Source organism: Ictidomys tridecemlineatus, chromosome 1 (genome assembly GCF_052094955.1).
Source record: "Ictidomys tridecemlineatus isolate mIctTri1 chromosome 1, mIctTri1.hap1, whole genome shotgun sequence".
In the NCBI taxonomy this organism is placed as follows: domain Eukaryota; kingdom Metazoa; phylum Chordata; class Mammalia; order Rodentia; family Sciuridae; genus Ictidomys; species Ictidomys tridecemlineatus.
This window is the reverse complement of record NC_135477.1, coordinates 75,800,876-75,872,964: the sequence shown is the minus strand read 5'-3', so window position 1 is coordinate 75,872,964 and position 72,089 is coordinate 75,800,876. Positions and strand designations below refer to the sequence as shown.

At 43.1% G+C, this 72,089-nt stretch overlaps 1 protein-coding gene and 1 long non-coding RNA gene across 9 annotated transcripts; one reads left to right on the top strand and one right to left on the bottom strand.

The window, feature by feature from the left end:
- Positions 1–36,360: 36,360 nt before the first annotated feature.
- LOC144376169 (uncharacterized) lies at positions 36,361–39,870 on the bottom strand. Its single transcript, XR_013436328.1, has 2 exons — positions 39,568–39,870; positions 36,361–38,547 (listed from the first exon to the last, which is right to left on the bottom strand). It is a non-coding gene; the product is annotated as an uncharacterized LOC144376169 (long non-coding RNA).
- Positions 39,743–67,526, top strand: Tmem72 (transmembrane protein 72). Of its 8 annotated transcripts, none has more exons than XM_040272914.2 (5): positions 39,743–39,837; positions 59,702–59,768; positions 63,127–63,198; positions 64,488–64,627; positions 65,986–67,526. In XM_040272914.2, exons 4-5 carry the CDS (start codon positions 64,542–64,544, stop codon positions 66,473–66,475), a joined length of 576 nt encoding a protein of 191 aa, XP_040128848.1. In that variant the 5' UTR covers positions 39,743–39,837; positions 59,702–59,768; positions 63,127–63,198; positions 64,488–64,541; the 3' UTR covers positions 66,476–67,526. The 8 variants fall into 8 exon arrangements, with proteins under 8 accessions (XP_040128848.1, XP_040128845.1, XP_040128849.1 ...); XM_040272911.2 differs by having other exon boundaries at positions 62,930–63,198; XM_021732551.3 differs by having other exon boundaries at positions 39,746–39,837; positions 65,997–67,526.
- The last annotated feature ends 4,563 nt before the right edge of the window (positions 67,527–72,089 follow it).

Genomic DNA, 72,089 nt, shown 5'->3' with positions numbered 1-72,089 from the left:
TCTGGAAAATCAAATACAAAAACATATTAAAAGGATTGTGCACCATGATCAAGTGGGATTCATCCCAGGGCTGCTAGGTTGGTTTGACACAGGGAAATCAACAAATGTAATTCATCACATCAATAGACTTAAAGACAAGAATCATATGATCATCTCAATAGATGCAGAAAAAGTATTTGACAAAATACAGCACTCCTTCATGCTTAAAACACTAGAAAAACTAAGGATAACAGGACCATATTTCAACCTTTTGAAAGCTAAGTTAAGCCCCAGGCCAACATCATTCTAAATGGAGAAAAATTGAAGGCATTCCCTCTAAAAACTGGAACAAGACAGGGATGCCCTCTTTCACAACTTCTGTTTAACTTAGTTCTTGAAACACTAGCCAGAGCAATTAGACAGATGAAAGAAATTAAAGGGATACTGATAGGAAAAGAAGAAATCAAATGAGCACTATTTGCCAATGATATGATTCTATACATAGAAGACCCAAAAATTCCACAAGAAAACTTCTAGAATTACTATATGAATTCAGCAAAGTAGCAGGATGCAAAAATCAACACTCATAAATCAAAGGTATTTCTGTATATCAATGATAAATCCTCTCTGAAAAGGAAACAAGAAAAACTACCCCATTTACAAAAGCCTCAAAAAAAAAGATACATGGGAATCAACCTAACAAACAGATGAAAGACCTCTACAATGAAAACTACAGAATGCTAAAGAAAGAATTAAAAGAAGACCTTAGAAGATAGAAAGATCTCCCTTGTTCTTAGATAGGCACAAAAATAGACTGGTAGACGAATGGTATGGAATGGAGGACACAGAAACTAACCCACATAATTACAGTTATCTTATATTAGACAAAGGTGCCAAAAACATAGATTGGAGAAAATATAGGCTGTTCAATAAATGGTACTGGGAAAATTGGAAATCCATATGCAACAAAATGAAAAACCCCTCTCTCTCACCATGCAGAAACTCAACTCAAAGTGGCTCAAGGACCTAGAAATTAAACCAGAGACCCTGCATCTAATAGAAGAAAAAATATCCCAAATCTCCATTATATTGAATTAGGCCCCGACTTCTGTAATAAGCCTCCCATAGTGCAAGAATTGAAATCAAGAATTAATAAATTAGAATCTAATTAAAACCTTCTTCTCAGCAAAAGAAACAATCAGTGAGGTGAATAAAGAGCCCACAGCTTGAGAACAAATTTTTACCACTTGCACATCAGATAGAGCACTAATCTCTAGGGCATATAAAGAACTCAAAAAGCTAAACACCAAAAAAATAAATAACCCAATCAATGAATGGGTCAAGGAACTGAACAGATACTTCTCAGAAGGTGATATACAAAATCAATCAACAAATATATGAAAAAATGTTCAACATCTCTAGCAATTAGAGAAATGCAAATCAAAACTACTCATCTCACACCAGTCAGAATGACAGCTATTAAGAATACAAACAACAATAAGTGTTGGCAAGGATCTGGGAAAAAGGAACACTCATACATTGCTGGTGGTTCTCAAAAATGGTACAGCCAATATGGAAAGCAGTATGGAGATTCCTTAGAAAACTGGAAATGGAACCACATTTTGACCCAGCTATCCTACTTCTTGGTTTATACCCAAAGAACTTTAAAAACAGCATAGTATAGGGACACAGCCACATCAATGTATTGCAACACAATTCACAACAGCGAAACTGTGGAACCAACTTAGACACCCTTCAGAAGATGAATGGATAAAGAAAATGTGGTATATATGCACAATGGAATATTATTCAGCATTAAAAGAGAATAGAATCATGACGTTTGCAGGTAAATGGAGGAGTTGTAGAACATAATGCTAAGTGAAGTTAGCCAATACCCAAAAACCAATTGCCAAATGTTTTCTCTGTTATAAAAAGGCTGATTCATAGTGGCGTAGGGAGAGGGAGCATGGAGGAATAGAGGAACTCTAGATAGGGCAGAGGGGTGGGAGGGGAAGGGAGAGTGCACACGGGTAGAGATGAGGGTGGAATGAGATGGACATTATTATCCTAAGAACATGTATGAAGATACAAAGAATGGACTCTACTTTGTGTACAACCAGAGATATGAAAAGTTGTGCTCTATATGTGTAATCTGAATTGTAATGCATTCTGCTGTCATATATAACAAATTAGAATAAAAATTTTGAAAAAAAGAAAAATATATATTGTTTCAACCCTGAATTCCTCCTAAGATTATAGTAAAAAGTTGAACTTAAATATCTCTAATTAATATTCCAAATTAATGGGGCCATGTCCCTCTGGTCTTCCTGGACAAGGCTGAGGTACAGTGAAGGTCCTGTAAGTTGGGCTACCTGGGTTGCATGAGGTCACAATTTTCATATTTTGTACAATTGATCGGAGCCAACTCTTCTCATTCCTCACATTTCTCTCTCTTGAGTCCTAATTTTCACATGAATAAAACAGGGGGGTGGTTGATTTACATTCCTTCCAGGCCTAATAATTATTCTACTTAGATTTTACAACTTTTGATTAGTTCGATACCAAACATTCATTTAGTGTTATAAGAGAGAAAAAGGCCTGTTCTGTGAGGTAGGTATCTCCCCATGAATGGAGAAGTCCAGGCTGCAGGAAACTTGGTGGAAATTTCAGAGACAGGAATCAGAAAGCAAATAGAGCACGTTTACCCACTCACACTGTGAAGTTCTGGGTCCCCGAGTTCTAGCACAAATTCCCGAGACCAAGTTTAAAAGGATAAAAAACAAATCTTTCAGAAAAATAGAAATGTGCCATTATTATTATAAGTACTATGGGTATCTGTTGTAAAAATAATACTGTGTTCATGCATCTTATGAGCAGAAACCCAAAACCATGTCATTATGGCTATTTGGAGGTTTCAGAAAACAAATAAATAAATAGTCTCTCCATCTTCAGCAAAATGATTCCAACTCGAATTAATCTGGAACTGAATGTCACATTGAATTCTGCCAAGACTTGGCAGGGCCCCAGGCAAAGGAATAGTTTGCATTCCATCAAGAAAAGCAGCTTTGGGCACTGGAGAAGCCAGCAGGCTTAGTGCAGTCCAAAGCAGGATAGAGAGAGGGTGGTGCGTTCCTCTGGATGGGCTCAAGTAGTGCAAGTGAAATAAGGGTCACCCAGTTTGAGTCCCAAAGGCAATGCTCAGCCCTCAATTAATGTTTCTGCAAGAAATGACACACATTTGTGCAAAGAAACAAATCCACATTTATCTACCACATATGTGTGATTTTCAGTGTACCATGCACCACCCAAGGATCAACACAAAGGATCAGTTCCTGCTTTGTGAATTAGTGAATATAATCTTAAACATGGAGCCAGAAGAACTAGATTTAAGGCTGAATTCCACCCCTTGAGGGCCCTGTGATTTGGGAAAGATGAGTTGTCCCTCTGAACCTTTATTTTCTAATCAGTAAATGAGACTGAAATTCCTACTGATGTGTACCCCAAGGGGAACCTGCCAGGGGTAATTAAGATGCAATTTCCCACAATGTTTGATACCTACAAGATATGCAGTCCAAAGGGAACTTAAGGACCAACTTGAATGGGTTTTATAGAATAGGTCACAAAGACAAAATAAGGCATAAAGTTTTTGTAACCTTTCCTATAATCTATTTCTAGTGGATCCTAAATTGTGATGTTGGAGGAAGCCCAAGAGGTTCACACTGAGCCAAGGAGTAACATAAGACAACTGAGAGGAGTACAACTCTCCTCTTACGACCAGAGGTGGAAAGTGGCATGAAGGCAGGACTGATCAGAGCCTTCAGGGGAAACTAGAGAAAGGATTACAGCTCTTGAAAGTGGAGGAGGGAGAGGACCAGGTTCACAGGAACCATGATGAATATTTTTAAGGAAATTTTGAGGCCTGTTGCTGTGTTGTGTTCACCATACTCTAGCCCATCAAAATACTTAAAGTCCTATGTTATTCCATAACACTTTTGGAGTTGAAATTTTATTTCCTTTGATATAAGATTAGAAGTGCTAATATTAGAAGTTAAGGGCAAGTTAAGTGGGCCAGGTAATTTTTTTGGTCACATGAACTTTAGAGCTACTTCATGTATGCACATTTTAGGGCTTCTTTGTGTATATATACACACATATACAAGAATAATTACAATAATTACCAATGTTTCTATGTATTTGATCATTTTAAAAACATTTTTGTACTCTGCTCATGTTTATGCAATGACATGGTCCCATACAGACAAAAATATGCAGTTATCTTTATACCTACTCATATATTTTACTTAGGTCGATACCACTCACCTTGTTACCAGAGAGATGTTTTGTCTGTATGAGTCCTTTCTTCTGAGCTCCAGGGGAGGTCAGTAAATGTTAATGAAAGAGTAGAATGACCCTAAGGAGAAGAGACCACAATATGATAATTCTGGGTGGCTTCTATATGCCTCTCTCACCACTAGATAGATCACTTATACACAAACTAAGTAAAGATTCTTCAGATCTAAAAAACACTATCAACCAAATTGACCTAAAAGACATCTGTAGAATATTTCATCCATCAATTACTGAATTCACCTTCTTCTTAGTAACACAAGAGAACATTTTCTAAAATAAATCACATCTTAGTCACAAATTAAATCTTAGAAAACACACACAAAAAAGAGATAATTCCTCACATCCTATCAGATCACAATGGAATAAAATTAAAAATTAATGACAAAATAAAAAAAACAGAAGCTCCTCTAATACCTGGAGACTAAATAATACACTTTTGAATGATGAATGGAGAGCAGAGGAAATCAGGGGGAAAATAAAAAATTCTTACAAACAAATGAGAATAGTGATATAACATATCAAAATCTCTGGGACATTATGAAGGAAGTTCTAAGAGGAAAGTTCATAGCACTGAGTTCATACATTCCAAAGAATAAAAAGATACCATATAAATAATCTAACATTACACCTCAAGGCCCTAAAACAATAAGAACAAACCAACACCAAAGTCAATAAAAGATAGGAAATGATTAAAATAAGAGATGAAATTAAGAATTTTTTAAAATGTGAAGGATCAAAAAAACAAAGAGTTGGTTTATTGAAAGGATAAACACGATCGATAATCCTCTAGCCAAATTAACCTAAGGAAAGAGAAGATTCAGAAATATAAAATTAGAGATGAAAAAGGAAAGATCACCACCACAGACATCACTGAAATTCAAAGGATCATTAAGAATTATTTTGAAGATTTATACTCCAACAAGCTAGAAAATCTTGAAAATATTGACAGTTTCTAGAGGCATATGATCTACTCAAATTGAACCATGAAGATACAGAAAACCTAAACAGATCAATATCAAGTAATGAAACTGAAGCAGCTATCAAAAGCCTTCTATGAAAGAAAAATCCAGGACTGGGCAGATTCTCAGTTGAGTTCTACCAGACCTTTAAAGAAAAACTAATACCAATCCTCCTCAAATTATACCATGAAATAGAAAAGGAGGGAACACTGCCAAACTCATTCTATGAAACCAGTATCACCCTGATACCAAAACCAGACAAAGACACATCAAAGAAAGAAAACTTCAGGCCAATATCTTTAATGAACATAGATGCAAAAATTTTTAATGAAATATTGGCAAACTGCATACAAAAACACATTAAAAAGATAGTTTACCACAATCAAGTGGATTTTGATCCAGGGATGCAGGGTTGGTTCAACATATGAAAAATCAATAAATATAACCCACCACATAAATAGACTCCAAGACAAAAGTCACATGATTATCTCAATAGATGTAGAAAAAGCATCTGTCATAGTGCCACACCCATTCATTTTTAAAACACTAAAGAAACTAAGGATAGAAGGAATTTATCTCAACATTGTAAATTCTATATATGACAAACCCAAAGTCAACATCATACTGAATAGGGAAAAACTGAAAGTATTCCCTCCAAAAACAAGAACAAAACAAGGATGCCCACTTTCACCAATTCTATTCAGCATTGTCTTCAAAAGTCTAGCCAGAGCAATCAAGCAAGAGAAGGAAATTAAGAGACACAAATAGGAAAAGAAGAGCTTAAATTATCTCCATTTGCAAACAACATGATCCTATCTTAGAAGACCCCCCAAAAAAAACTCTACCAAAAGACTTCCAGAGCTGATATACAATTAAAGTATCAGGATACAACATCAACTAACATAAATCAATTTCTTTGCTGTACTTCAATAACAAACCTGCTGAAAAAGAAATTAAGAAAATAATTCCATTCACAAGAACCTAATAAAATAAAATACTTAGGAATTAACCTAATGAAAGATGTCAAGGATCTCTATAATATAAACAACAGAACACTTAAGAAAGAAATTGAAGAAGAAATTAGAAGATGAGAAAAGACCTCCCATGTTCTAGACAGAATCAACACTGTTAAAATGGCCACATTACCAAAAGCATTATAAGGATTCAACACAAGCCCCATCAAATTACCAATGACCTTCTCAGAACTAGAAAAGCAATTTTAAAATTCATTTGGAAAAATAAGAGGCCAGAACAGCCAAAGCAATTCTGAGTAAAAAGAGTGATGCTGAAAGCATCACAACACCAGGTCTCAAAATATATTACAAAAACAAGCCTGGAGCAGTGGCATAACCCAGCAGCTCAGGAGGCTGAGACAGGAGGATCACAAGTTTAAAGCCAGCTTCAGCAATGGCAAGGAGCTAAGCAACTCAATGAGACTCTGTCTCTAAATAAAATACAAAATAGGGCTGGGGATGTGGCTCAGTGGTTGAGTGCCCTTGAATTCAATTCCCAGTATCAAACAAACAAAAAATATATACTACAGAAACACCAAGGTACTGACACCAAAACAGATATGAAGATTAATGAAATAGAATACAATTGACAGAGACAATCTCACATAAATGCAATTGATACTAGACAAAGGTGCCAAAAGTATTTGTTGGAGAAACGATAACCTTTTAAACAAATGGTGCTGGGAAAACTGGAAAACAATATATAGAACAACAAAATTTGACCTCTATCTCCCACCCTGTACAAAAGTAAATTCAAAGTAGATCAAAGACCTAGGAATTAGATTAAAAACTGCAAATGTAAAAAAATGTAGATTTAATAATCCAACATATCAGAACAGGAAGTGACTTTCTTAATAAGACTCCTAAAATGCAAGAAATAAAACCAAAAATCAATAAGTGGGATAGCATCAAGTTCAAAAGCTTCTTTATAGCAAAGGAAACAATCAGGAACATGAAGTTAGAAGCTACAGAATGGGAGAAAGTCTTTGCCACGTGCTCCTCAGATTGAGTATTAATATTCAGAATATAAATTTTAATATTTAATAATAGTTAGTATTACTATTAACTGAATATAATATTCAATTTTTTGAGAAAAAGCTCAAAAAACTTGGCCAAAAAACCCCCAAATAACCCAAATAATAAATGGGCAAAAGAACTAAACAGATACTTCTAAAAAGAAAAAATACAATTGGCCAATAAATGTATGAAAAAATGTTCAACATCTCTAACAATCAGGAAAATGCAAATCAAAACTGCTACAATGAGATTTCATCTCACTCCAGAGTGATAATTATCATAATTATAAATAATCATAAAATAATAATCATAAAATAATCATAAGTGTTGGTGAGGATGTGGGTGGGTCTTCAAATTAGTGCAACCACTCTGGAAAGTAGCATGGAGATTTCTCAAAAAAATAGGAATAGAATCACATTATGACCCAGTCATCCCACTCCTTGATATATATCCAAAAGGTCTAAAATTGGCATACTATAGCATCACATACACATCAATGTTTATAGCAGCACAGTTCACAATAGCCAAGGTACAGAACCAATGAGGTCGCTTTTCAACAGATGAATGGGTAAAGAAAATGTGAATGATATTACAAAATGAAGAATGAAACTATGTCATTTGCTGATAAATGGATCGAAATGGAGAACATCATCCTAAATGAAATAAGGCACACTCAGAAAGCCAAGGTTAAATATTTTCTCTGATATGTGGAATCCAGTCCAAAAGAAGGAGGAAAAAAAAATAGAAGAAAAACAAAGGAACATGGGGTGGGGGGAACTCCTCTAAAAATAAGGAAGACCAGTTGTCTAGATGAAGGAGACTAAAGGGGAAGGAGAAGAGATGGGATAAAGGAGGAACAGAGGAATGAACTACTGAAGTACCACAGTTATGAATATACCACAGTGAATCTCACCATCATGTATATGCACAAGTCACTAACCAAAAAGAAAAAAAAATCTAAAAGTAAATAGCAGAAAGATCAATAAAGGGAAGGAAACTTGTAGAGGGAGTGGGGAGGAAAAGGGGAAATACTGGGGACTGAATTTGAGCAAATCATCCACACTTTTTTAATTTTGTTGAAATTAATCCTAGAGGGGGCATGGGGATAGGAATGTTGGTGAAATGAGATGGACGTCATTACTCTAGGTACATGTATGAAGACACGAATGGTGTGACCTCTACTTTGTGTACAATCAGAGAATTGAAAGATTGTGCTCCATTTGTGTACTATGAATCTAAATGCATGCTGCTGTCATGTATAATAAATTAGAAAAATTAATTAATTTAAAAAAACTAAATCCTATTGTTAGGTATAATCAAAAAGAAACAATTAAAAAGAAAAAGAAAACCAAAGAGTGAGCTCCTCTCTTGACCTACAGGTCTCTTCTTTCTTCCCATGCACTTGTACTTCTGACAGTCTGCATTTCAGGCTGGGCCTGGCTCCCTCTACATGAGCCCTGTCTGTCCACAAGTCATCCTTCTGTTTTTCAAAGTGTTGTGAGGGAGCACAACAGCAGGGTTTATGTGTGCAAAAGCAATATGGTTATACGACTGGACAAAGAAGGGCCAGAAGGAGGAGATGGTGATGAGGAAGGAAGTGTGGATGGTGGACCAAAGCAATGGAACCTAAAATCACACCAATGCAAATTTGTCCTCTCAGGCCAGGATGGCTCCTGAAAGAGGCCAACTTTGTTTCCCTTGAAGGAAAAAGTCTGTAAGACAAGAGCAAGAGAATCATCTGGGCAAAACATTCTCTACACACTGGCTGGAACCATACACAAAATGTGAATGAGTATAAAAATCCACAGAATGATCTTCCAGGTCTGCAGACCTGCTGCTACAATATGGACCAGAGGAACAAGCAACCTACCAGGTCACCCATGACCTTGGGCTCTGCCATGCCTGCTGAGGCAGCAATTTTCTTCTACTTCCCTCCAAGTCCTCTCCACACAGGATAGGGACCAATATACAAAAAAGTATTGTGTTTTACACAAGTCATGAACAATCAGAAATGAAAAGTTGAAAACAGAAAGGTAGCAGAATACAACAGTCACTAATATGCCATTATGTAAAAATGTGAGTATGTAACAGATGTGATTCTGCAATCTGTATTTGGGGTAGAAATGAGAGTTCAAAACCCAACTGAGTCAAATGTATGAAAGATGATATATCATGAGCTCTGTAATGTTTTGAACAATCAATAAAAAAAAAGAAAAGTTGAAAACAATGCCACTTATAATAGCATCAGAAGTACAAAATAGGAATAAATCTAACAAATGTGTTCAAAACTGTATACTAAAAATTTAAAACATTGCCCATAAATTATTTTTTTAAAACTCAAAAAATAGAGCAATAGATTGTATTCATGGATCAGAAAAATATAATACCACTAATATGTCAATTCTCCCCTGAAATTATCTATAAACTCAATGTTATCCCAGCATAAACTGAAAAATTGGGGCAGGGGAGCAAAGTTACAGAAACTAGTATGCTGATTCTACAACTCAGCTGTACCTAAGGAAAAATAGTTGCACACAAAAAACACACACATAGGAACAGCTGACATTTAACAAAAGTGTAAAGGTGATTCAATGTGGGAAGGATAATCTGTTCACAAACTGTGATAAGACAATTTGATATCCATATGAATAAAAAGGGATTCAGGTCTTGAGCATTAGGTCCAACAGCTCAGTAGTCTATCTGCTGTGCTCACTGCAGCAGAGGGTCACCTATTCAGTGGAAATTTATTTTCTCCCCAGCATCTGGGTGCATCACTGCTAGAATCACTACTCCCTGCCGTCCCAAGGGATACTGCACTCTCAGGTGGACAGGAGAATTATCTGTCATCAGCATCTCTGTGTCACCAAGTACAGTTTCATTTCTACATTCCATATGGGAAGTTTGCATTTCTCAGATTCCTCCAAAAGAAAGGGAAAGCTAAAAATTACCCTGTTAACCCAAGCAGAAATCAACACAGAGAATTCAATAAAACCACAGTAAGAGCTGAGTTATCTTTTGTGAGAGATCACATTATTTTAGCTGACAACATCAAACAAGTAACTAAATAATGTTCTGTTATGGTTTAGATCTGGAATGTCCCGCCAAAGTTCATGTGTACAGAGGTAGAACTTTAAGGCAAAGATTGTATCATGAGGACTCTAACCTTGTCAGTGGATCAGTACATCAGTAACTGAGAGGACTACAGGGAGGTGGGACCTATTTGAAGAAAGAAGGTCATTGGGTAGGTTTATCTCCTCTCCTGCCTTTTCACACATCTCTCTCTCTCTCTCTCATTCTCTTTCTCTCTCTCTCTCTCCCTGATATATATATAATATATCCTTTTATCATATATATATATATATATATATATATATATATATATATATATATATATATATATCATATATATCCTTCTACCTCTGTTTCCTGGCTGCCAGGAGCTGGGTCGCTTTCCTCCACTGTGCCCTTCCACCATAATATTCTGCCTTATCTCAGGTTCAGAGCAATGGAGCCAGCCAACCATAAGCTGAATCCTGTGAAACCATAAGCCAAAATAAATCTTTCCTCTAAGTTGTTTTTGTCATGTATTTTGGTCACAGCAATGAAAAGTTGAACAACACACTTTCCAATACTTATTTGTGGAGCTGGGCCAAGATCCAGAAAATACCTAAATGGAAACTCAGATTCATCTGAACTTGGCATTTTCAGTTGATCTAATGGCTCATTTATATTCAGTCGACTGCCTTGATGGCACTTTATTAGAAGACAAGCTGGAGAATTCCAAGTCATAAATTCCTGTTCCAGGTACCTTATCTTTCAGAAAGCATAAAGGAGTTTCAGATGACATATTAGAAGGGGTGAGAAATTGTGGCTGGCCTGGAAATGAGATAAAATAAGGGCATTAGAAAGCCAGTTGGATACCTCCATGGCTAGGTTTGAGTTAATAGCAGTGTGACTGACTGACTATGCTGTATTGAGAAAAAAGCTAAGTCAGGGCTTGCTCCTAGAGGCCATGGAACAATCAATGGCTAGGAAAGTATGGCAACCTGGGAGGAAGGAGCCTGGAGTCGGGAGAGGCCGGCATGGGGGGTGGCAGGGAGTTCCCCACACTACTGCACACCCATGGCAGAGATGAGGTGTTGGAGGTCCCTGATTTATGGGAAGTCCCCTGGATGCATTGGCTCCTTAGCCAGTGAACACATTCCTTTGCCCATGAAGCCCCCAGCTGGGATTGAATCCACCTTCCCCAGCCATTGATTCAGAGAAGCAGTGTAAGTACTGAGAAGACATGCTGTAAAGGACAGCAGGGTGCCACCCCAAATCTGCCACTTTGGCATAGGATTATGTTAATCTGAAGGCAAGTGAAAAGAAACAGATACAAGAAGAACTCTATATTCTGATCCTTTTTGCCTAAAAGCAGGTCATAAATTTGTCAAGGTGTCCCCTCCTCTCTCTAACAGGAAGGACAGAAGTTCATCACCAGAGGCAACTCTAGACTTTTCAGTCCAGAGATAGCACCAGAGGAATCTACTAATGAATCTTGATAAAACTTGTTCTCATCTTCTATTACCATCCTGACATACTGACCTTCCCACTATTTGCCATCCTGGAAACTTAACACTTTTCATCTTTATCTTGTTACTTTGCTAAAAGCTGGCTGTTCTTTTGCTACAGTGTTGTATGAAGACCTAGCTCCAAATCCAATTCACCACCCCATATGCCCTCAAAAGGCAAGCCACTTACATCTCTGCCCATCTGTAAATGGGGAGAGAACATCTCTCTCAAACATCTCTCTCATTTAGGTATTTTATGGATCTTGGACCAGCTCCACAAATAAATATCTCCATCTAGGAGAATGATGAACATGAGATGTTACGAAGAGTAGAGATAATTATCAAAGGTCACACAGGTCATGGGGAAGAAAAGACAACTTTAGATCACTGTTGGGGCTCCAGGGATGAAGATGGGGAAGTTGAGGCCCTTGATATGGGGCATTGTCATACCCTTTTATTAATGGTGGACCACCTTGTACAACTAGATAAATACAACCTGAAACCTGGAGATTTCTTTCTCTTCCCAATCAAATGCAAAACTTCATTATAAACTAGCTTTGGCCTCCGAGTCCTTGCACAGCCATTGTTTTTCTCTCCATAAAGTCAGACTTAAATCTAAGCTAAGGAAAGCCTTATTAAAGGCAAGCATGTTTTTGTTCCTGGGACTAGGTCCAGGAGGGACAGGATGGCTTCAAGAGCTCATCCATTAGCCAAAGAGGTTCCCTTCTGAGTTTGGTGGGCTGAGCCTGAGAAATTTCCCTATGTTTGGATGACAGCACAGCTCCCAAGCCTGGCTATAACTGGAAGAGTCTGTGGAGGACACAGAGCATGAGCTACTACCTTGTCATCTATTTCTGCAGCCGTTGGAAAATGGCACAATCAGCCAGGCCAAGATGAAGCAGCCAACACTCTAGGTACCCAGAAGTCCAAACTGGACATCATGACTTGGGATTTAGCAGCATTTAATGTGTGATATCCCCTGTTCTTCATTGAAGGCCAGAGAAAGTAGAAGTGGATAATTCAGGGCCAGCTTGAGCATTCTTCAATGAATCTAGATAAAACCAGTTCTCATCTTCCATTACCATCCTGACATACTGACCTTCCCACTATTTGCCATCCTGGAAACGTAACACCTTTCATCTTGTTACTTTTCTAAAAGCTGAAGACCTAGCTCCAAATCCAACTCTCCATCCCAGATGCCCTCAAAAGACAAGCCACTTTGCCCTGAGGTCCTTGACAATGCCCCATGTCAAGGACTCAGGGAAAATTGAAAGTGGTTCTTAGGTGATCAGGGACTAACATAAATAAAACTGCCAATAACTTTGGAATATTGAGATTAGGAAAGACCCCAAATCAGGTCATCATTTGGACCATGAGGACAAGCTAGAACATTTGAACCAGAGGAAGAGCCTGTGGTTCACATCACAGACACCTGCCTGCTTGATGTTTGACATTCCTGCTCTCTTCCTTTCTTTTCCTTCTACATGTGAGATTTGTTAGTCTCTATCAGGGAATTAATTCACTGATTGGATTAAGGCTCTTATAACCCAATCATTTCATCTCTGAATGTTCTTGCATTGTTTCACACATGAGGTTTTGGGAAACACCTCACATATGAACCATAACAATAGCTTCAATGTACTTGGAATTTTCCCAGTTGCTCTCATAGGGAGATAAGGAATGGATGCCTTCGCAGCTTAGTATTCTGGCCTAGGCTTCTCCTTGATAAAGTAAGCTAAAGACTTTACCCTGCAATAGATCTCAGGTCTCAGAAATCAGCCTGAGAGAGGGAGCCTGAGATATTCAGAGAAAACACTGTATCTGGAAAAACTCAGATAAGCAAATAGTCTAACTAACAATAATTGATATGTTTAATATGTCTAAATAATAATGAGACAAAATTTGTGATAGTGTCCCTCCGTTCCTTTTAGGAGTATTTTAAAATCATAAAATGTATGAAGCATCTCCACATATTACTCCATTACCATTAAAACTTGCGCATTGATGATATTAAGGTTGTAATGATACAACGTTAAGGTCATTAAAGTGTTCTTTCAAGACTTCCCCCATGTCACCTCACAGTTGGCAATTTGTTTTCTGCCTCTACCTCCTTGGCTCGGTAACATATTCTGGAATTCAGACTTTCTAAGGGTCTGTCCTGAGAAGATTGATAGTGTCTGGCAAATGCGTGGAGGCAATGGGCTCACATCCTGAGAGTGCTTTTTAACATGAGCATCAGCACATTTCACATGGCCTCAAAGGAGGTCTCTCTCATCCCTCTTCAGTCCTAATGCTGACAAGTCCCATCATTTAAAGAGCAACTCAGTTTAATGGCCACAGAAAACAGAGGGCAATGGGAAGGAGTAGCTAAGAGTCAGCCTGTATGTTTTATTTTCCTAGCACAAATTATCACTCCAACATTAATTCTCTGACACCAATAATTCAAGTCCATTCTGACACTAACTACCCAGAGATAGAACAGATCCTATAAGAGCTCAGTCCTGCAAAATGGCCCACACTTCAGATACTAGCTACAAGTGGAGTCTTCAGGCTGCCTGTGCATCTGCCCACCTGACTATGAATTTAGAGGTTCCGGGGCTAGGGATGTGGTAGCGCACTCGCCTGGCATGCGTGCAGCCCGGGTTTGATCCTCAGCACCACATACAAAGATGTTGTGTCCGCCGATAACTAAAAAATAAATAAATAAATATTAAAAATTCTCTCTCTTTCCCTCTCTCTCTCTCTCACTCTCTAAAAAAAATAAATAAATTAGAGGTTCCTCTGATTCCCCCCTCAAGTTTGATAATTTGCTAGAACGACTTGCCTCTGAAAAAATTCAACCCAGCTACAATTACAATTAAGGATAATTTTATTGTAAACAGACAAATGAAAAAGATGTACAGGATGCAGAGGGTCTGAAGGGCAGGTGGTTGTGAAACAAACTGAATTTGGGGACAGAATTAAGAGAACTTCCTGTCACTAAGAGAAGGAAAAAAAAGAGCTTTAGCCTCCCACCCTGACAGGTGCCAAAGAACCTGGAAGCCAGTCTTACACAGTCTAACCAAATCTGCCTTCAATCTCCCTTCCTTGCTGCCTGTCCCTCGAAAGTTCTTCTGAACTTCAGGAATTTTCAAAGATGAAATATATTGAAACAATGAAGTTTCTTCCATCTTCCTTCATAACTAGCTTGAAATGAAGCCTATTTCCTTCCAATTTGACTCCAAGTATTTCTGCTGCAGTGAGCATTGTAGACCAGCCTCCCTCTCCCAGGGCAGTATTAACCGACTCAGTAGCCACTCCATGGATCTCCCATGCCTTCTGGCACACCACCCTCCCAGCACAGGGATGTGTCCCTAAACTCCAAAGCTCTGTTAGTTCCTTGTTTCAGAATTTTTCTAGTAGTCACATTCCATAGGTGTTGTCGATTTAATCCTTGGCTGTTGGTAATTTCATTAGCGTAGACTTGAGCAGAGAGAGGTATGGGGAGAGGGAAATAGAGTTTTCTCCATCTTGAGGTACTAAGGAACATTCCACCTCAGGTGACAAAACCCCAGCCATTAACCTGCCTTTTTCATGGTCAGATATTACCATGTTAAAATTAAAAAAGAAATAGGTCTGACCAGCCTAAGGGACGTTCCAGCATTGGGGCAAGTCCAGAGCACCAAGGCACTAAGCCATGGGCAGAAACCGTGGCAACCACCCCCAAATACGTGGTATGTGAAGAGGGAGGCTTCTAGACCAAACGTAAAAACCTGCCACCTGTGGCGGATGGCCCCTTAGCAGTTTCCCCTCTTAAAGGCAGTCCTTAGAGCATACTTCCACTTCAGTAAATAAACAATTTATGCTTTTCTAACAGTCTGTTGACTAAAAATCTTTCTTTCAAGAAGACAAGAAATGAGGATATCACCAGGTAACAACCAAACTCCATCTCCAGCCTCTCTCTATCCTGAAGGTCAGGGAATTGGGCTAAAAGTTCCAACCCTCTAATCTGTGGTTGATCCCTTTGGTGATCTCTCCTGGGGGGATGGGGGAGAGGTGCCTAGGGGCCTGCCAAGAATCACCTCATTAACATAAATTCAGTTGTGATCAAAAGGAATTTCTTATGAATTAAAAAAAAAAAACCTAATCACTTAGGAAATTCTAGGAGTTTTAAGAGCTCTGTACTAGGAACTAGGGCAAATGTCAAATGTGGGGGTTTTTTAGCTGGTTCAGAGAGGTGATGCTGTGGCAAATTACCTGGCTATTCTGTACAATGAGTATCAGGTTTCTGATTTGTAAAGTGAATATCTAAAAACAACTCAAAGCTACCTGGGAAGGCTGTGCTCACTGGGAGGAAGTGTGAAAGGCACTTGCACGCTGTGGGTTGCCAAACAAGATGAATGAAAACTGGTATTAGGACAGACTGTTCTCAGGAGGCAGTCGCCTTTCACACCCAGAGTGTGGCTGAAGTGGGAACCACCTGGAGCTCCCGGCTGTGAAATGGCACGGCTTCAGAACCATTGTTTGTTCATTTCTATCAACACACATCTATCCCGTGATTCAGCATTTCTATTTGTAGGTATTTACCCCCCAAAGAACTAGAGAGTTACGTTTACAAAATAGAATTGTACTCGAATGCCCTTAGCAGCTTTCTTCATATTAGTTTAAAATAAAACAAACAAACAAAAACTCTGGAAACTACAGGAGAATAGACAAGCAAATAATTATGGTACAATTTTAAAAGATGAACTATTATAAAAACCAAATTGGACGAACCTTAGCCTACAGAGGAGCCAGACACAAAAGGGCCTATCCTTTGTGTTCATCTATATTAAATCTGGAATAGTTACAGCTAACCTATAGAGACTGAAGAACATGACTGTGCATGTTTGTGTCACCAGAATGGGGGTCCTGAGAAGGTCCCACAAAAGGGAAGGGGACCTCAACTCAGGCCATGCGGGTCCTTCGCATCATTGCAAAATGTGTTGCAGTAAATCACCTTCAGAAAAAGACCAAGCACCCCTTGGAGGGTTGGCGAACTCAGGTTTATTATGCCAAGGGACCCAGATGAGCTATTGCTCTAAAATTCTGGCTCCTGAGCAGTAGAGTTACAGGGTTTTTATAGGGCAGTGTAGGAGATCAGGTTACAAGGGCGGTACTGGTTTCTCATAAGTGGGTTTGAAATTAGGGGGTTGCTCAAGTGGGAATAGCAGTTGGGACAGGGCAGGAAGCTTGTGGAGGGAATTCTTTGAATAAGCAGTTTAATGAAGCAGAAAAAGGCCGAGGAACATCTGCAAGTGATATCAGGAATTGGCCTTTATCACAGGTAGCAGTTTCTCAAGGTAACTACAAGCTTACCAGCTATAATTCAAAACTAGCATAGAAATGTTACAATTTAAATGAATATTTAAACAACTCTCACAGAGACAAGTAATTAAGTAACACTCCTACAGAGAACAAAGCTATAAAGTAACATTTTTTCCTCTTCAAAAGGAATTTGAGGACAGGTCAAAATGAGGCACCCACTGAATTTACTGAGAGAAAGAAGTGCATAGATTGTGGGCTTTGGAGAAGAACACACCAGCTTAAGCATGTCTACATGTAAGATCAATAGTAAGGGTGTTACCATTGGGATGTTCAGTTAAAGTCCAGGTTCTCAGGGTCCCCAACAAAAAGGTGTGCAAGACACAGAAGTAACAAGCAAAGTACAGATTATTGAAGGTAAAGATTTATTGAAGGTGAAGGTAGCACTCCATTAGATAGAGCAGAGTGGGCTGAGAGAGACAGAGACAGAGACTGACAGAGAGAAAGAGAGAGGCAGGCCCAGGGCCCCAGTGTGAGAAAATTAGGGTCTCATATGCTGAGATGTGAGGCATTCTCTTGCCTATAAGGACATGATTGGTCACCTTATGATACCTCCTTAGAGTATTTTCCAATTCTCCCCCACTTTGTTACTGTCTAGAGTGCTGAGTTCATTATCTCTGTAAAGAATTGAAAAACAGTATGCAGAGATAGCAAGCAAGGAGCAGGTTTATTGCAAAAGTGATAGTAACAGACTTCTCTAAAGAGAAGGGGCCACAGATGCAGGAGTCCAGTGGGGGAATTGGGGGTTGTTCTTTTCCTGAGCTCTGAAATTTCCTCCTTTCTTATGTCCTTCCCTATCCATGTTCTCCTCATTTTCATTGATTGGTGTCCCATGTGTCCACGAATGTATTTTAGATATTTATTGGATCCCCTGCTTAGGGGCACAAGTAGGAAAGTTTCTGTCTGATAGTGCCCAACCAGGAAGCTGACCTAATTAGAAGACCTTCTCCATGCACCTTTGCTCTGGCCCTGCACCCGACTTCCTTACTTGTCACCTGGCCCTGGCTGCCTAAGCCCTTCTACATCTCCCTCACATTAATTACTTTAGAAAATCTAATTAGAATGCTGCCCATTTTACCCCCCAATAGTCATTTTAAAATATCAAACCTGTGTCGGGAGTTATTGCCGCAGTCTGGCTGGGCAAATAACCAGGAGGAAACAAGCAACTTGAAGGTTGAAGCGGGAACTACTTTATTGCAAGTGAACTCGCGGGAACTGAGCGAGAAGTAGTGGGCTCCTAAGGTAGCGGAACCTCCTCTCTGCGGGACAGCAGAGGTATATATACCTGATTACACACAGCTTGACTCAATTAACATCATCTAGTTACAGCAGTCAGCCAATAAGGAATCCTCACCATCTTAATGGCTCCCTGGCGTTGCTTCACAGACCACTCCTCCTGGCAAACTGCCAGGCGCCATCTTGACTTGATTTACGGTCCCCAACAAGTTATCAAGGTGATGAAATCCTCAGGGTGGAGTTGCCATGGTAATGGGACTTATTGTAAACAGAGACCTGTCTCATTTCCTTGTCTGGTCCTCCAGCAGCTTCTTTCTTATTCCCTGTCTCTGTTCCTGGTGTCCCTGAACTCCCACCTAATTGTTTGTTTGGGCTTGTTGTTGTTGCTCTCTTTTGTGATAACTGCACATGCTGTTACTGAGGGGGGGAGTGGTCATTTACTGACATGTTGACTATTTTAGTGGCCTGAAATCAGTCACAGTGGGAGTATTTGTCACAAAAAAAAATGGATATCTGTTGTTAAATTTTTCTCAGCCAATACACTCTTGTCCCAGAGTCTGGAGCAGAATGCACAGAAATTAGGAAGTCTTTCACTGGGAAGTGACATGGTTCTACTTGTGTCTTGGAATGACCCCCTGGCTATAGTGTGGCTTCTGGAATAGCGAGAGGAGATGCAGGAGGCTGAAGATCAGCTAGCTGTTGATGTCACCACATCAGAAGATAAACAGGCAGGTTATAGGGCCAATGCCACTATAGAAATGACAAGAAGTAGATGACAGCAATGCTAGGGTGTGGAAACAGCAGGGCTTATGCTGAACTGAAAGGGTTTGAAGGAAAACTAAAAGTAAAAATTGACTCTGAGGTTTTAAGCATAGTGATTTGGCAAATGCTCATATCATCAGTCGAGTTAAGAGCTGCAAGAAGGAGATTTTCAATGAAAAGTAGTATTTTAAAAAAATGAATCATTTTGGGGCTGGGGTTGTGGCTCAGCAGTAGAGCACTCACCTAGTATGTACGAGGGTCTGGGTTTGATCCTCAGCACCACATAAATATAAATTTAAAAAGTAAAGGTATTGTGTCTAACTACACCTAAAAAATAAATATTTTTTTTAAAGTGAATCATTTTGGATTTCTTCAAAGCACAAGAAACTGATGGTGTGCATGACATTGAATACAAGGTGCAGGCTAAGAAGAGACAGACAGAAATCCATATCCTCGGCTTGCAGATCATTCCCCTGCCCAGCAGTTTTCACCTGGATTTTACAGTAATCTCTAGGTGTCAGAGTTGGAAGGATTTGTGATCCTCGGATCTGCTCACCTCATTGTACAGATGAGATCACCAAGACTGGGATTTGATCAGGGAGACACACAGCCTCAAGCCTGCCACCTCTAGACCCTCCCAGAGGCCCTGACATGCCCAGAAAACAGGGGCAGCACTTGCTCATTCATCAAGGGGCAAATTTATTTGTCATTTACATGGACTAGACAAGCACACCATGCTGGGGAAGCCGGTGAGAGGTGAAGGTAAATGCAATCCCAGGGCACACCACCTTTTAGAGAAGTATGTTGAAAGAGAAGGCTGCTAAATTGGGGCAGGGCGATCCTGGCGTTAGGTGTCACCTCCTTCATCCCATGTGTGCCTGCAGACCATGGCTCTCAGTCACTCTGAGGTAGACAAGCCCAGCTTCTTACGCTGGCCCAAGACTGGGGAGCAGAATGCAGCTAGGTACAGAGGGAACTAAATATGAGGAGACAAACCTGCTTGGATACCCCTGCCATCCCTGGGGCAGGGTCAAGGTAGGGTGGGACAGGAGGCTGGAAAGAGATCCAGCCAAGAACATGGGATGACCCAAAGGGGGGGACCATGTTGCTCTAAACAAGCTGTTCAGAGGTCATATGCCCTGGACTGCAGCATGAAGGTCACTCACATTTATGGGGTCTCTGTCCACCCTTCCAGATGGCCTAAGACAATGGGGAATTCAGAAAGCCAGAGCCAGGTGGACATGGTACTGCTCCACGTCTGCTCCTTGCCAGCCTGGGGACCAGCCTCAAAGAAGACTGTCATTTGGATTTTCACTCAGTACAAATATCGTGTGTGCCAGGCCCTGAGAATACTGTGATGAATGTCCCACCAAGTTCCTGCCCTGAGAGACTGCATATGACCATGCAGAGGAGAGAATTAATAATTAGGACAATGAACAAGAATATATATATATACCTGCTACAAAGAAAACAAGGGAGAATAATAGACCAAGAGGCAGATTCCATGGCTTTTATTCACTCATCTATAAAATGGGCCCAATGATAGCACCAGTAATACCCACTCAACAGGACCACAGGGAGGTACAGGTGAAGTTCACTGTAAGGGAGGGTAAATGAATTGAACCCAACCACAGATGCTTTTGCTTACCTTTTTAAAATTGCAATAAAATTACATAACATAATATTTGCCATCTTAACTATTTGAAAGTATGTTGTTCTATGGCATCAAGTACATTCTTCCAAAAAAAATCTTTATACCCATTAAATACTAGATCCCCTTGTCAATCTCTGGTAACTTCTATTCCAATCTCTGTCTCTGTGAGTCTGACTCTGCCACATTTCTCATTAAAATGAATTCATATGGTTGTGTCCTTTTATTTCTGACTTATTTCACTTAGCTTTACTTAGAAGTAGCATTGATGGATCACATAGTAATTCTATGTTTAGTTTTTGAGGAACCACCTACTGTTTTCCACAGTAGTTGCACCATTTTCCATTCCAACCAGCAAAGCACAAAGTTGCTTAATTCTCCCCATACTCACCCACACTGATTTTGTCTAATTTTTCTAGTAATACCCATCCTAATGGATGTTAAATGGCCTTTTGCTCTCTGTTTTATAATTACAGTAACATCGTCAGATCATCTCCTGAAAATATGTCCATTTCATGCCTACACTTCCTCTATGTCTCATTCAGTTTTATATTGCTGTTACAAAACACCTGAGGGGTGGTAACTTTAAAGAGATTTATTTGGCTCATGATTCTGGTGACTAAAGTGTCCAAACAGAATGGTGCCACCATCCTGGCAAGGGACTCTGGCTGCATTACAGCAAGGCAGAGAAGTAGGAAGGGAAAGGGACACATACAGGAGGAACAAGACATAATGTGGCCTTGCTTTATTACAACCTTCCCTCTTGAGACTGTAGTAATCTATTCATGAGGGTAGTGTCCCATGACCTGTGTACCTCCCAGTACTCTCTACCAAGAGGTAGAGTTTCCACCACCTCAACACTGCCACACTGGAGACCAGGGTTTCAGCCCATGAACCTCTGGGGGACAAACCACAACCAGACCACAGCACTCTCTATATTGTTCATTTATAGTATTAATTTTTATACTGTCCATTACCTCTATACTGTGCACTAACCGATGTAATCTACACTTTTTGGGTAATGTAAGACATTACCAAAGGTAATTTCAACAAATTTGTACCTTTCATGATGTCAGGTAAGAGGAGACTGCCAGACTGTCTAAAAAGCTTCGTAATAATGTGTCACTCTCAGACCTCAGCACTATCCTATGCATTGGTCACTTCCAATCTGAGACTCCTATGCATCCCAGAAAAGGGGCACAAGCCAGTATGCAGGGGAGGACAGCAAGCAAGGGCAGCTCACCCAGACTTCACAATCAATGGTGCTCACATTCAAAAAGGATTGGGTCCAATGGGAATAGATAAATAACAAAGGAAAATAATACAGGGCCCTGTAAATTGTCCCTGTCCAGATTTCTCTGGTCTCCCACACCTGATTCTCCACATATCAACTTCAAACAATGAATTACCCCACATCCTGGAGGAAGACACACAAGTGTAATTTACAACTCAAAACCCAAGCAAACACTAAACAGCACCCAACACTATGGATATAAATACCAGTTCATATATGTATATTGACATTCTACAGTTTGAAAAGAATGAAAGAGAAGGTGTTTTTCCTGGCTAATGACTTATATGCCATCATATCTCAAAAATTCATGAAGGAGATCTCTTAGGGTCTTTAACAAGTGCGAAGCTTCACTAAGATTTACCTAGAAGTAGAATTGATGGACCAGATAGTAATTTTATGTTTAGTTTTTGAGGAAACACCATACTGTTTTCCATAGTAGTTACTCCATTTTCCATTTCTACGAGCAATGCACAAAGGTTCTGGGAATGGGAAAGGGAGGTGGTTGCATCCTTGCTAACAGTAGTTTTCCCCTACTCAGTAAGTACCCACCTTGATTTTGTAATCTCATGGTGTCAGAGCAGGAAGAATGCTTGTGATTCTCATTAAGCACATGAGGTCATTGAGGCCCAGGAGTCTGCTCAGAGGTGCACAGCCCCAAGCCTCTCATTCCTGGCCAATGAGGTACACATTAAGGTATATCTGCTTCTTCTTAAACAGATGACTTTATTTTGAGATCATCATTGACAAGCCTATTCAAAGAAATGGATTTACTCTGCAAAAGCAAAATACTGATATACCAATGTATGAGCCCTGACATGATACCACTTCAGCAGTATGAAATATATTGTAGTGTTCCAAGGTTTCAATGTGAGGGAAATCAAATATGCCTATCAGAAATGAAGGTCAGGCAGAACTAGTAACTGAACTTCTCCCTGCAAGGCATGAGAAAATTCTTTGGAAGAAGGCCCTGTGGTCTGAACACACACTTCCTACTCATTCATGCACATGGGCACTCCAAGCTTATAGCATATAAGAGGTGGGATGGTCCTCTAGAAAGGACCCACAGCCATTCTGAGGGGCAGCCCCATCTGTACTCCATGAGACTACTGTGTACCTGTCACTCCAAGTCCTTCTCAATTCCCAGGGCAACAAGACCAAGAGAAGCCCTGGAAAGACTGAGTCCCACAGGCTCAGATAACATGAGGACTAGGATGAAGCAAGTCCAACATGCTTTAATTCCCTTTGATAGCATTAATTGTAGATATAATAACCTCCACTATGGCTATCTTCATTTTCCATAGTTTTAGTTAATTGTGATTATCACAGTCTAAAAATGCTAACTGAAAAATTCCAGAAATGAACAACTTGTAAATTGCAAATTCTATACTATTCTGAGTAGTATGAGCAAATCTTGAGTGATCTTGCTTAGTCCTTCCATGCTGTATATACCACTTCCCTGGTTGTCACTTAATAGCTGTCTTGGTTATCAGATCAACTGTCACATGATTTCAGTGTTTGTGTTCAAATAACATATATTTCCCAGCTGATTAACTCAGATTCACGCCAACAGAAACTAGAGTTCAGGGAAAGAGACAACTGAGAAGCATGAAATAACTTGAGACCAGACCAAGAGATGCCCCACACACTGTTAGCCAGAGCAATGCACCAGCCCAGCCCAGCCCAGCCCAGAGTCAGGGGAAGCTGTTGCAAAGCCACATTGTAAAGAAGGTGGATGGACACAAACAGGAGAGGAGAATTGTGGCCATTCTTGTACTCTGCCATCACCCTCATGAGGTGACACAAGTAATATACCAGCTTTCAAGAAAGCTTTGGATTTGAATAAAAAAAAAATCTGTGACTGTTGTGGAATGAATACCAGAGGGAATCTTCTAAAAATATGGACTATTCAAAACTCCTAAGACTCTTGTTCAATGTGACAGAATGTGTCTTCTTCCACCAGCTTAGTGGTCAGAAGCTCACATGGATTACCTGGCTCACATGGAGAAATTTGACCATTTTTATTCTTGAGTGTTTTGGACTAAAATCCATACTCATTTATAAACAGTTAAAGTGACCTAGGCTCCAAGAGGCAAAGTAACTTGCCTATGTACATGCAGCTAGGAAATAGCTAAACCTGGACAATCCACCAAGTCTGCTTTTATCAATCACAGTTTATCTTGTAACACCTGTCTGCAGAATGATCAGTCAACTTTTTGATTTATCTTATTTTTCTGAGTCATACAGAAATGCAAGAGCAGAATGCGAAAGTAGGAAACTCATCTTGCAATCTATTAATATATGATACCAGGGGCTGGGGATGTGGCTCAAGCGGTAGCGCGTTCGCCTGGCATGTGTACGGCCCGGGTTCGATCCTCAGCACCACATACAAATAAAGATGTTGTGTATGCCGAAAACTAAAAAATAAATATTAAAATTCTCTCTCTCTCTCTCTCTCAAAAAAAAAAAATATATATATATATATATATATATATGATACCAGAGTTACTTATCACTAAAGGAGAATGGTCCACTGGTTTTGTCAACCATAAAATGAGCCTTAGTGCTGATAACTGCTAAGAGGGCAGTTTGTGAGGTGTCCTGGCTGGCTATCAGGGAAGAGCAAAGACCAGAAGCTGGGCTTTCAACCACTGCACTAGAGAGTACTGCTTCTCTAGCCAAAAACCTAGAAGCCACAGATGGCTGCTATGTTGTCATACTTGTGTTATAAATAAATAAATAAATAATATGAGGAAGCCATCAGGCTGAAGTTGCTCCAGCACCCTGGGTTCCTACAAAAGTCACCTAAAACTCAACTGCTTTGGGTCAACAAAGGCCCACGTATTAAATGTATGGTCCTCGGAGTGGCAAGTATTGGGAGGTGCTGTGGATGTTCAGGAACAGGAGGCTTTATGGAAGGCCCTTTGGTCACTGGAGGCATACCACTAACTGGGACACTCATTTTGCAATCTGTTAAAATATGAGTACTAGATTTTCATTTTTAAAAAAGTCTCTAGAGCCACCCTCAAACTTACACAGGTCACCTGCAGGATGGTTCTAGTATCTCATAGGTAAGGACATGAGACTTCCCTCTGTTTCAGGTTTCCCTGCTGGACACAAAGAAGAACCAAGTAACAGAGGACAAATGAAGCAAAGGAACATTCAGCGAGCCCCGCCATGCCATTGAATTAAGAAAAGACTACCCCACTGTACAGATGGTGGGGCTGAACCTCAAGGAACTCACACAGAAGCCAGAGATATCACCTCACCCCTTAACCTGCAGGTGGGAGTTCAATACGTGTTTGGTCTTATTAGAAACACCTGGGTGGTTTTAAAAATTGCAACGTCTAAGTCTGCCTCTCCAGGGACTCTGGTTCATGACATGGGACCACCATGTCATGAACCAGAGTCCCTGGAGTTCTATTTCACTTTTTAAAAATGTTTCCCAACTGATTTTAATGTGCAGTTGGGATTAAGAACCTGTGGTTCTCAACATTGTCTGAAGTGTAGATTGTATGCACATTGAACCAGTTGGGGAAGCTCAAAAGAGGTACTAAACCCAGTCCCACCCACAGACATTATGATTGAATTGATCTCAAATCCTGGGCATCAAGATTTTTTAAAGATCCCCAGGTGATTCTTGGGCAAACATAGGACCCAAAGTTTTAGGTGACATTTAGGAAAAGAATGAGTGTGTCAAAGGCCAAAAGACCCACATCAACTGGCTGTCTGCTAAATCACCCATATCATTTTCCAGAGTCAAACTCTCTGGCCCTGAACGATGGACCCCAAACAGAGAGAACCTCTATAGCTGGCCCTGCATGATTCAGCTGCTTGTGTCCAGGGTTGCAGTTGTCTCAAAGCTCTTCCCCTGTACTCCTGCTTTTCCTCAGCCCTATCTGAGCCTGGGGCCCAACAAGCTTCTCAAGGGACCCCATCAAATACTTTTCAGTTCTCACTGGTCGATTTTCTGGGTCATGTTACCTTTGCAGGGCATTAGTGGCCTGACTTCTGAGGAAATAGAGTTCTCAGTCCCCAGGGATGCCACAGACTTGATGGAGACACAGGCTATCTAAGAAGAACAGGAAGGGATGACTGTCTAGAACAGCAGTCTCATAGAGTCACCTGGAAGACTTGTCATGCCCACAGTGCAGGCCACAGGGCCCACCCTCAGAACTTCTGATTCCATGGGTCTGTGTGGGCACCAGGACTTGCATGTATAACAAGCTGCTGCTGATGATCCATCAAACATCCTTTGAGAAACCCTGGTCCACAAATTGCTGCTTTCCATCTTTTCCAATATTATAACTTTTTCTATGATTTGAGTATTCTCTGCAAGTGTAAAAAATCACCCTGATTCTTATGCCTTGGAAGCAGAGTGGAAAGAAGGACAGAGGGTAGAAGAAACAGAATTATATCTGTTTCTAATCCCTGGGACCTGTGAGTGTTGGGCTACATGAAAAAGGGAATTACAGTTTTCAAATAGAAAACTCATCAGCTCATCAGCTGACCTTGAGCTTAGCAGATGAGGCTGGGTTAACCAAGTGAGCCCATATCATCATGGTGAAGCTTCTTCCTTGAGTGGAAGAAAAAGAAGAAAGAGGAAAGACTTGAAAGTGAAGGGCACCTGCCCATATTTGCTGCCTCGAAGGTAGATTTTAAAAAAAAAAAAAAAGCCATCAGGGAAGGAATTTGTGTGCTGCCAGGAGCCCAGGAGCTGGAAGCAGCCCTTGGCTGACAGGGCCAGGGATAAAACAGGGACCTCTGTCCCACAGCCACAGGATTTGATTTCTACAAGCAATCTGAATGACCAAGGAAATGGGTTCTCCCTAGCAAGCACCTCCAGAAAGGAATCCAGCCCTGGTGACACCTGTGCAGAACTTCTGACTTCCAGGGCCATGAACTAACAAGTGGGTGCCATTTTAAGACTTAAGATTGAATCATTGTTTCAGCAGCAATCACGGTGTGTGATTTAATCTTCACAGTGGCTTCCTCTTATATGGAGAACCATGCACCTTGGTCCCTCCACTGGGACACACTAATCCTGTTCCAGTTGCATCCCAGGACTCTTTTTCTGAGTTCTTCCCTTGCCCTGGTTCTGTGTTTGTACACAGTACTGAGGCTTCTAGGATCCTTCTCCAATGACTCTTTTGGACCAGGTAAAACAGGTGGGATTTCTATAGGCAGAAAATGTGGATAGAAGAACCAGAGGAGTGAAGGTTTCACAGGAAAAGAAAACAAAGGGAAATCAAAAAAACTGTCTCTTAGAGTTGAGAAAAATACAGGCAGGGAGCTGACACAGGGATCAGGGGGAGTAATGTCAGCCCAAGTGGAAGACTTTGCAGACAAATACCACCCTGACTCCAAAACCCCTCTTTTGAGAGGCACCCCCAGCTTCTTTTGTAAAACCTCCAGTGATGGAGACTTCACTATGCCAAGACAGTTCAGTTCCAGCCTTACATAGTGTTACATTCACACAATATTGAAATTGTTGGAAACTTCCCAACAGGGAAAGGTAGCTTGGGGTCTTGTGTAAAGGCACATCATTACTCTTCCAGCAAGATCCAGGCACGTGCTTCACTGCCTATGGATGGCATTAGGCTGTCAGAGTCCTGGATCACTTTGTCTTCTCCATTGCTGAGGCCTCGCATTTGTGAGCTGCAGTGCTTCCAGGAAAAACTTCTGGCAAGCCTCCTGGATCAGCTCAGCCCCCCGTTTCTCTCCCATGGCCTTTGATTCATGCAGCTTTTATCATTGTTGCCTATAAACAGCATTATTTCCTTGAGCAGTATCCAGCAACCAGCTGTCTGTAGATAAACACTCTATATATTTTTGTTAGTAAATGGATGATTCTAATATTTTGAGGTTAAAAAATGATTTAGCCAGATGCAGGTCATGGAAATAAAACTTTTTCTGTGTATTCTTGTTTTAGTCAGCTTTTTCACTACTGTGACTAAAGGACTCAACCAGAACAATTGTAGAGGAGGAAAAGTTTATTTGAGGGCTCACTGTTTCCGAGGTTTTAGTTCAAAAAAGTTGGGCTCCAATCCTCAGAGCTTCAGGTGAAGCAGAACGTAAGTGTGGAAGAGTGTGGCACAGGGAAGCAGCTCACATGTTGATCAGGAAGCAGAGAGAGAGAGGTCTCCAATGGCCAGATACTAATATACACCCAAAGTCATGCCCCAATTCCCACCTCCTCCAGCCACACCCTACCATTCAGTTAATCCCTATCAGGGCATTGGATCACTGATGAGATTAAGACTCTTACAACCCACTCATTTCTCCTCTGAACCTTCTTGCACTGTCTCACATGTAAGCTTTTGGGGACTCCTCACATCCAAACCATAACAATTCTTAAAAACATTCTTTAAAAGTTATATTCTAATATATAAACATTTGGATAAGATGATATTTTCTCTTCTATTTTTGTTTTTCTGGGGTGGTTTTGGGGGGTTACTGGGGCTTGAACTCACGGGCGCTCGGCTACTGAGCCACATCCCTACCCCTGTCTTGTATTTTATTTGGAGACAGGGTCTCACTGAGTTGCTTAGCGCCTCACTTTTGCTGAGGCCGGCTTTGAACTCAGGATCCTCCTGTCTCAGCCTCCCAAGCCACAGCATGTGCCACTGCACCTGGCTGGTTAGGGTGATATTTTCTTAATGTTTCAGTTTTCAAAATACATTGTTATTTTTCTCCAAGTGATATGTGCACTGAGGCTTTTTAAAATTAGTTTTAACTGGTTATTCATGACTCTATATACTGTAGAATGTACTATAATCCATCATACATAAATTAAGTATAGTTTCTCATTTTTCTGGTAGTACATGATGTAGAATCCCACTGATTAGGTAGTCATATATATATAGTAATAATGTCTGTTTCATTCTACCATTCTCCCTACCCCATACTCCTTCCCCTTCCTTTACTCCTCTCTACCTAAAGTAACTCTATTCTTCACTAGGCCCCCTTATTGTGAGTTAGCAACCATATATCAGAGAAAACATTTGGCCTTTGGTTTTTTGAGATTGGCTTATTTGGCTTATTAGATTATTCTCCAGCTCCATCCATTTAGTAGCAAATGCCATAATTTCATTCTTTTTAAGGCTAATATTCCACTGTGTGTGAGATATATAGATATATATATTTTGAAGTTAAAAAATGATTCAGCCATATATATATCTCACAACTTCTTTATCCATTCATCTATTTAAGGGAACCAGTTGGTTCCATAGTTGTTGTGAGTTGAGCTGCTATAAATATGATGTGGCTGCATCACTGTAATATGCTCATTTTAAGTCCTTTAGGTATAAGTTTTTAAAAATCAAGAGACAACAAAAATCTTAAAGCGACAAAAAAAAGAAAAAATAGTCTTGTTTTATTCATTCTACTCCCCCAAAACAAACATCAATTCTTATAGAAAATTCTCCTGACAATCTTTCTCATATATTTTGGAGATACACCCTTGTTGCAATTTTTGAAGCAACTGTAGGCATTAACTTTTGACTTTGCCAACAATGCCCTATCTCACATTTTTCTAAATTATGATTATTCTGGAAACTCCTTTTCTTTAGTTCTGAGTCACTTCCTTGTGTTGTATCTTTAACACTTTCCTCTCCTTTGTTCCTTCTTTCTGGGACTGTTCCAGGTCAATGCATGGGTCTTTGAAATCAATCCTCCAATTTATTTATTGCTTTCTCTTCTATTTTTCTGTCTTTTGTAATCCCTTTATTTTTACCTTCTAGCCATTCTATTGTTTTGTTTTTGTTTGCTTTCTTTTCTTTTTGTTTTTTGTTTGCTGCTCATTTTTAACTCTGAGGTTCCTGTGCTCTGGTTGTTTTTCCATTGTGATCCATCTTTGTTTTAAAGGCATAAACATTATCCTATGTGTCCTGCATTGGTGGGGCTTCCTCTCTTGGTCCTCCTTTTTTTTCTATTGTGTTGAAATCTTTCTTTATGTTAGAGCCTATCTTTTAGTCCCTTGTGGCCCTGGTCTGTCCTGTTTCAGGAAAAGGTACAGAAGAACTGATTGTGTTACATGTGTTGTTGAAGATTACAGGGATTTGATTCATCAGAGGTTCATTAGACTTTCCATTCCCTCAAAGCTAGTATTTTTGGTTTTTTTCAGAGACTATTGACTTTCTCCAGAGTGTTCTATCTGCTTACTTGAGGACAGGTGTCTAGTGCTGTTCTAGAGACAGGATCAGAAGAGTCACTGGTCAGAACAAAGCTTTAATTCTAATCTTCTGTCTCCTGCTTCACTCAGCCTTCCATAGGCTGCCACATTACCATTTGGTTCGTCTACAGAATAAATCTTTGGTCTCCCTTGAATGGGGCAGTAGAAGAGCTGGGAGGAGAGGAAGGACAGGGGTGCCCAAATTTCATGGGCTTGGAAAAAGTCAATCAAGTTTCCCTCCATTCTTCAGTTTATGGTAGGGTTACTTTGTGATAAACCCATTGCAAGTTTAAGATATCTTAGCTGGAAAATGCATTTATTACACTCACCTGTAGAATGTCACAGCTTAGCAACATAGCATGCTGCAGAGGTTGGTTGTATCCCCTCATGATCATGTGGGTGCTCCACCTCACTACCACTGCCCAGTATTGAGAAAGGATCATACCACACAGTTCTAGCCCAGGAAAAGAGCAAAATTCAAAATCTGGAGGACCATTTCTACTGAATATGTTGCTTCATACCATCATGTAAAGTTGAAAAAAAATTAAGCTGAACTATCTTGGATAGGAGCCATCTGTACAGACTTTCAACTATACCCCACTTAAGCCCCATTCTTGATCTCTGCCCCTTGGTTCTTATTTCTCTGGGTACTGAGAGGTTACTTTGTGATAAACCCATTGCAAGTTTAGCTGGAAAATGCATTTATCACACCCACCTGCAGAATGTCACAGCTTAGCAACAGAGCATGCTGCTAAGCTGTGTGTTACATGTGTTGTTTTAAAGGCATAAACATTATGCTATGTGTCCTGCATTGGTGGGGCCCCTTAGGGGTAAGCTCAGGATGAATGAAGTCCTCACATTTCAAATGAATAATCCACACAGTCACGTTGGTGGAACTTACCCATGTTCAGCACAATCGATTGCCATTCTTCCATTCTACCCCACCAGAATTCCCCTGTCTGCTCTTATCTGTTTCCTCAGAATGAATGACTTTTAAATTCTCACATTCCATTTTGGTGATGAGGAGTCAAATGCTTATCACTAAGTAGACACATTTATCTAAGAGTCCCTGTGTTTTGCTTTTTTCAGTTATGTCAGAAATATATATTTTCTATATGAATTAACAATTGGGCAAGATGGAGCAATTTAGAACAGAACCAAATGAATAAAATATGATTTTAACACTTTAGGAAGTTACAAATGACTTTGGCTGACTTCTTAGCAGGATTCTTTTTTTTTTCCTGATAGAAACTTATATATCTTTTGAGAACAAATTTAAATGAAAAAATCAAGATGGTCCAGAGGCGTTATCATTAAAAACACTGATACCAAATGGGAAATAGTAGCTTTCCCTTCCCACTTTGACACCAGCCTTACATTCCAGGATGATGTGCCTTCCTAGGAGAACCCAGACAAGACCCTCATGGAGGATCCTGATTTCTTTATCCTGATCAGACCCTGACCCCTCTAGAGGATCTGGTTAATAAGGAACCCCTTCCTCACAGCTACAGCAGAGGGGGAGCCCATCCATTGTGTGTTGTTGCCTTTCACTAAAATATTGCTTCCTCTACATATTGGAATCTACTCCTGGAGCACTGGAGACTTAATCTCTTAAATGCTACAAACCTGGGCAGGTATTTAGTCCCATTCCATCCCCAGGGATGACTGAGGTCAGACATCAATTTCCAGACATTTGCCTTTCCTCACAGAGTCAAACCCAGGGAATGTTTAAAATCTCCTGTGGCTACATGGAATAAATCTGCATCCCAACAGCTCATCTCAGGAGACTGAGCTGCACCAGGCAGGGGTGTCTGATTGATGTCTGGTGAGGAGATTGTACCCTGCTGACCACCCCCACCTGGCCTGCTAATCCTTTACCCTGTCAGTCTTCTCTTTCAAGGTGGCTTAATTGAAATGGAGCTCATGGTGACAAAGACTCCAACTTCTGTGATTCACAAGGACCTAAAGGGCTCCATTTGCCTCTTTTTAAACAGAAACAATCCAATGCCTAAAGTGTATGTGACTGTCCTAATCACCCTGACTTTTAGCAACAGTTGGAATTCACTTCCAAGTAAGATAGCTGGAAAATAATTGTACCTTCCCCTATGCTGAATCCAAGGTAAGAAATGATTGCAAGGAAATCCCTCATTTAAGCTGCTGGGGAGCAGACCCAGGCTGATTGGTAACTCCTCCCAGTTGCACTTTGGAATAGGCATCTCCTCCCACCCCACTATGAACAGGCCAACACCCAGCGGACACCAGGCAATTGTAATGTCCTGTGAGCCAAAGACTAAATCATAATACAATTGTCAGGATGATCTAATACAATTACATGGCCTTTCTTTTTTTCTCTAGGAACACAAGTCTTGCATACTGCTGTGCATACTGCTTTTGCTATGGGAGGAAATATGGGAAGTACTTAATTCAGAGAAAGAAGAGGTAAAAGTTAGTTATCTGAGAATGTACCAGCTACACCGTTTAACTAGTGGGAATGTGGCTTTAGCTACTTCTTGTGTGTTAACTTGATAATCCTAAAGAACTAAAATATAAATAAAGACACCCCCCCAATAAGTCTTTATTCATTCAAGCTTCTGCTATCCCTGAGTCTAACAATCCTGCCAGTTTATGGGAGATGCCAACACTAATTTAGGGAATTCAAATACAACAAACAGGCTAGGAACTGGGGGCTGGAGGAGAGGTAATTGTGAAGCAAAGAACAGTGGCTTGGGAGGCTGACGTAGGAGAATAATGAGTTCAGAGCCGGCCTCAACAACTTAGTGGGACCCTATGCAACTTAGTGAGACACTATCTCAAAAAAAAAAAAAAAGGAAAAAAAAAAGGCTGGCGATGTAGCTCAGTGGTTAAGTGCCCCTGGATTCAGTCACTGATACCAAAAAAAGGAAAAAAGGGGGGGGGGGCAAAGAACTCATCAGGGAGGTGATAATAACTTTGCTATGGTTTGAATGTGAGGTATCCCCCAAAAGTCCATGTCTTAGACAACACAAAAAGGTTTAGAGGAGAAATGATTGGGTTATGAAAGCCTTAGCCCAATCAGTTAATTGATCCCCTGATGGGATTAACTGGGTGGTGACTAAAGGCAAGTAGGGTATGGCTACAGGAGATGGATATGGGGCGTGCCTTTGGGGTATATATTTTGTATTTGGGGTACATATTTTAGTATATATTTTGAATCTCTCTCTTTCTCTGCTTTCTGACCATGATGTGAACCATTTCCCTCTGCCACACCCTCTGCCATGATGTTCTGTCTTACCTTGAGCCCTGAGGAATGCAGCCAGCTGTTTATGGACTGTGACTTCTGAAACAGTAAACCCCAAATAAACTTTTCCTCCACCAAAATTGTTCTTGCCAGGTCTTTTAGTCACAGCAGGGAAAAAGCTGACTAAAATTGACTTGGACTTTGAATAATGAGTCTAATGGCGGTGAGAAAAGGAAGAAGGAACAAGATATAACAGAGAATAAGAGCAAAAGCAGGATAAAGCAGGTGTCTGGGGAGGCTGAGAGCCCTGACAGCCTGGAAGGGATGGGAGTGGGCAGAGAATTAAAAGGTGGCCTGTGCAGCTTACGAAAGGCTGGGACTCTGGACCAAGGAACTACAACTTTAGGTAGTGGAGATCTGTGGGGGTACTAAGGAGGGATATCACTGGTGAAGTTCTGCCATTCCCCACCAGCCACGGCTGCAGGATGGAGGGTTGAGTGGAAAGGGGTGACACTAGAGGCTAAAGATGCACCAAGAGACTGGGGCAGCGATCCACCTGAGAAATATAATGGAGGAAGCTGCAGCCAAGAGAAGGCGACGGAGACAAAATTATATGTAGAATTGGCAGAACTGGGGAAAGAGAACAGGGAGTTGAAAAAACTCATCTTGATGTTTCTGGCTTCAGTGGCTAGGATTATAACAAGGCTAGGCACCAAGATGCAAAAGTTCAGAAACTGGAAAAGAATTTAAACAGGGAGGCTATGTTGGCTTTGGGATTCACTGACTTTGATATAGAGGTGACCAATAGACAGGCATAAATTTAGTTCTGGTGTGAAGGAAAGGGACTGGGGCTTGAGACCTTGAATGAGAATTATCTTCATTTTTGGAATGCTCAAGCCATGGAAAGAGAGTGGAGAGTAGATAAAAGAGGATTACAAATGATGTATTAGTTAACTGTTGCTGAGTAACAGATTACCCTAAAACCTAGCAACTTGAAACAACAAACATTTTCTGCCTCACAGTGTGATGGTCAGGAGTTTGGAAGGAGCAGCTGAGCTGGCTAGTCCAGGCTCAGGGTCTCTCTTAGGAGGCTGCATTCATCTGAAGGCTCCACAGTGGCTGGGGGACCTGACATTAAGCTCACTCACTTGGCTGCTGTGGGCAGCAGGCCCCAATTCTTCATGGTGTGGGCCTCTTCCTAGAGGGCCCCATGACATAACAACTAGCTACCTCCTGAGAGAATGAGCCATGAGAGTGAGAGTGACAAAAGTTGTATGTTTTATAACCAAATATCAGGATTGACATGCTGCCACTTCTGCTGTGCTCTTCACACACAGCATCCCTGCATGGTGTGATCTGAGTGAGCACACAAGGGAGGTGTCAGGGAGCGGGGATCATTAGGAGGATGCCAACCACAGATCACCACCTGGGAAACGGCCAAGAAAGAGGACTCCATACGTAACGCACCAAAAGAAGGAACACCACAGGTTCTAACACATGTAGGCTGGTTACTAAAGAATAATGTCACGCGGGGGATTTTCTAGTAGGAAGGGGTGGTTTAGGTGCCAACAATTCCCAGGGATGGAGCTGAATGAGCACATAAATTAGGCTGCTGCTGGACCTGGTGTTGAGCTGCCAGGCCTCCATGGTCAGGCGCAGGGACGTAGAATCAAGTGAAAGCTAAGTCACAGCCGTTGGAGAAGTGAATGAAAAATGAAGGCCACTTCCAAAAGCCTTGATGGTGAAGAAAGCAGAGGCCAAGTGTGGTTTTCAGGGGAAGGTGGTGCTGTGCACTGTAATTTGCTTTGATCTTGGCTGTAGAAGACCACAGGAAAAAGGTGGAGGGAACAGTCAGAAGATAGGACACAGAGACTGTAATTGATGGCCCAAAGGTCCCAGAGGACAAATGAAGACAGTAATGGAAAACACAGATGAGAGCATTAATCCCTCTTCTCCCAGCAAAAGGCAAAGACAGGTGAGGGGCAGGTGTAGTGAGGAAGGGCATGAGAGGTTAGGAGGCGAGTCTGAGGATCTCCATTTTATTCTAACCCTGAGACAAGGGGTGAGGTGGCAGGGGGTGGGGGAAAGGTCTAAAGAGGTCAAAAGGTCATCTAAATCAGCTCTGGAATGTCTCCAGGGACAGGCACTTGCTTTGAGTTATGCCCATGACCTTCCTACTATTTTATGGAAGCTTCCATACACACAATGACCAAAGATTAGCATAGACCCACATTTCATCTTTTCTTGACTTCTCAAGCTCCCCAGAGCCATCCTAGGCATCTGGAATTTTGGGGCTGCTATCATTGGTGCACAATTTATGTCTACCTATATGTCTGGGATGTCTGCAAAGCATCCATTTATAGTAACAAACAGAAGCTCTAGGCAAGTCTGGGGGAACTGCAGCCTGACAATCGGGGGCATTTGTTCCCATGGACCACCTCTGGAGATGATAGGAGCCCTCATCAAATCCACCTCCACCTCCTCAAATCTAGGAGAAGCAAGGATATTGATTCCAGTTTCACATGCAATGATCCTGAATTGCCCCCTCAGCAGCTTCAGGCTGAAGTACCTGTAAACCCAAGTGAGCATCAAGGGGGCCCCACCAGAGGCTTAGCTAGACTCAATGTTTCCTCATTTCTTTTCTGTGTGGTGTTGAGCTAGTATTCCTAGTACATGTGACTCTGCTCTCTCATCTGCAAAATTAAAGTCGTAATAAGAATAGGGTTGCATGTGCATGTAACAACATTTTGTATCAGAAATACAGTCATGTTGAGTAAACACCAATTATAATAAATATCATTGCTAATTTCCCCAAGTCCAAGGGACAGGATAGTTTATTGCCAAGTGGGTTGGATCCCTGAGGGTCTACTGAGTCAACCCTTCTTCCTATTGCTCAAACACAATGCTGTTTGGTGTATAATGAAATAAAACAATATGCTCAATAAATCTCTGGATGACTCCATTAACCCAAAAAACTATACTTTAACCTGGTTCTCCATGATGTCAGGGGCCTGATAGTGCCCCTGATTAGAGTTTTTAGTTCCTAAAAACTTAAGTAATTTCTGTAGGGTGGACGGGTGTTTTATTGGTTGTTGTTTTGTTTCCTAATAATATCAGCTCCCATTTCCTGCCATCTTCTATAGAAATGTGCTTTGGACACTGTTCTTCTGACCCAGTAAGGACACTTTTCAGACATATTTTACAGATAAGGAAATCAAGACAGAGAAGGTAAGGAATGTCCCAAGCCACACCACTGCCAAATGCAGAGCTGATCTTTGTGCCCATCCCTGCCACCCACCTTCCCTACGCTGCTGCTCTGTCTGGTGAGGCATGAAGGAACCATGGGCAGGTAGACAGAGAATCCAGATGAGGCATCTCTCTCTCTCTCCTTGGCATTCCAGGAGCCTGGAAAGGGTGTCTTCAAGAAGCGTTTCTTGCAGCATTTATCTGGATTCTTCCAGGAATTTTTAAACTCTGGAATCGCAGACACCTGGGTCTGTTCAATGCTTGAAAACGGTCTCCACAGGATGCCTCTCCTGGCATTCACATGGGATTCAAGATCAGTACCTGCCTTCCAGGCCCATCCTATCCCTGGGTGACAGACTGCTAGAATGCATTCCCCTGCTTTGAGCTCCAAGCCTTTCCCCATAATGTCTATCCATTGGATTCTGAAGGATGAATTGTGCTTTCCTTGTGTAAGGTCCACATCAACACCGTTGGCCTGCCTGAGTTCTGGCACACCCTACTTCATTCACTGCTGTAATTTGAAACTGTTTTTATGTCACTGAGAGTACTTTACCTTTGCCCTTGGCAGATTTCTGCCTCCCTTGCCACCTTCCAAGGCTTTTTGCCCTCCTCTGCCTCTCCTAAGCTTGCTAAAAAAGCAAAGCTCCCTGGGTTGCCAGATTTATCCAATACACACCCTTCCCTTCTACCCCCAGTGCATTAGTGACTGTAGGGTCAGGCTGAGATGTCTGGGGCTTCACTGCCTTCTCATCTGAATTCTATTTTAGTATCTGGCCCCTGGTTCCTGGCAATCTTTGAACTGAGAGGTCTGAAGAACTTGTCTGCACTGGCTTTTCCCTCCCCAGTGGGACTCCACAAATAGGCTTAATGGTTCATCATATGGGAGGCAAAAAGCTCTGCAGAGTAGACTTTGTGGTTTCTCCAAAAGGGGCTCGCTCTGGGGCTCCTCCACATTTCACTTCTGCAATGGGCTCTGCTCTCTTTTAACCATCAGCCCAACAGTCCCATCTTCCAGGACTCTTAAACAGTTGACCCCAGTCAAGCAGGGAACCCTCAGGGCTTGAAGATGCCCCTGACCTCCAGGCTCACTAGTTCTTTATCTCACCTGCTGGGAGCTCAGTGCAGAGAAAAGTACCCTTAGGATAAAGCTGTGGAGAGAGATCTATTCACACACCACCCACTCTGTCAGGCAAAAATGCTTTCTGCCATAATCAGAAACCTACATCAACGGCTTGACAATAAGGAACAGGTGAGTTTCGCAGTTTCCAATATCAGCATGGCGTTTTCTGTCTTCTCACAGGCCAGATCCAGTGAGCTAGTTATACCCTTTGCCTGGATCCTCCTCATCACAAGATAACTATCCATACCGACCAGGAAAATTCCAAGGGAGGGAGTGCAGCCTGTCCTTGAGCCCCTTGTCAGATGTGAAGGACACTTTCTGTAAGCTCATTAGCACAAGCCCCTTCTGGGTTATTTGACCAGAATTAGGTCAGATGTTCATTCCTAAAGCAGAGGCTGGCAATGACCAGTGGACTAAGGACAGTAGGAAATCCATGTCTTCTAAATCAGGTCTCTTTTACAAAGCAAAATCAACTGCTGGCCAGTAAGAATCAAGTGACTGCTATGGGGAGGTCAGAGCCTCCCATCCTCACAGAGGAAAAGGATTCCTAAATCAGGGTATGGAGCCATGGAGCTGCTGACGCCAGTCTCTAGTTTCCTTCTGTTCAATGCAGTGTGTACCACAGAGATTCCAAAACCTGCATTTGGGGGGAGGAATGCATAGTGTCAAGATATGTCACTGCTTGGTAGGTTGGAATTGATAGTCTGCTAATGGACAATCAGTCTGCTAATAAACACAGTCCGATAATCCAAAAAGTAAATCAAATCATACTGGGGAGCAGGGGCGCAGTGCTAGCATCGACCCTGGGACCTCACAAATGCTAGGCATTAGATCACTTGAGCACAGTTTCTTAAACTCATTCAAGGAGAGAAATACAAAGTAAACCAATAAATAAATATAATGAAGGTGATCGTTATGGAATGTCAAATTAATAAGCAAAAAAAAAATTAGTACTAGGAATTGAACCCAGGATTCTACACTTTCAAGCAAGCTTTCTACCACAAAACTGCATCCCAGGCCCTTTGAATAGTTAAATATGTCTACATGAGAGTGTATCATCCTCAATAAAAAAAGAAACCAGACTGCACCTGGTTGGAGGAGTGGTTTTTTTTTCCTTGTTTGTTTTGTTATTTATTCCACATGAGCAAAGGGAGAATAGATTTTAAAAAAAACAACTTGTAGCAAGAAAACTAAAATTTGGTATCATTCAATTATTATATTAATTAGTAAATTAAGAATCAGTGAAAGCCCACATGGTCCAATTTTAGAGGCAGGCTCCTCCACACAGCTCTACGGACACTCACCTCTGAGAACCATCAATCCAGCAGCACCTTTCATTTATGTTCTGCCAAACTTACTCAGGCTCACAAATACCTTCAGGTTTCCCCAAGGTCACCTGGTTAATTATTGATGTAGAACTCCTCTCAGAATCTCGGTGATTTCCCACATCCCATGTTGAGGATGTATGTCAGGGATAAAGGAGGGGTCCCTATGTGGCACTCTCCTGAGCTAAGCATGACTGGACAGAGTCAAAATCCACCAGACTAGAAAAGCTTTCTAATCCACCAATGCATAGAAGAAAGAAGCTTGGAACTCATTTCAAAAGTTGTTTCTACTTGGTGATTTAAAGACACATCTCTCTCTCCCACATACTCACCACACAACAAGGACCTGCATGTGCATTGTACTCTCCAGGCCCCCAGCAGGTGTAGGTCTAGGTGTGACTTCCTCCACAAAACCTGGTAAGGAAGGACCTGGGCTCCTCACTCCTCAGCTCCCTCCTCCCAGCCAGAAACAGTTAATTGCCAGCTCCAGGCTGCCTCCAGCCCTGCCCTAATCGGCCTGATCTCAGGCGGCTGCGCTGTTCTGTGGCTGAAGCCTTCAGGCCAGGCTGGGCTGTGCAGAGCAGCAGGAGCATTCTTTCAAGGTAATGATTAAGCCGAGCTCCTGTCAAGAGCACTGGCTACTGGGCTGGGAAGGTGAGCCCTATTCACACCTTGGCCAGGCCGTGGTGGCCAGGACTGGTTTACAAAGGCAGGGCTCCAGGGCTCAGGGGGCCCCAATCAGCAGCCACAGCCTCCTGCCTGGTCACAGGCTTTCTGGAGCATCTTAGGGCCGGAGTCTCTGCTGCCTGCCCCACTGGAACCTTGTCCCAGTCCTCAGCACCATGAAGCTCCAGGTGTTCTGGACTGGGCTGGAATATACCTGTCGGCTCCTGGGCATCACCACTGCTGCAGGTAAGATCCCACCTCCTGGCTGCCATCTCCTACTCAGGGGCATAGTCGACAGGGCCACCGGAGGAATAGGAACCAGCAAGGTGATAGCAACCACCTCTGTCCTTCAGTATCTTTTCTGATACCCCCAGAGACGCTGCTCTGTAGAGAAGTGTCTACAGAATAGTAGAAGTGGAGTAGAGCCTTGGACCTGGTGCTGAGTCTCAGGTCGGCAACCCACACTCTGTGTGTAACCTTAAGGTTCTCATCCACATACTGCAATGAGTGAAGGAGTTTGCCCTACTTTCTCCAAGGGCTGTGGGCAGAGGTGGAGCCTGAAGGTGAAAGTGTAAAGGGCTGAGCAAACGTGAGTCAATACCTGATTGTGTAGTTATGAAAATGGTCCACTGAACTCAACCTGTCTTGCTTCACTACAGTCCTGTCTTGTGGAGAGAGAATTTCCAGAAAGAGAGCAGCTCTGCCCTGGGACAGGTTAGGCATAGAGATAGCCAGCTTCCTCCGATCCACTCCAGCACCCACTAAGAGAACACCTTTTAGAAACCCAGGCCCACTTGCTGTGAGCTGAATGCAGGAGCACACCATTTAGGGACGAGAAGTTCGCCTAAGCCGGTCTCTTTTCCTTCACCTCGCTGCATCACAGGACTGTTCAGCTGGTTGGGAGGACAGGTGTTTAGTATATGAACTGACTTCCCCACAGTAGGCCTGAATCCTAGCCCCTTGACTCCTCTGGAAAAGGATCCATTTTGGAAAAGTGAGTAGGCAGTGTTCTGAGCCCTTAGCTCTGGGCCCCATGTCCCTTGAGAATGAAGAGAGATATACACTACCCATCAAAGTCTTTCCCTGCCTCTGGAAAAAAACTTACTCTGGGGTACTGCCAAACAGGAAGCCCCCCTCCCCCAGCTCAAAGCTTGGACTCAAGCAGTGCTTAGCCCTAGTCCAGCCAAATGCTCAACATGTGAACTTGGAGGAAACACCTGGTCCCCTGGGATGGTACTTTCTGACCTGTAGGATGAACCTGCTTGGCCAGATGTTTTGGCAGATGAAGGAAGCAGGAACTGAGCACAGCCAAATGGAGCTGAGGATGAAACATCCCGGCAGAAGACCCTGCGACACACTCCAGAGTCAGTGGGGATCTGGTTCATTCCCAGGGCTCTGGCCAATGGGCTCTTCTGTTAGAGCAAGAAGGTTGATAGAGGTCTGACTCCACCCCTCCTCTTACACCATGGAGAAGCTGAGTTCAGATAGGAGCCATGACCTTGCTCAAGGTCACACCACAGGTCAGAGGGATAGCCAGCCTGGAGTTCTGACCCCTAGACTTTCACAGAGGTAAGGACTCTGGCTAAAGCCCTCCCTGCATCCCAAGGCAAGAGAATTAATCTGCTAATTCTCCATGTAGATAAAGTTGAAGGAAGAATCAACTCCAGCTTCCTTCCGAACCACCATGTCACCTTCACATAAGGAATGAGAACCAAGTTCCCCAAGAGCCCATCCTGGGGAGAGGAAGATAACCCTACACAAATCTCCATGACTGGGGTTAGAGTTCTGAGATATTGCTATTGATTTGAGTCCACTCTGTTCTCTCTAGGTTTTGGTTCCAAATATGTAAATCATATCTGCTTGGGATACCAGAAATCCCAATGACTGATACCCCAACCACACTCTACCCAAAACCTACCGGGAAGCTGTTTTAAGATGCATGCCTCTAAGCTTCTAATGGATTAGCTAAAGACAGTTTAAAAGGCTGGCTGATTTATCTCTATCAAGGGAAGGCTTTGCAGCCCCCATACATGTGTGCACCCACAGCACACATGTTTTTTTCTTAACCACAACCTTTATCTCTGCTCACAGGGCTGCTGTTAATGTTGAAGATGAGCCTTCCACTTGGTTTTGATACAAGATCCAGGCTAAAAATAGGCCATGAGTTGCCTTCTAATGGCCAGGCTTTCAAATAATCTTGCTTGGGCTTTCTAGAGTGCTGGGAGAGAGTGGAAGCTAGAGAGGGTGTTTGGTGCTCTTGGGAAAGTCTCGGGTTTCTTCCAGCATCACTGAACTCCTGGCCTGTTTCCAGTGTATAAGATTTGCAAATTCCTTATTCCCTTAAGCCTCTTTTTCTGTTGTTGTTGAAATCCTCTGTTGAAAAGCCCAGGCCTCATTACAGGGGCACTGCAGCGAAGGAGGAAATGGGACTTAAAGCAAAGGCCGGCACTTTGCAGAACCAGAGGTGTAGGGTACCTAAGGTGGCCCCTGCCCCACGGCACACAGAGAGTGTGCCTTCTCCAGAAGCTGGAAAATCATGTGATGAAGGGCTGCTAGGAAGCTCCTGGGAGGCTGCTGCCTCTAGTCAGCAGCTTACTCCCTAGAACCCTACAGTCAGGAACCAGGCCCTCATGTGACAAGCCCCTGTGTCTGTGGCTGCAGCAATCCCTGCAAGGGCACTGCTCACTATGCTGTCTCCTCTTCACTCAACTCCTTTGGATGAAGTCTTGCTAAGCTGTCCAGTAGCCCTAGGGATTAATGTTGCCCTACCCTGAGGTCCAGCCCCATAGCATGAGTGGTTACATGAAGATGGAGGATTGCCATTGCCAAAGTGGGATAAACAGGCCACTAAACTGCACTTAGCTGAGGTTTTTTTTTTTTAAATAAGAAAACTTTGTCTCATAGAACAGTCATATGTTTCCAAGAGACCCACCCCCTGCTATTGTCTTACACTAGACTCACTTACATTGCATCCCTGGCCTGGGAAGACATTGGGTGTGTGCATGCCCATGTGCACGTATACACGCATGACCTCGAAGGCCTCTGTGGCTAAGATGTGGCACCAAGTGCTGCCCACAAAACAGACATACTGAGAAACTGCACATAAACCACGAGTACTCCATACTCCCCATGTGGATGCAGGAACACCTGTCCATGCCTCAAAGTGTTCTTTCACTGTGTTCAAGGGCAAGGACATCCTGGGTGAGCAATCTGGGCCCCAGCAGAGGCTCTGCCCTGTGAGTTGGCTCTTACTAGAGACTAAGTATAAGGAAAAGAGACCTGGAAAATGAGTTTTACTTGGAAGAGGCATGATGGTCCAGGACACTCCTCCTTTATCAGATGAGAAAGAGCCTATTTTCCAGGATGGGTCTCAGCACTGACTAGGAAGCCAGGTTTGTCTTCCCTTTGGACTTCTATCAACCTTATCCTCAGGGAAATCGCCAATGACTCCCTCACCACTCCTCAACCCTGCCCCACTAGCCATAAAATAATGAGAAGAGCTCCCAGGTCAACAAATTCCAGGCCTGGAATGGAGGAAAGGAAGTTACTCATAGCCCTGGACCCTCACCCTGCAGGGTAGACCCTCTCCTCCTAGCTATATCCTTGTACACAGATAGGCAAAGGCGTCCCCAAAAGAGGTTTGACTTGAAAATATCTTGGGTTATTGGAAGGGAAATCTCAACTTTCTTCAGAGCCAAGGAGCTTAAGCTAGAGGCTTCTACCTACCCATCTTGAGGGCTTTATTTCATTCTTCTAGCCTCTTCTCTTGGATTGTGGTAGTTGATAATTAGCATTATTATCTGAGTCTTTGCAGCACACCAAGTCTCTGCTACGGGTTTTTAATGTAGTATTTCATTTTATCCTCTAACTGGCCATTAAAGCATCATCAAGCTCATCCTCACAACCATTGTACAGAGAGAGAAACTAAGGGTTGGTGAGGTGGAGCACTTTGCCAAAGTTTCATGACCAAGAAATAGGGAAGCAAGAATGTAACTGATGAGAGTCTGCTCCTGAGACCCCGCTTTTAATTACTGTGTCCTTTGCCTGAACTGGGATTCAAGGGCATATCTCTCCATATTTTGATGACTCTGAGATACAAGATGCAAATACACAAAGGGTAACAGAGAGGCCTATTTAGGGCTAACCCATAGTGTATTCTCATGCCCCCAGCCCCACTCCCTCCTGACCAGACGCAAGCTTAGATGGGTGGGGTTGAAGTGAGGGTAGCATGACTACAATGAAGGATCACCAAACACTTCCAAACCTAAACATCCTGATATTGGATCTGGCTGCTCATTTTCCATCTCAGAATAATTACCATGCATGATTTAACTGATACCTCCATGTGCATCTTCAGCCAAGTCCACTCCTTGACCACTTCTGGGGACAGACAGATCTGCACATATTTCCAGAAGGAACCATTCCAGTAGAACCTATGGGTCTATAGGTACATGAGTGACCACATGGTTTAGAGACTTTATCTTTAATAATATTGGCCCCATAAATGCCTTCAGTGCTGAGCTTAATCTTATTTTTCAAATGGGGAAACTGAGGTTCTGAATGTTTGGGTGATTTGGCAGAGGTCCTTGACCAGTGAACTGAGGTCAGGTATGGAACTCCAATTTGTCCTGTCACACAACAGCTCCTAAGGGTAGAACAAGAAAGAACCAAGGAGGAAATGAAGTGGGATGGAAGCCCTACTTGTCATGCAAACATGCTCTTTCTCACAAATCAAGTGCCTGGGATCAACCTGGGATCACTTAAGAGTTTTGTTTTGTTCCAAGTTTTTGACCTATTAACCTGTTTCTCTTTATAATAGATGCAGCCACATCCTCCACAGCCCTGTTGCTTGTCACATGCTGTTTGAATGCACAAATGACTTATTGATATAGATTAAGACAACAGAAGCATTTAAAACCCAGGTGTTCTCATTTCTTCAAGGGTACAGCAAATGCATAGTTTGACCTTAGCCCTGTTCAAAGCCCACAGGAAAACAAATACTTTGGAAGCAACCTTCTAAAGCTCTGCATGCTAATTTCCACCCCTCTTAAATGCAGAGCCCCATGACCACTTTCCTGCCATTTTAGAAAGTCACGCACTCCAACTCCAACGTGTCTGCAGGGCATTTATGACCTCAGCTGGACCACTTTGTGTTTCCAGATCTTCCAAGTGAATGCTGTTTTTCTTTCCTGTTCTGATCGTCTTGGTAAATAAACAGAATCCCCAACACCACCACCATCACTGAATTTCTGAAAGGCAATAGCACTTGGTTTGAGTATTTTTTCCTTTACTTCTTTGTGCCTATGTCTTCTTAGATTTCTTCTATGTGCCTGGCACATAGATTCCCACTCAGGGCAGGTTAATTTCAGAGGAGTGTGCAAGAGATAAGGCCTGCAGAGCATGAGTAATCAGCAACTCTTGCAGAATGGAGAAAAGAGGATCAGAGGAAAGAACAAAGCAGCACATGACCCAAGAGGCTAGAAAGAGAGGAAGGGGCTAGACTGTGAAAGGCCTGTCCTTCCAGTGACATTTTCCATCACATCTTGAGCTTGGGTTGCTAAGATCTACCCATAGGAACTGGGTTATTCCTATGCCATCTGAAGTGAACAAACCTAAAAGCAAAGGGAAGCTCTGTTCTATTTTTCTATTTATTATTTAGATAATAAATCTAGACAAAGATGTTATAAGAAAACAGTTTTTTTTCAAGACTGTTCTTAGTTCTGTTCATCTTTCTAAAGAGGGCCTTGCATAAAAAGAGATTAAAAATATCAGACACCAGAGCCTAGTTCTGGGGAGAGATTGCTCAGGAAGCCTGCCATAGGTCAGGAAAAGGCCAGATGAAGAAGCATGGCATTTGTAGATAGATAGTCATTGTTTCTGGCACCAGGAAAGCTGCCGTGGAAGAATGAGCAGACACATTTTCTTTGAATACCGAGAAAGAATAAGTAACAAATATCTTAGGTATCCCTGATACCAATCCTAAAGAAATTTCTCCTATGGGTCCTTCCAAGGAGGAGACTTTTTTAATGGGAGACAATATCCTTAACAATACCAAGGAAATCTATGGATTCCTTTCATGCAAAGAATGCTGTCACCAAAACTAACGTATCGACCCAGGTGGCCTCACATAAGAACTCTACCATTCTTAAAGAAATAATACCTATTCTATACAAACTCCTCCAGAAATTTGAAACGGAGGTGGTACTTCTCAACTCGTTTTATGAAATCAGCATTTACATAGATAATAAATCTAGACAAAGATGTTATAAGAAAACTATAAATTAGATTAATATCCTTCATCAACATAGATGCATATATTCTAAATACTAATAACAAACAAAATAAAAAAAAACATAAAAAGGATCATATATTTTAACCCAGTGGAGTTTATCACAGAAATGAAAGGGTGATTTAATATTTGATAACTCAATTTATGTAACTGATCACAGGCTATAGATATCAAATTTTTATATGGATCTCAAATTCATATGTTGAAATCCTAACACCCAATATGATGGTATTCAAAGGTAAGGCTTTGGGGGTAACTAGATCATGAGGCAAAACCTTATGAGAGAGATTAGTACCATTATAAGAGGCCTAAGAGAGTTCCCTAGGCTATCTGCCATGTGAGGTTACAGTGAGAGAACTGTACAAGAAAAGAAGGACCCCCAAACAATGAATCTGCCAGCACCTAATTTTAGCTTCCAAAATTATGAGAAATAAATCTCTATTTTTATAAGCCATTTAGTCTGTGGTATTTTGTTATAGTAAACCAAATAGATTAAGACACCATATTAACAAATTAAAAAAGAAAAGCTGTATTATCATCTAAATGAACATAGAGAAAGCTTTTGAAAAGATCCAAAGTTTTTTCATGATAAAATCTAAAATCTAGTAGCAAAGGATGGTGTCTACGAAAAGAATACAACTACTTAAAAGATCGAATGCTTTTCTCCTAAAAATTGGAATAAGACAAGGAAATCCACTCTCACCACTGTAGTCAGCATCACAGTGGATCTTCCAGCCAAGATAATAATGCAACAAAAAGAAACAAAAGGCAAACAGCTTGACAAGAAAAAAAAATTCTCTTTGTTCACAGATTATAGGATCATCTGTTGAAAATCTGATGGAACCCACTAAAAAATTATTATAACTAATAAAGTGTTCAGCAAGATTACAGGAAACAAGATCAATTTATAACAATCAGTTATATTTCCACATATTAGCAACAATGCAATTTATTAGAGATAAATCTGATAAAACGTATTTCTTTCAAAACCCTATACACTGTAGTTTAAAGCATTTCGGAGAAATAGTAAAGAAGACCTAAATAATAATGTCAGTTTTCCCAAAAAATTACTCTTCAGTTTCACTGCAATCCCAGGAAAAATCTCAAGAGGTTTAAGATTGAGAAAATTGATGTCTCTTTCTAAAATTCATGTGGAAATGAAAAAATTCTCATATAACACCAAGACAACTTTGTAAACAAAGAACAATTAGGGGACTAACAACACCTGATTTTAAGTCTTATATAAAGATACAGAAATCAAGACCACGCTAAAGCAAAAGAAAGACAAATAGATCAATGGAACAGAACAGAGCCCAGAAATAGACCTAGACATATAGAAACAACTGGGTTTTGACAAAAGCACAAAGGATATTTAGTATTAAAAGTTCACTTTTTCAAAAATGACACTGGAATGATGAAATATTCATTTATTGATGAACTTCTATCTATATTTTGACCCATATAAAAAAACAGCTTAAAATCAATCATAGACCTAAATGTAAAATATAAAACTACCAGACAATAGGATAAAACCTCAGGAATGGGTTAGGTAGAGATTTCTTACATAAAATTCTAAAAGAACCAGTAATTGTATGCCATCAAAATTTAACATTTTTCTTTTTAAAATATAGAGGAGAGGCAAGGCCACAAAGAAGAGATATAATGTCAAATGAGCACATAAAAAGAAGTACTACATCATTAATCATTAGGGAAATACAAATCAAAGCCACAGTTAGATGCTATTGCATACCCATCAGAATGACTAGAATTAAAAAGTTTTGAAGCATTGGCAAGGAAAGAAAACTTTCACTCTAGTGGTGATGCAAAATGATGCAATCATTTTGAAAATGGATTAACACTTTTTAAAAAAGTGCCATTTAATCTATTCATTCTACTCTTAAGCATTTGTCCAGAAGAAAAGACCATGTTCCTACAAAGTTTGCAAATGAATATTCATAGCAGTTCTATTTATAATAGTCAACAACTAAAAACATCATAAGTGCCCATCAGTAGGTGAGTTATAAACAAACTGGGGTATATCCATACAATGGAATATTCCTCAATATAGAAAAGGCACAAACTGTTTATAACATGCTACAGCATGGACCAATCTGGAATTCATTGTACTGAATGGGGGTAGACAGGTAGACTGCAAGGGGAAAAAAGTCTATGCTGTTTGATTCCATTTATAAAAATTTCTGAAAAATGCAAACTAAGCTCTAGTAACAGCAGATAAGTAGTTGCTTAGGGATGGGCAGAAGAATGTGAGAGTAGCATTACAATGATACACAAGAAACTCTTGGGGAAATGGAGATGCTCAGTTGTAGTGATGGTGTCATGAGTTGTAGACATTTTTCAATGCTTATCAAATTGTACATTATGTACAGTTTGTTGTAGGTGAAGTATACCTCAGTAAAGCTTTTTTGTTGTTGTTTTTGGAGTGTGTGTGTGTAACTCAGTTTTCAGTACTTTTAATTTTATTTTTTTAGTGGTTCTTTTTAGATTTACATCTTAGAATTTATTTTGATATAATTATACAAGAATGGAATATATCTAATTCTAACTAGTACCTATTCTTGGATATACAGGATGGTGGGATTCATTATTGTGTATTCATATATATACATAGGAAAATTATTTCTGATTCATTCCACTATCTTTCCTTTTCCTATGCCTCCTCCCTTCTCTTATTCCTCTTTGTCCAATCTACTGAATATCTATTCTTCCCTCTCCCCATTTATTTTGGATTAGGTTCCAAATATCAGCAAAAACATTCAGCCTTTGTTTTTTTTTTTTTTCAGATTAGTATGATAGTCTCTGGGTCCCTCCATTTACTGGCAAATTCAGTCACTCTTCTTAATGGCTGAGTAATACCCCATTGTGTGTGTATATGTGTGTGTGTGTGTGTGTGTGTGTGTATGTGTGCATGTGTGGGTATGCACACATTTTCTTTATTCATTCATCTTTCAAAGGGCACCTAGGTTGGCACCATAGCTTAGCTATTAGGAATTGTGCTGCTATAAACATTGATGTGACTGTACCAATGTACTATGCTGGTTTTAAATTCTTTGGATGTATAACAAGGAGTGGGATAGTTGAGTCAAATGGCAGCTCTATTCCTAGTTTTTTGAGGAATATCCATACTGATTTCCAGAGTGATTGCACCAATTTGCAATCCCACCAGCAATATAGAACTTATAGGACTTACCTTTTCCTCCACATTCTTGTCAATATTTATTGTTACTTTATTCATTTATTCTTGATAATTGCCATTCTGACTGGAGTTAGATGAAATCTCAATGTAATTTTAATTTGCTTTTCTGTAATTGCTAGTGATGTTGAACAATTTTTCATATATTTGTTGGCTCTATTTCTTCTGTGAAGTGTCTCTTCAGTTTCTTTGCCCATTTATTGATTGGTTTATTGGTTTTTTATATATATTTTAAGTTTTTTGAGTTCTTCATATATTCTGGAAATAAATGCTGTATCTGAGATGCAGGTGGCAAAGATTTTTTTTCCCCATTCTGTAGGCTTTCTCTTCATATTCTTGCTTATTTCCTTTGCTGTGAAGAAGCTAATAAAGCTGTTTTTAAATGTAGATGTTATCTGTGCCAAAATGATGCTGTGTAACAATTTGAAAACCTCAGTGGCATACAGCAATAAGCATAAATAATAAGTGCATATTTGGATGAGTAGGCTAGGAAACTCTGTAAATGTTGACTGAGTATGCTTCCCTATCTGGAGGTCAGGTAAGGCTTATCTAGACTGAACTTGGCAGCGATGATAAGGGTAACTCTGCTCTATGTGCCTTTCACATTTCAGCAGATTAGCTTGTTCATGTTTATATATATAGCATGTGTTCATAGTAGTGGCAGAGGCACAAAACAGCAGACTTGGTTCTCAAAACCATGGTATGTCTGTGCTTGTTTAACATCCCATTGCCCAAAGCAAGTAAGATTCATGAGTTCAGATTCCAGAAATGAGAAACTTTGCCCTAAGGTAAGGGCTGGGAAAAAATCACATGGCAAAGTATGTGTATATGGAGAGGGATAAAAATTGAGGGCACCATTGCAGTTTACCACAGGAGCATGAGAAGGGGAGAAAAAAACAGACCTCTTGGCTGCTCTTGTTTAGTTTATAGCTCATGTTTACAGAATCCAGTAGAGAGCTATGGGTATAGCCCTGTGGTAAAGCACCAGTCTATCAAGTAAAAGGCCCTGGGCTTGATCCCCTGTACTGCAAAAATTAAAAATAAACATTCTAAAAATAATCTAGCAAAATATGAACTAGGTGAGCTCTATTATCTTTAGGACATTCTCCCAGAACAGACTTGTAAGAGAATTAGACAATATATATTATACTATAACATTTTTTTCCAACCGAATGTCCAGAAACTTCTACCATAAAAGCTGGGCCTTTATTATCGCTAGACTCTGACTCATCTGTGTCAGCTGAACTGATCTCAACATACAGGTGACCCTCCTTTCCATGCTTAGAATCTGACACAACTTATTCTGAGTTAAGAAACCTACCTTATTATCTCAGTGAATTCATAGCAACTGGTTCCAATGTCTCCACGTCTCCTTAGACAAGGTGCAAATCTATCATTTCACGTCCCAAATCATCTGTGGCCCCTCTCCTGAATCATCCCCAGCCATTGCCATCAGGCCATGATGGATCCTTACCTGAGATGCCCTTGGAAATTCTGAAACCAGTAGGAAGGCAGGCAATACCTAAGGATAAGGAGAAACAATCAATATTCTTGTTGAGTTAGGAAGCTGCCCTCAAAAGTAGTATGAACTTCTCCTTGACTCCTAGGACATCAAGGCCATAGTCACAGCTTGGCATGACAACTCAAATATAGTATAGCCTCTGGTTAGCGTGGGAAGCATCTCACATTGCCACCAAGGGCAGCACACTGAATGAAAGACTTGTCAGAACTCAACACAGTGACGCCGTCAGAACAGACAAGCAAAGTCAATCGTGAGGTCAGCTCTGAGGCAACAGCAGCACCAGCCAAGGGCAATGCCCCTTACAGACAGCACCTCAGACAGGCCCCCTCCCCGGCGTGAGCACCTCTGAGTCCCTAGCAGGGAGACAGGGGGTGTTACACGAGAGATGTTGAGATGGATGGGACTTGGAGCCACTTTTACTCCAAGCAGGTCTTGAAAACAACCCTGGGACAGGAACATCAATGAGCAATGTCATTGTCTCCCGAAGAGCTCTTTAGCAGCAGTGAAAATGTGTTAATGGATGAAAGGATGAAAATAAACCTCCTCTCTCCCTTGAGAGGCCTGACGGGAACAGCCTGGCTTTTATTATGGTTCTATTGCCATTGTCTAAATTGAGACCACACTCACTCCATCCGTCACTCAAACTGAATGCTTGTTGGCCACAGTGTTTTCATTGTCTTCATTTTCTAGAACAGGAAGCAGACGACAGCGCTAAGATTTACCAGAGGGTCAAGGACTCAGATTTTCTGTTATTTTTGCCCCAGCACAGCCTCCTTATAGTTCTTGTTCACTCACATAGTGAGAGGTTGGACTAGACCAGATGAGAGGGACGGAATCGGGAGGGAAGGGGACTAGAACATTGAGGCCAGGCTTGGCCATGAATGGCTCTGTCCAGGTGTGATGCAAGATGCCTCCCTGGGATTGTGCCAGGAGTGGGCAGAGGAGTGGGGTACACTGAGCAGGAGAGAGTGAGGTGCTTCTGTTTGACTGAGCCAAGGTTACTGGGGATTCTGAGGCAGGGATAACAGGAGGGTTGAAAGGAGTCTAATAGCCACTGTAAAGTACTCCAGTGCAGCTCCACTCAGTGAGAAAGAGGGTGCAGCCTGGATAAGGGAGTTCTTGGGGAAAATTCTGCCTCCTAGATCATTTGTTATAAAGAGTCTTTGTTTCCGAGGATGGTGTGACATTTGTCCTAATGTTTGTCTTCATTGTCAAAAGGTGAGCTCCTTTGTTAAGGACCCAGCTCAGGGCAACACCCAGGATCATTCACTCCAGTGAGTTATTGATGCAGATTAGACTAGAGGCCTGTGAAGGCAAAGGTCCAGAGGAACCAGCCAGGCTGCCCCACTGGGAGGTGGATGGAGAACAGGCCAAATTCCATCAATAGATAAAAGCCCTCAAATTCTGGGACATTTACATCCCTAGTTGCCAGGGCCAGTTGGACCCACTCTCAGGGACATGAAAAGGCTGTACTGCTGCTGCACAGCCATGGAAGTGAATACCTCCTTTCAAATAGAGTGAGCATCTGCTTAAGTTTACAGTGAGCACTTTCTTACAGAATCAATGCCATTTATTTATACAATGAGTGATATTTAACTCAAAATGATACCCCCTTAATTTTAGGTTTAGCACCTCCTGAATTTTAGGATGACTCACCCTGGTCCTGGTCCTTTAGATGCCGTAACTTCTCTGTGGTTTAGGGCATATTTGGAAACCTGGCACAGACCTGAAATCCAAGTACATATAAGCAAGGACTGAGCTATCCTCATGCATGTGTGAGGTCTTTGAGAGAGCAGGAGTTCACCTACGCAGTCTTGGGGAACTGACACTCAGGAGAAGGGAAGGCCCCAATCCTTCTTATGTGTTGATCCCATTCTTAACCCTTTTGATGCCACAATTCATATTCACTTCTGGGATTCCAAAATGTTGATTTTAGACAATAGCTTCCTGGAAAAAAAATATTTAGCAAACCCTAGGCCCTCAGTCAATATATTCTGGGTTCTGTATCTCTGTCATTTGGAACTAAGATGCTTGTACTCCCCAAATCTAGTGAGCTCAGTGGAATGGGCTTCTGCAGCCAGACCCAACGTGGTTGTCTGGGGTAAGTGTTGGATGTGGTTTGTAAAATCCTCCTATACATGCAATCTGAAACCATGGAAAGAATCTACTATGGTTGAGGCCAGATCCTATGGATTCTCCATGAATTCCTAAGACATAAAGCCACCAATGAGATTCCATGGCCTAAAAGAAATTCTCAGACCCCCTCACCCCAACTCTTATGATCATGCATCTTGCATCTGCAAGGTGTGCAGATATTGGAGGGAGGTAAGGGCTGCAAGACCTAGGAGCCTTGGCTTCCTGACAATCAAGCTGAAGATCCTGTGTGGAAGTTCAGAGGCTCAGGAATCCCTGACAAATGTTTATTCCTAAAAGAATCAAAATCTAGACCAGACCAGATAAAAGGACTTTCATGTCATAAATCTCAGGTAATGTGACAATAGGATGAGCCACAGTTACCGGTGGCTGCATAACAAAGCACTCCAAAACTTAGTGGAGTAAGACGATAAACCTTGCATTATGTTCAAAATGTTGTGCCTCCGGAATTGGGACAAACCACAGTGAAAAGAGCCCATCTCTTTCCATGATGTCAAGGGTCAAAAGTGGGTGCCTGGCATAGCTGGCATGGTGGAAGTGGCTCATCTGAGGCTCACTGGAGAGTCACTGAAGTTTACTTCGGTATCATTTTACCTGACAAGCAAGTCACTAAAGCCAGGCTAGCTAGTTTAAGGATAGAAGAGTTACATTATACCCCCTCCTGGGAAAATTTGTAAAGGCTTTAGGTCTGACAGTTGACGGTGTTCATTACTTCTCATCCACATCACATCTGCTGGAGCTGGAGGTCCAGGATGAGTCCTTCATTCATTTGTCTGTGTGGGTTGGGAACATTGAGTCAGCTTGGACTGATTGTGCATCTCTTTCTCCCTTTCTGTAACCATTTCTCCCTATGGCTGGCTTGGGTTCCTCACAATATGGTGGTCTCAGGAAAATCAGATTACTTCCATGCTAAGTGGCTTCCCCCAGAACAAGTATTTTAAGAGGCCTGGGTAGAAGACATTTATGAATTAGCCATGAGATTCCTTACAGTTTACTCCTGTATTATTCTACCTCATATGCAAGTCACTAAAACCAGCCTATATTCAAGGGGAGAACAGTTAGATACTACCTCCCCCTGGGAAGAGTTGCAAAGGCTTTGTGGCCAACTTTATATTTGCTGCATCAAATTCTATGGCAATGATTAGGGATGTTTCTCTTACTTAACTCTCTGCAAGGAGATAAGGTCAATTCCCATTTTCTGCATTAGAGCACAATCATCTTGCAGAATCTGAGAGTGCTGCTCCCTAAGAATAAGCAGGAATATCTTCTTTACAATTATACCAATTCCTGGCTTACTTTCCTCAGAAATGGAAAACAGAATATCATAGCAGAAACTAGGAGTCTTTGGGGAATACTAATTGTTAAATAATAAAATCGAGTTTTGCAGAAGCAGGCCTAGTTCCTAGGGCACTTGGTTGCACCTGGGCTGGGTGGGGGTAAGGGGAGCATTGCCTCAGGACCAACCACATGGCACAGTTTTCTCAGTGTCTTAGTTCTCTCTTGGGTAAAGGTGATGACAGGAAGGTTCAAGGTGAAGGAGAACTTGAGGGTGTGGTCCCAGAAAGCCACACTGCCTCTGCTCATTGTGTCTCCCAGGACCTTGCCCACCCCTGAGAACTTCTCAAATAAGCATCCAGAAACCAGGCATTAGCTCTTACAGTGCACAGAATAGTGATTTCAGACGTGTGCCCGTGCTTCTCCATTCTCTCAATGTCACCTTGCCTTCCTCCTGCTCAGAGCCTTCCTGGGTTCTTGGCAAAGAACCCCACAGCACTGTGGCCTGTTTCTTAATATCTCTTTATTTGTGGGGCCCTGGCTTTGTCCAGGCTCCAATGGGCACTACTGTGTGTACCCCATGCTTCCCCTTCCCTAGGACAGAGGGGGGTGCTGTGAATGCAGCCCCTTTAGATTCTGACCACACAACTCCTGGTTGCAGGGGTGGTCCACCCTAACAGGGAAGATTCAGTCTGCAGCACTGACACTCAGGAGAGCTCTGCCTGTGATCGAGTGCTTGCTGGGTTCCTGGGGTGAGGATGGGTGGGCAGTCTCCCCATTGACCCACAGTTTAGACACCTGGTGGGATATGGAAGCTTTAAAGGGATAGTCGCCTGCCTTGTGCTAATCCAGACATTACAATGACCCATTCACAGCTGGGCTTGGCAGGACTGCAGTAGTCCACCAATAATAACGTGGATCTCCTCTTTCCACATGCCCTCTTCTGTGCTCATAGAGCCCCACAAGAAAGCTCCTTTGCCAACTGCTTGTTCTCATCCCTGTCCTTCCCTGGCCCGTGCTGGGGACCTTGGTACCAGTAGAAATTGCTCCCAGATTACGGCTTCTCTCTATCCTTTACTACTTGTGAGCCTCAGTCAAGGTGCTTTACAATAGGAGACTTGCTTGGATTTTTTCCATAAATAACAGGGTTTCCCATTCCCTGGAATGTGCAGATTTAAACAAGATGCATATAGAGGGCCTACTTTACTTTGTGGCCCATGGTTTTACCTTGTTGGGAGGCAGCTAGAGATAGCCAGGGAATTTTCAAATCCAGATACTTTCTGGCTGCCTGTGACCATCCCGTACCTCTGCTTTCCACTGCCCAGAAAAAGCCAGAAAAGCAAAAATGCAATGACAGGCCATGCCTGCTCCTTTATGCCTAGAAAGATTCTTTGTATGAGTCCCAGATAGAACAAATCCTCCCCTCTGCCAGGTCCCTGTGTCAAGCACTGTGCTCTGCAGGCAGACGAACAGGGCTACTCAGGCCACACCATCAGGAACCACAACTAGAGCTTTCTTCACACCAAGGCCAAAAAGGAGCTAATAGATACTAGTATGCTGGGAAAGAGAAAACCCAGGAACATCCAGAACTGGGCTCTGTTTCTCAGCCACTTCTATATATCACCAAAGTCTCTTACCTCATCTGCCTCAGGTCAGGGAGCCTCCTGAAATATTAATCTGAAGAGTCCCTTTGCTGCTCCAACACACCCAAGGGTCCCTCTAGGTCCACCTTGACTAGTCTGGTATTTAAGGACCCCACAGATTGCCTCCATTCACAAACACTGACCACTGTGTCCCTTCTGTGCCTTTCTGTGCCCCTGCTCCAAATGGAAAAAAAAAAAACCTTGTTTTTATGGGGGTCCCTTCCAAGAATTCCTGACCCTTCCATTTGTACTTGTCCACTTCCTGCCTACCTTCCTAGTCCACTCTGGCTTAATCTTTTTTATAATATCTTTCCTGATAGTCCCCAAGAATGGCCCCTCTCTCATCTGACCCTAGAGCATCAGGTGAGGCCCTCTTGCAGCCTGGTTTGCTCTCCTCTCTGCACCTAGATCTCTCCACCCACATCACATCCCTCCCACTGGACTGAGCCCACTCCAGGATTGAGCCTGAAGCCTGTCTGAAACTTACTATCTGTCCTGACCCCAAATCACCCCCACAAGAAGCCACAGAATGTCAGATGGTAGCACTGGCTAGAAGAGGTGCCAGGGGGACCCCAAAGAGCATGGGCATTAGCAATCTGAGGATCAGGGCCACACATAGACAGTGCAGGGGACAGAGGGAAGGACTTTGTGTTGGTTAATATTGTCCCAACCTGATATGGCCTTCCTCCAAGAGCATAAACCCCAGAACAGTTAAATATCTGCAGAAAATGAACAATCCCTTTGCCTGGGTGTCAAATAGTCTTAAAGCCTCCCATGAGCATCCCTCTTGGTCCCATCAATCTTCATCTGGGCCAATAACCAGACTCCTGGCTTCCCTGTACTCTTCTCTTCCTGCTGCAACCAAAGGGCACCCTCTGTCCTGGAGCATGCAGAACTGGCACAACCATGGTTGGTAGAGAGATTTTTGGAGAGAGACCCCTCTTCTCTGGGTAACAAATGGGCCAGCCAGAGGCTGGAGAAGATGCCAAGGCCCAAATCAAGGGGAGAAAATGCTCGTATGCATTTGCCTTCACATTAGGCACAAAGCTATGTTATTTTCTCCAATTTGAGGAATAACTCTTTGAGGTACAAATTATTCTGCCTATTCCAAAGATAAGAAATCCCAACTTGGGTGGATTATGTATTTACAAATATTACCCAGGTAATAACTCACAGAACAGGGATTCCAGCCTAGTTCTCCTTTCTCTGTTGCTGTTGTTTTAATTTGTTGTTGTTGTTGATTCAAACCAGCACTGACTCTACGGTGTTCCCTCAATGCCTCTCTGTTGACTCTGTTTTAGTCTCAAGGGGACAAAACAAAAGACTTCAAAATTGCTCTCCACCTGCCAAACAGGTACAAATCAGAAGGGGCTGAGATTTCGAGACACTTTTCTGCCATCTGCTGGTCATCTGCCATAAGCCCATGTAGATCTGCCATGTAGATCTCCTATGTGAAAGGAGACTCTGCCTGCCTGAGAAGTGCCCAACCATAACATCAGCCCTGCATGGAAGGACCCTTCCTCTGGCCCACCGTGGGAAGACCCTCTTTCTGTACAGGGCTGGTTCTTCATACCAAAAATTAGCAAATAGTTTCTTTAAGCTCCTGTGACACATTTGGCATCAATTAGTTCTTTGAATCCTCATAGCCATATGTGCAGGAGGTATGATGGGATAACTGAGGTTCAGAGAGACTGAGCAACTAAGGAGTTAACTGACAAGTGTGAAATTGAAACAGGATCTGACCTGGGCATCCATGGTTGGTTTTGTGTATACTCTGTGCCTCAAGTTTCCTCTCCCGTAAAATGGGAATAACACATAGGACTTTTCACATAGGACTGTTGCAATGATTAAATAGTTAATAAATGCTAAGTATAGAGAAAAGGACAGGATACATAGTAAAAATGAAATAAATGGCAGTTTTCCTGCACAAAACACATGCACACAGGATTGTATATACTTATTCTTACGCAGTCTCACACACATGTACAAACACACATGAACATTCAAATGCCCATGTAGCTCTGCCAAGACCTCCTATGTGAAAGGAGACTCTGCGTGCCTGAGAAGTGCATATATACACATTCTTACACACACATTTACACACTCATATATGCAAATTAATTCACACATACTGGTAAAGAGTGGACACCAGGAAACTGCCCACCACCTGAAGCCAGAAGGCTAGGGTATGGCGGGTAGTTTCTTTCCAGTGTGTGTCCTTGAGTAAACTAATGAAACCTCACTTTCCTCCCCTGTAAAATGAGAAGAATATGACTCCACGTGCCACAGGACTCCTCTAAGAGGAGCTGGGATGTGTGTGACCATCTCTGCAAGCTCTGAAGTGCTCTTCAATTAGGTTGCCACCATGTGGGGGATGCAGCTCAACAGCCTCACACCTGCCTCACCTGGTGCCAGCCAGCATGACATCAGTGTTTGCCACCGCCCTGTGCCTGCTTCACAGAGGCACATGGGAACTCTCCATCCAGCCCTCAGAAAATATGACCTCCTCCCCTCCCCTTCCAAGATTGAAGAACTCAGTCCCCTTCTGCCTGACAATCCCCCCAGAAGTGAGGTGTTGGGATGCTGGTGGTTTCAGCCAGGGGCTCCTCTCAGCTTTACAGGAGGCAGCATTTCAGCAGGAGAAAATGGGCCTGCATCAGCTGGGGAAACCAAGAAGGAGGCTCACATAGCTGTTTCTGCAGGGAAGAAAGAATATACCAGGACCTGGGGGAGCAGGGTACAAGCCTCGGGGACAAGGGCCACAAGAGCAGCCAAGCACTGCAGCCCTGTCCTTCCTCTCCTACTCTCTGAAGCTGCACCCCACAGTGGGTGTCATCCATATCCAGGGAGAGAAATGCAAAGTGCCTGGGAGTATAATTCAGGACAGTATAATCAGGGACAGAGATAGATCTCAGCAGTGGGCTGCTACACTGTCCATGGGTGGTTCCCTCAGTGACTGGACAGGGCCAGAGTGATGCTGGTTGAGGGAGACTTGAAGGCAAGAGAGTCCTTGGGAGAAGAGGACCCTGAGCCAGCCAGTCTGAAAAGCCTAAGACCAAATCCACCCTGGGTGGAAGGTCAGGTGATCAAGCACAAATACCAACTGCCAAGAGAAGACAGGAAGAGAGCACAGAGTGAGCAACATCTCCTATCAGAGTAAAAGCCAGGGGGTAGATAGCACTGGGTCCAAAGCAATGAGCCAAGAGGGTGAGATGCAGCTGCCAAATCACCAAGTGAGAAGGAGACCATGCAAGCAGCCAGCACAGTGATCCAGGTGGGAGACCTAGGTGGGGAGGGAACACATGGACGAGCACTGAAGCCAGACACAGAACACGCATTGGCCTGTGAGGGTCCCTGACACCACAACATGTGGAGGAGGACAGCTTTGGGTCAGACAGGCTGGTGGCCAGTTAGTCTCTGGGGGCACTATAAGTGGTAGCTCCATGACCAACATGGGCAACATCTGTGTTCTGGGGAGGCTCAATGAGATGACCTCTGGGTTCTGCTTGAGGTTCCCAGGGACCAATCTGGGAGGTGTTCTACTCTCACCTACTTTCCAGCCACAGCCACCAGTTCTCATGTGCAGAAGAAACTACCCTCAGTCTCAGAAAGAAGCCCTCACTCCAAAGCCAAGGGACCCTCAATAGGACAATGCTGTGGTATGGAGAACTCAGGCCTACTCTCCCCTCTCTTCTTGCTCCCTTAGTGCTGATCGGCGTGGGCACCGAGACCTTGTTCCAGGGCCAGTACAAAAGCCTGGCTTTCTATCTGCTGTGAGTATGTGTATATGTGCCCTCCTTGCCAGCATGTTATGCCCTAGCTCATTAATTTCTCTTCAGTCCAACCCATAGCAATCCCCTTTCCTATGCTAATTCCATCCTACCCCAAAGGTGGAAAGAGTTGATGGTACTTCAACAATAGCTCCAGGTTTGGAAAGACCATCCCATACATCATTCTTTCATATACCCATTCATACACCTACCTACTCGTGCACCCACCTTCCCACCCACCTTATGCATCCACCTCCTTACCCATGCATCTACCTACCCATCCATATATTCATCTACCCATTCACTCACCCACTAACACACCCATCACTCATCCATACACCTATCCCCCATCCACTCACCTGTTTACCCACACACACATCCACCCACCCACCCATCCACCTATCTATTCATTTATTCACCCATCCACCTTTCCTCCCCAAACCCATTCATCCATGTGTCCTTTAAATTATTTCTTTATTCAGCAAACATTTATGTGCTCTTATTTAGGAAGAAGAGAATCAGGTCAAGGAAATACATATTTGAGTTCTCCTACATGCCAAGCATAGTTAAGTGTCTAAATTATGTCATTTAGCTCTAATGGCACTGTAGAAGTGCATACTGGCCTAGTTGTACAGATAAGAAAATTCAGGGGGAATAAACAGTCAGTCTACATCACCAAGCTCCTGAGCAGCAAGGCCCAGATTTGGACCCAGGGCTCCTTAGTTCCCCAGATAATGTCCTTTCTTCATCACCAGCTACGTCTGCCAATCCCCTGGAGGTGGGAAGGAGATTGTGCAAAGGTATCCCAGGGGGCCACAAAGGTCATGGGTACATGCAGACTCTGATCCAAAGACCCTATGATCCCATCCTGAGGGTCTATGAGCAGTTTCCTTCTAGCAGTAGAGAAAGCCTGCATCTTCCAGTCCCCCAGGTGCTGAAGGGGCCACTGAGCTGAGAAACAATGAGGAAGGGCCAGCCAGGCTGCCTCAGTCTCAGACTGTGTCCTCCATTCCTCCCCTTTACCTCTGCACTTGCATTTTACCCAGGAGGCTGCCCTGTGTCCTCAGCCCTTCACACACCACACACCCACCCACCTCCAGGTAGGCTCTCTGATGTCCTTGGTGAGTCACGTCCACCCTCCCAGCTGCAGTTCACCCTCTGACTTCATCTCCACACTGACATCTGATGACCCCAACAGTTCCTGCCAAAACTGCTCTAATTCACATCCTAGGCCATCTTCTACCTCCACCTTATTTCTCATCAGCCACCACAGGGACTTCTGGCTCTTTCTCTGGCTCTTTCTTCATGGCCTGGCCTCCAGGATGTTGCTCACCTAATTGAGTGCCCAAATACCATCCACCCATTTTGGCATTCGTTAAGCTGATTCCTTCCTAGCAATCTGCCCTGGGCACATTGCCCCAAGCCTAAAACAACCACTGGCTGGAAGTGACTTTTCTTTCTCTGGATATCCTCCACAACTCACTGTTCCCAGCTTCTGCACTGTCTCTGTGGGACCCAGAAGCAGGGCTGGGCCTTCCTCTTCTCCAAAGGCTGCTTAACTTGCCAGTCATTTCCTTGGCAGGTAATGCAGACTGCCTTTTTCCCTGTACCTTGCCTCTCACTGACTGCTCTGTCCCTTCCTTGAGGGAACCCTGTGCCCATCTGGTCACACATCAGTTCAGTCCAGCCTCAAATTCTCCCTATTCTTCACCTTAAGCTACTTTGTATTCTCCAGCCAAGTTCTGCTTTCTAAACCCTGCAGGTCAGCACTCACTGCCTGTCCATCCAGTCCCTCTCTCCCACTCACTAGTATCAGATAGAAATTCCAAAAGAGTCACTTTATGCCACCTGTCTCCATTTCCCTGCCTGTCCCAGTATGTAGAAAAAGGCACTGTTGATGGTTATGCAAAGTGCCTGAACTAGGAGGGCTTCTTGGACCCCATACAGGCTCTGGAGTCTGAGTGCTGGATTTTTATCTTAACTCTGCTACTGATCAGCTGTGTGACCATAGGCAAGGAGCTTCACCTTTTTGTGCATCACTTTCCTCATCTGCAAAATGAGAGTGATTATAGGGCTGATCATAAAAGTATTGCAAGGAACAAACAAGTTGGTGTTGCAATCACTATATAAATGTTATTATTATTTTTAAACTAAAAGGTAAGAATTAGGCAGACATGGAGAGACATAAAAGCAATAGGAGAAAGTAGATATTAAGTACTAAATAGTTACAGAGAGGGAAAAATCATTCTTGTAACAATTCGATTGTTGAGGCAATGTAAATTAACCTCAGTTTTTAAGTCAAGCCTTTTACCTATGGTCATATAGCTGATTAGTTAGAAGGGCAACATCCATAGCCCTAAGGAGATCTTAGTCATGAGCTGCCTTCTCCTGTATCACAGCATCTACCTTCACTCATTCATCACTCCAGTGCACATTCATGAAACACTTACAAATCAATCCTGCCCAGGGTGAGCCCCAGGCTGTGCAAAGGAATTAGGAAATTCCCTTTAGTTGTCCATAGACTGGTGGCTCTGGTCATATGTTACAACCTGGAGAAGAAATTGGTCACCATACAGAAAAGAGAGGGAAAGAGGAGGCCTTACAAGAATGAACAACTTATGCAAAGGGCTCTAACAGCTTCCTGTGTAGTAGGAGAATAAAGATACATAAAGTGGTGGGGGGCTAGGAATCTATGATTTTACAGAGGCCCCAGGAGGTTCTGATTGGTGGGCCCCTACAGCATGAGCATTCTGGATCAGAAAAAAATATAAGCAGATTTGAGGAGCAGAAGGAGTCTTGGATATCCTGGTGGTGACAATGGAGGAACAGGAGATGGGCCAGGGAGTCATGAAGGCTGGAGAGCAGAGCTTGGACCTTCTCATACACATATGCTCTGGAGTTTGAATGAGATGGTGGTGAATTCAGAGAGAATGGAGCAATTCTAAAGGTATTTAAGGAGCATACTTAACTGATCCTGGTGACTGAAAGATGGGAAAAGAGAGATAAGAAGAGAGTCTGGCCATGAGTCCAACCAGGCAATGGGTATCAGTTCTGGTGACTGGCAGGTAGAAGGATGCCCCTGCCAGTGTGGACTCAAGGTACCAGGGTGCAGACCATCTCACCTGTTGGCCATGGCTTCCTCCTTATCCATCTCTGCACCCCAGCCCCATCCTCTCCGGCACAGGTCCTGGCGTTGAGAGAGCTCCTGAAGGATGTTGCCTGGGTGATGACACTAGGTCAAAATATCCTGGTCAGTCTGTTGCTGGAGACGCGGGGGATGTGACGATACTGTGAACACAGCCTCAGGAAATTCCAGGGAGGATCAGAGGTGCTGGCCTCCCTCACCTGTCTCCACCCATAGGTTTATAGGAGCTGCTGTCTCCGTGTGTGAAGGGGCCTACTTTGTGGCTCAACTGCTGGCCATCTGTTTCAAGTAAGTAGCCTCCAGAAGTGGCCCCTCAAATACCCATGATCCCTAATCCCAGATGCCTCCACTCATGGGGCCATAGCTGGGGGATGTCCTCAAGCCACCATAATGGTTTCCCCTTTCAGAGCAGTCACCTTCTTTGGCCTTGATACCAGCCAAGAGAACCAAGTGATTTATCCATTCAGAGCCCCCCCCAACACTAAGATTCCCCCTAGAAATCAGCTTTATTTCCCCCAAGGAACAGTTTATTGCTGGGCTCTGGTGCCTAAATCATTCACCAGAGGGTAAGAACCCCAGGAAGGATCAGTTTGCAGTGAGCAGGGCTGGGTGTGAGAACTGGCTGCTAGCTGTGCCTCCTGCTAGCAGGGACAAGTCAGGGGTCATGAACCTCTGGCCATAGAGGCCCCACTGCTTTCCAACTGCTGCTCAGTATGTGGAGCTGTTATCTGTGTGGCCTTGGCCTGGAGTCCTGAACCACAGCTTTAACACCTTAGAGGATCTGGTTCCCAGGTGTTCAGTGAGAGTCACACTTCAAATCCAGCTGCCCCAGCACCTTGCAAGGTCACTGGCTTTCTTCCAGGTTCTCCAAGCCTAAGAAAGTAGCCGTCCACCTTAATCCCAAATTCCACTGCCAAGTATTCCTTGAAACTTCATGGGAGCTGTGGACAGAAGCAAAAAGAACCTTGGATACCGAGCATTTTAATCTTGGGATTTCCCAGGCCACATGCATGCATTGTGACCACAAGGGGGCACTAATGAGCCACAGTAGCCAAGGCTGCTCAGCATCAGGCCTCTGCCACGGTGGTGTATAATTCCCACATGCTGGTTAGGAAAAACACTATTCAAGACTGATTTTATTATGTGCCTAGGTGAGCAGAGTGCAGCTAGATTCCAGCCTGCTCATCCATGTTGCCGGGCCTTTTGTGCAGTGCACACTGTGCACCATGATCCCAGCAGGTGTCTCCTCTGCTCCATGCATTTTCTGCTGCACTGCAGACTTTCCAGTGGGTCCTGAACCTCCATTAACCTTTCTTCCCCCTGGGCCAGAAAGGCAAGGCTGAACAATCTTAGAAAAACTGTAGACCTTCCTGGATGAAGGATCTCAAATGAGGCCTTCAACTGTGGAACCCACAGTGAGGACCCCTGGAACTTTCATGATTCCAAACCCAAAGGGTGTTCAGCCGGGGGCCACTGCAGAGATCATGCCCATGGCAGGCCCAACATCAGCCTCCAATGGCCTCCTAGCACGAGTTCTTCCTGGGTGCTTCATGCTAACCCTGATCTCCTTTCTCCAGGTGCCAGCCAGGGTCCCTGGCCCACAGAGCAAGAGAGAAGACCCACTGGCTGGGATGCTTCCAGAAATTCCTGGCCTATATGCTGCTCTCCGTGGCCTGCTTTCTTCACCCTGTCCTTGTCTGGCACGTAACCATCCCAGGTAGGAGCACCAGAAGCTAGAGGAGGTTTGCAGCCCCTGCTCCAGGTGGGCTCTAGGAAGTGGGTGCTGAGTCACCCTCTCTCAGAGCACACACTGACCCCACTGGCCTCTTTGCCCTAGGGCAAGCAGCTGCTGGGTATAATCCAGGTTGACCAAATGGCAGCAATGTCCTACACAGCCATCCAGACAGAGGTGATATCCTTAAGGGAACCTGGCCTTTCCTCATATTGACCATATGTGGTTCAACCATTCAGGTCTAAATTCCTCAGGCTGGTTTGGAGGGCTCCCTAGGACGGGACCCCAAAAGGACTTTTTAGCTGTTCTCCTACTTTTCCACTGCAGCCTGCTGGGCAGCAATTTTTGACTGCAGAATCCAGAACTCAGTTCTATCACCTCTTCACTTCTGTCCATGACCTTCTGTGCTAGGATCCTCCTCTTCCCTCCTTCTTATCTATAAAGACTATGCCTCTGATAAGAGCCCCCCTGAAATACTAGGAAGCAGACCCTCCAGGAAAACAAAGTTGAAGAGAAGAGCCCCTTGTTCCCCCTGCCATTTCTTTGGTGTACGTGCCACAGTCTTTCCAGAATTCTGGAGAAGGATCCACCTCTGGCAAGGCCAGAACAAGCCCAATCCCCTACTTCTTGGAGAATGAAGCATGCAGGAGGCTGAGGCTCCAGCAGGCATTAATAGTCACCTCTCTCCCATTCCCCACCTTCTGGACAGGACTGGACTCTTGGCAGGAAACCCAGAGCAGAGCATCATCTCAGCCTGGGTCCAAGAAGCCCATTGTCCTCTGTGGCCACAAAGGAGATGAACATGAGGCTGTCCCCACCCAAGTAGATTTGTACTTTACTCTGAGTTTACTGGGTGAGGGTTAGGAAAGCTGATGTGAAGGGAGATCTGAGAACATGAGGAAGCCCAATTCAGAAGTTGGAGGCCCAGTATACAAAAGAGAGTCCAGGCCCATCAAAGGCGTTGTAGGTCTAGCACCAATAAGCCATGCTTAGAGGGAAACTAAGAGTGGTAGTGGGAGGCCAGGCAGGCAGCAGCTGAGCCGACTGTCCACAAAGAGCAATCCTAGGCACTGAGATCGGGGATGGGTCCTCAAGAGCCTGATGAAGCCCTTCCTTTGTGTCAAATGGGGACCTAGTTTCCTGATTAACAGGCAACCCACGTGTGGCACTGGTCCTACTCATAACCTTTGGCTGGGGTCAAAGTCTGATGTAGGGGTATGGTTGCTGGAACCATGGTGGAACTGAGTATGTCTGCCCAGTACCACGCCACGTGGCCCTGCAGAAGGATGGGCTTGAACGGCCTTTTTTACCTCCATGACACATCGATCATTCTGACCTCCCAGATCTCTTCCAGGCTCCATGCTTATCATCACTGGCCTGGCCTACTTTCTACTGAGCAAGCGGAAGAAGACCAAAGCTTCCCCGGAGGTTCTGGCCTCCCCAGAACAGTACACAGACCCCTCTGGCAGTGCTGTGAGCACCACTGGCTCCGGGGACACTGAGCAGACTTACACCTTCCATGGGGCCCTCAAGGAGAGGCCTGGATCCCTCTTCATCCACATGAAGAGTATCCTGAAGGGGACCAAGAAACCCAGTGCCCTGCAGCCCCCAGACACCCTTATGGAGTTGCCTCTGGAGTCAGCTGACTCCCTGACCAAGAAGAAGCAGGTGCACTTTGAGGATAACGTGGTCAGAATCATCCCATCGCTTTCTGAAGGTGCGGATGATGAGGACAGTGAGCCGGAGGAGACTACCTCTGACACAACCCCCATCATCCCTGTCCCCCAAGCCCCGCTCCTTCTGTCTTCACTCATGGCAACCGACCTGTTCTGAGCAGCTCAGTGAGGTGTCTACATAGACTGATGACCCTGCCCTGGAGCTTCATCATACCCATAGACTCTCCAGGGAACTCAGGGTCTTTGTAGGTCAGCTCCTCCAGGGGTAATCAGATATCCCCAAGATGACTTGGGTCTCTGGGACCATCAGGTGGTGCGACATCCAGAAGTCCCGTAGAAACCTCCGGGAAGATACAAATGAGGCTCATGCCACTTAGAACCAGTTTGGGGTCCTTCTTCCTGGTCATGGTGCAGAAATCCTTGTGCTTTGCCCAAAGCAACCATCATTTTGACTCTACATAAGGCCATAGGTACCACTGCTTCAGAACCAAAGGGACAGAGGATGTCTGCCTTGGCCCAAAACTGCAGGGCTTCTCTTGCCCCTGACATGGAGTCCATTACTGATCAAGGGACCTATGGAACATTTCATCTCTGATGTGACATCCCACCTCTGAAGTTTCAGGGATGCAGAGGCAACTTGAGCATCTCAAACACAGGTGTTAATGGTGAGCCCTTTCCAAGACTGTTCAGGGTGGGGACTAAGGGTTGCAAATCCTCAGGGTGAGAGCAGCTGGGCAGTAAGCCACATTCCAACCATGCTCTGGGGCTGGGGCCAAGCATCAGAAGTTGCAGAGCCGCTCAGGGAAACAATGCCACTCTGTGCTCACTGCTGGGAAAGCAACACTCATTCCAGAAGCATTGCTGAGGGCTCCCTGAATCCCCACCACGGGGTTCTTCCAAGATTCCAAGTAGATGATGCAAACTATGACAACATTCACCAGTGACTGCCAGGCCCAGTACGCAGTGCTTGCTGTATCCCAGGATCCCAGAGACAGTGCCCTGGAGAGTCACATGGCACAGAGAACTGGCTCTGCCATACTTAGCCACCTGCCAGTGGAATGCATGATAAATACATGTTTGTTCAAAATGGGAGAGAGGGAGGCAAGGGAAGGATCAATTGGAAGGTAATCATCTAGGAGACAAGTTCCCTGCCAAAGGGATATGGAGGTAGCGGTTAACCCAGAATGAATAAATATATTTGAATCACACATCTTTTGGTAAAAGGATTTGCAATATAGTTTTTATTTCTAAATAAGGTTCCTTGGATCCTTGAGAGTGTTTCTGGGAAGAACAGATGTGTTATGCCTCATAGACAATACCAATATATCAGCAATCTGATAAAGAAGGGTCCTATGGTTTCCCAGTCCGTGTGAGAGGGTTGGCACTAGCACTCCTTAAGAGCAAGTCTTAGATCACATGCTTGTTTGTTGTTGTACCATTTTCAACAGCCCCTACAAGTTTTTGTGTGGAGATAAGGGCCAACCAGAAGCTGGCATCTGTCTGGTATTTAATGAAATAGGTATTCCAAATAAGCAGAGCTCTTCGTGCAGTCATGCAATAGTTTTTTTTTTTTTTTCTCAAGTTGAATGGCAAATGGCTAACAAACACATTCCCATAAGCCTTGATGGTGGGAGCATTTGAGCGGTTTCCTTAGTTGCCCTGAGAAGGGAAGTCAGAATCCGACTGTTCCTAGCAGACGGGGAATGTGGGTATAGATAGGTGGGGATCTTGTTCCATTCCTGGTGGAATGGGGTCCTGGGTAGGCTCCTCTGCACAGAAGGATCCTCAGTGCAGAGGAGCGAGTGGTTGGTCTTGCCTGTGTTGAGTGGATGTGATGAGAATGCCATGACCATGGATGCGCCACAGCCTAGGCATGTCAGGCCTTGCACATCAGAGCAGCCCCATGCTCAGAATCTGGACCCGTAGAGCTGAATGACCAGGTCACAAGATGCACACCCAAAAGTGAGTTGTCAGAACCCATATAATAAATATTTCTATAAACCCAACCGCTAGCGCATTGTGTTGGTTGTGTGTTAGAGGCGAGGAGTTCCAGGTGATGATGTGCGTGTGATTTAGAAACATCTGGGCTTTGTGGTGACTGTCATCGGTTAAAAGGGGAGTCTTCTGTGTGTGCAGCCTTAGAGAGTGGTGATGACCTTTGCTAAGATAGCAAAGTAAAGCTTGAAACCACTCTGACCATTGCCAAAAATAAAGCTGGGATGAGATAATGGATCATTAGGTAGACTGGAACCTTTACGCCTTCCAGTGGACAGGGCAAGAAAGTGATACCTTCCTCAAAAGAGATAAATGCTATAGGTCTCCATTTGGTCCTCAGCGTGTACTTTTAGTCAGATTTTTCTATGACCAAAAGACCTGACGAGAATGATTTTAGAGAAGGAAAAGTTTACTTGGAGTTCACAATTTCAGAGTTCTCCGTCCACCGATGGGACTCGATTGCTCTGGGTCTAAGGTAAGGAAGAGAGTCAGGGAGGAACGCAGCTCAAGACATAGCCACCAGGAAACAGAGAGAGCTCTGCTCACCAGGGACAAAATATATATTCCCAAGGCATGCCCCAGTAACCTACCTCCTGAGCCATACCCTACCTGCCTAGAGTTACCCCTGGGTTAATCCAGTCAAGTGGATTAATGTCCTGATTGGTTAAACCCAATCATTTCTCTTCTAAACTTTCTTGCATTGTCTCGCACATGAGCTTTGGGAGGACACCATAGGCCCATAACAGCCTGGGATACCTTACACTTTTATCTGTATCCCCTGGTATCCCTACAAAGCAGATGTACTGATGAGCCTCATCCCTACTGAGAATCAGACTAGGTTGGCTGAACCTATTGTGTCCTGCCTCCTTCTCTTAGAAGAAACCAGAGCTGACACTCTGTCCATGTGGAACAGAGCCATTGGAATTAGAAAGAGGACTAGGCTGGGGATTGTTCAGTCCTCCACTAACATGCTGACTGCCCTTGGCCAAGACCCTTAACATCTTTGGGAAGTGTTCCTCAATTAAGTGTGAATAATGGCAATGGCTCAGTGAGATCTGGAGAGGTGTTTTCAGGCGACAAGTCATGGTAAGGTCCCCTGTTCTCATTGCTGTTGGGGCATCACAGTGAGAAAACATGGAGGAATCACCACCCCAACTTTACCTGGGGCAGGACCAAGGCAGGTCCAAGAATTTCTTCCTCAACCTCAGATTTTAGGACTTGAGTTTGGGGAGGGTATAACTGCCAACCCCAGCAGAGACCAAGAGCTACATGGACCCCACAATCATGAGGAGCTATGCACTGGTGTCCTTCCTTTCTCCCATCAACCCTAAGGTTTTTGTTTCCTGGTTTTTGGGGTTTTTTATTTCTTTGGTTTATTGGTTGGTTTGAGTTTTCTTAAATATCTTTATTGAGACAAAAATTCACATACTAGAAAATTCACCAATTAAAAGTGGACATTTAAGTGGTTTTTAACATATTTGTAATCTAAGTTCACCACAATTTCCATAATCTATATTCACATTTTCATCACACTTGAAGGTCCTCAACCCAGTCCCCATTTCCCGTCCCCTGCTCTAGGAAACCACTCATCTACTTTTTGCCTTTTTAAATTTGCCTACTCTAGGCATTTCATGTAAATGAAATTATAAAACACCATGTAATATCTTCTCTTTTTTTGACAGCTTCTATCATTTTACTGATATTTTCTGCTTAATAATACTTCATCCTACTTTCCTTTAATCCTTTAGACATGGTTTCATACTGAGGATTGCTTTGAAGTCTCTGTCAGCTACTGTCCTACATCTAGGTCACCTCAAAAGCTGTGTCTCTTGTCTGATTTTTTTCCCCCAATGTAACCCACTTTCCTGTTTCTTTGTATGTCTCAAAAATTTGTGTTAACAACTGGACATTTTGGCTAATATCTAAGGCAAACTTGGATACTGGCTCTCCCTTCTTCTCGGCCTGGTTTCTTGTTATTTGTACATTCATGTGTTTGCTCACTGACATGGCTGCACTAATTCTGTGAAGTCAGATAAGTCAGATTTTTTTTCTTGCTTTTAATCTTTCAGTCACCTATTAGTTTCTGTTTTAATCATCTTTTTCATCACTGCAACCAAAAGACCTGGCAAGAACAATTAGAGGAGAAAAAGTTTATTTGGGGGCCCATGTTTCAGAGGTCTCACGCCATAGATAGCCAACTCCTTTGTTTGGGGCCCAAGTGAGGCAGAATGTGGTGGCAGAAGAGTATGCTGGAGGAAAAGTGATCCAGGACATGGCCAATAAGAAGCAAGGCGGGGGGAGCTCCCCTCACTACTGACAAAATATAAATCCCAAGGGCACATCCCCAGGACCCACCTCCTCTAGCCACATCAAACTTGCCTACAGTCACTACCCAGTTAATCCCTATCAGGGGATTAATGTACTGATAAGTGTAAAACCCATAACTCTATCATTTCACCCCTAAACTTTCTTGCATTGTCTGACACATGAGCTTGGCAGGGGTGCCTCATAGCTAAACCATAACAGTTTTCCTTGAGTCTTTAGAAGCCATTTATCTCTCTGGACCAATTAGATTCTTACACTTCACCATTGCAATCTGTAAAGCAGGGAGAGGAGGGGAACTTGCATTCTTCTATCACATATCAAGGAGTTTACACTTTCTCTACAGTTAGCCAGGGACAAGGAGGTATGACATCCTTTTTTTATGATACTCTGGAGAAGAATCATTCTTGAACATGTAATACTGTTTGCCAGAGTGATTTTATTTTCAGGACTTTCGCCTGGCCCACTATTTAGTTAAAGGATGTACTTAAATCCCTTATGCCTATAAGCCATCTACCCTTTGTTGATGGATCCATGTGCAGATGGGAAATGTTTTCAGATCTGCTCCCACAGGCTGATCTGATTGCCCCAGAATACATCCAGCCTAGCACTTGCATAGAGCCTTCCAAACCCCTGGAGTTGACTGATTCCCAAAGGGCTCTTCTTGGCTGTCTCTTTTCCATTTCCCTATTAAACACATGACTGTCCTGTTCTTTTGCTTACTGCTACCAGAACCATGACTTACAAACACCCTTTTAATTGTTTTTCATCAAGAATTCCATTGTCTTTTTTTTTTGCAGGGGGGGGGGTGGTACCGGGGATTTAACTCAGGGTCACTTGACTACTAAACCACATCCCCAGCCCTATTTTTTGTATGTGGAGGTTTCACTGAGTTGCTTAGCGCCTTGCTCTTTGCCAAGGCTGGCTTTGAACTCATGATCCTCTTGTCTCAGCCTCCTGAGCCACTCGGATTACAGGCGTGTGCCACTGCACCTGGAAAGATCTTCATTGACTTTAAGAGCTCCATGATGATGGAATTCTCCACGAGCTGGTGTAAACAGTCATTCCTCTCAGACAGAGCTCCAAGCTCTTAATTCTTACTGTCTTCTTTCTCCCTGAGCAAAACTTCTGCAGCTGCACAGGAGCTGGGGTGGGGACAGCTGTCTGCTTCCCTGGAGGGACACCTTTGCTCTACAAGTAGGTGCAGGAAGGAGTAGCCCCTGGTATTCTTAGTGCATCCTTCCCAGAGTGTAACCTCTGTGCTAGGAGTGAGTTGGAGCTGGGAAATCAAGGCGACCATGTTTTCAGCCTGTTAAGCCTGGAGTAAAGCACACTGTGTATGAGTGGGAGCTTGGTAGGAAAAGGGAGCCAGCCATTTTGATATCCCTGACTGGAATAGAACTTCTGCAACACAGGGCCAAAGGGTATGAGGAACAGAGCATCTTGCTCCTCCA

Coding starts and splice junctions, on each gene's coding strand:
- Tmem72 (XM_005334410.4), top strand. CDS start 40,078: ATGAAGCTCCAGGTGTTCTGGACTGGGCTGGAATATACCTGTCGGCTC. Junction 40,148..59,701: donor GGGCATCACCACTGCTGCAG/GTAAGATCCCAC, acceptor TTGCTCCCTTAG/TGCTGATCGGCGTGGGCACC. Junction 63,199..64,487: donor CTGCTGGCCATCTGTTTCAA/GTAAGTAGCCTC, acceptor TCCTTTCTCCAG/GTGCCAGCCAGGGTCCCTGG.